General features: G+C 44.3%; 3 protein-coding genes across 4 annotated transcripts in view; all 3 read right to left on the bottom strand.

Annotated features, from left to right (window-relative positions):
• The window catches only part of jph3 (junctophilin 3), a 34,633-nt gene extending 10,742 nt beyond the window's left edge, over positions 1 to 23,891 (bottom strand). Inside the window, exons 1-3 of one of the 2 annotated variants that reach the window (XM_034535471.1) lie at positions 23,507 to 23,891; positions 9,444 to 9,930; positions 7,359 to 7,724 (exon numbers count right to left, since the gene is read on the bottom strand). In XM_034535471.1, the coding sequence (XP_034391362.1) occupies positions 7,359 to 7,724; positions 9,444 to 9,930; positions 23,507 to 23,888 (1,235 nt within the window). In that variant the 5' untranslated portion in view covers positions 23,889 to 23,891. The remainder of the gene's footprint in view (positions 1 to 7,358; positions 7,725 to 9,443; positions 9,931 to 23,506) is intronic. The other variant, XM_034535468.1, reaches the window with a different exon arrangement.
• A 7,431-nt stretch (positions 23,892 to 31,322) lies between these two features.
• On the bottom strand, positions 31,323 to 41,050 carry klhdc4 (kelch domain containing 4). Its single transcript, XM_034535755.1, has 13 exons — positions 40,812 to 41,050; positions 40,341 to 40,432; positions 39,758 to 39,836; positions 39,463 to 39,561; positions 38,929 to 39,065; positions 38,576 to 38,668; positions 37,432 to 37,594; positions 37,254 to 37,332; positions 36,948 to 37,156; positions 36,501 to 36,723; positions 36,215 to 36,403; positions 35,839 to 35,970; positions 31,323 to 31,673 (listed from the first exon to the last, which is right to left on the bottom strand). Exons 1-13 carry the CDS (start codon positions 40,908 to 40,910, stop codon positions 31,501 to 31,503), a joined length of 1,767 nt encoding a protein of 588 aa, XP_034391646.1. The 5' UTR covers positions 40,911 to 41,050; the 3' UTR covers positions 31,323 to 31,500.
• A 12,253-nt stretch (positions 41,051 to 53,303) lies between these two features.
• slc7a5 (solute carrier family 7 member 5) lies at positions 53,304 to 68,078 on the bottom strand. The gene is made up of 10 exons (XM_034534472.1): positions 67,253 to 68,078; positions 64,846 to 64,971; positions 59,528 to 59,633; positions 59,129 to 59,173; positions 58,880 to 59,003; positions 57,473 to 57,576; positions 57,238 to 57,334; positions 56,937 to 57,086; positions 55,082 to 55,259; positions 53,304 to 54,977 (listed from the first exon to the last, which is right to left on the bottom strand). Exons 1-10 carry the CDS (start codon positions 67,815 to 67,817, stop codon positions 54,922 to 54,924), a joined length of 1,551 nt encoding a protein of 516 aa, XP_034390363.1. The 5' UTR covers positions 67,818 to 68,078; the 3' UTR covers positions 53,304 to 54,921.
• Positions 68,079 to 72,089: the final 4,011 nt, after the last annotated feature.

Here is a 72,089-nt window from a genome sequence, read left to right as displayed (position 1 = left end):
ACGAAGATCCGACATTTCTTTATAGGAACTCAAATGATACATCTACATACAGTCCCATCCCCATTGAGCCCATGTAAATCATTTCTTCTCAGGTACCATTATGTAAAGAACATGCAGCGTACACCCCCTTCATTCATATCTGAGTCATCCGCTCTATTGTGTGTTGTCGAGGCTGACGAATCTCATTATAACACCTGAGCCGAAGGGTGAGAAGAAAATAAAGAAAAAAAAGCCAGCGCACACACACACAACATGAACAGCTTGACATATTACATGATACCTCACGCAGTAACTTATTTATTGCAGAGCTCCAGCATGTATTGTATTCATCTGTTTAATTGTTTTCCTGAAAATGTGTTTACCTGTCTGTCGGGCTTTTTACTTGTCCTTCATAACTGCTACTATACAGCCTCCTTTTCATATCTTTCTCGCTCTTTCTTTTATTTCCTCCCATGTTCCTTTGTGCCTCTTCTTAAGCGCTCCTTCCATCTTTATCACAATCCACTTTTCATCTGCCTCATGTCCTTCTCTTTCTCTCTCTCTCTGGTCATATCAAATCGATCTTTTCTCTCAATTACAACCCTCCTCTCACCTTTGTCTCCCTCTTTCCATTCGCCTATCTTTCGCCATCTTCCAAGAGGCTCTCGACTCGTGTAAAATAACCTCTCCATCCCTCCCTCCCCCTTTCTCTCTCAGTAACAGTCTTGATGCATGTCGATGGCTATTGATTTTTTTTCTCCCTCTCTCTGCCTCAATGTTTCTCTTTGCCCCTCACTGCACTCGCTGCCAGTGCTGCTATGCCAAAGCCCACAGTATACTCAACACCACCATGTTGGTCGCGGGGGAGGTGAGGTGTGAGAAGAGAGAAGACATGACATAATCGCATGCAGAAAGTCCCATATTCCCAAGATTTAAAGGTCATGAATAATCCGCTTCCCATGCAAACGCACTGTTGGCACAACCTGCTCTCACCTTGGTCTCACCAAACCACCCCCCACACACACACACACACACACACACACACACACACGCACACACAAACACACACTCACACAATGTCCTGTCCCTCTACCCGTTTCAACAACCTGTTTCAGGATGAATAAACTGCCAGGAGAGAAAAGAGATGCCTGTTCAGTGATAGAACACACACAAATCCTGTCCAAAAGAAAAGAAAAAGAGTTGCAGATGGAGGGCAAGAGGAGAGAAAGGAGGGAGGGAGGACAAAGTGTGTGACAAAAGAGAAGCACAGAGGGTGTAATGGAGAAAGGTACGGGGAAAGACTGAAAGGGAAGAAAAGAAGTTAAAAGGGGTTACGTATTCAAATCAATGAATCATTACCAGATTAAGTGCCCCAAAAGATTGACATCCTTAAATAATAAAGGCAAAAAGTAAAAAGGTGCAGGTTATGACACGAAGGAAGAGGGTTTATGAGAGAGATGGTTTAACTGTAATTTTAAGAGCCGCTCTGGTCTCATGTCGGGCTGTTGAGCAGGCTCATTATGTTCACTATCTAATGGGCAAATAAAAAATATTCATCTCATGGGGGCATTAGTGGAAAAAATAAGGCAATCACCAGGGTGATTTTGCTTCATCCTCTGGGGATTTCAAAAGCTGCTCAATCTGGACAAGAGTGATGGACTAAACTGACAGACCACCATCTGACACCACGCTGCCAGTGTTGCTAACGATACCAAACATATGCTGGCTCAAGACCTGATGATTTGCTGTTTTCCACTCTTATATAACTGTAAATTCACACCAAACCACCACCAATAAGCAAGTCACTGTAAATTGAACATTGTCATAAACAATCTGGCATTAGCTAGCTAGCTAGCTAGCTAGCTAATGCCAGATTGTTTATGACAATATTCAATTTACAGTGACTTGCTTATTCCACACTAGGGAAAGTGTGTGTGGATGAAGCATTAACGTTCCTCTCTTTTATATAACTGTGAATTGAATGTTTTCATAATAGTAAAGCATGTTGGAAATAGCAAGATAGCTAGCTAATTAGCGAGCCTCCCTCACTTTCTGTAAGTCGGTTATACCAGCTACAACGGTCGCAATGTTAGCTATGCAGCTATGTTGATTTGAATGGGAATGTCCATACAACACCTATTCTATTTCTATGGATTGGAAAATTACGGAGAAGGGGTTATAGCAAACGGTCAACTATACTAAAGTATCGCATACACTTACATGAAGGTGTATTAATGTTTAAAAATGCTACATGTAGCCCGTAGAGGACAGAGGGAATGAGCAATGACACAGAGGCCAAGAGGATGAGGGGGAAAAATGGGTGACAGAGAAGAAGACATGGGCCACAGTAAGTAGTGAAGAATATACACAGACACACACAGGAAGACACATACATGAAGACAAACACAGGCGCGCTGAGGTGAGGTAAGGAGAGAGTCTAATCTACGACTCATGCTAAGCTCCTCCATCATCTCTGTCATTACTCTGAACCAGCTGATGAGGGTGATTCATACCTGAATAACTAACTAAGCTTTCCGGTGTGCATCACTGCTTATAGTGTACTTGTGTGTGTGTGTGTGTGCGCGTGTTTGTGTGTTGCGCTTTAGGCTCGCTGATGAAACCAGGTCACAGGTTTGCGGTGAATGGCTCCGTCCACACGGCACAGTGAGTCACCGGTGTGTTTATCTGGTGCCAACTAATCATAAACAACAACAACAACCAACTAATCACAGGTAGCCCTGCCACATCAGTTACATCACATGTGACCGCAGTGATCACGGCACATATCCGCCTAGTGTCATACACACACACACACACACAAACACACACACACACACACACATACAAATATGGGATTTACTGTAACACCAGGCACGTGGACAGTTGACAGATTTTCTACCAGCTCCGGGATTTGGAGCCAAACCTGACCTTTGACCTCTTTGCCTCCTGACACGTAATCGACGTTATGAAGTTGGATCATAAATAAGCCTATATGAACATATTTATAAACACACACACACACACTTCAGAAATGTTGGACAAAGAACTGCAACATTTCATTTAGCTCTGCAGCTAACATCCTGGGACCGTGTTTTAGCTCTCAGGGTGTTCTCCTGGTGTTCCACAAGGAAATACCCTGCTGCACTGTTCTGGGACACAGGGAGAGAGAGAGAGAAAGAGAGAGAGAGAGAGGGAGGATGTCCTGTCCCGGGCTATGCCGCTGTCTGAATCTGGGTTAGACGTTTCTGCGAGTGACTGCGCATGTGTGTGCCACAGAGAAAGAGCTGGTTTAAAGACCAGGCTACAACTGCAGGTCAGATCACAACAGAGTGTCAAGGAACGTCTGCACTCATGGAGTATAAATGTGCATATCCTCACGTCACATGATCCAATAGAGACTTCACTTTGGACAACATCAACATACATATTACCCATAAATGTATATGACAAAAATGCAAAAGGGTATAATATGAATGTACTCCAACTGTTTCTTTATAGTTTATGATAGCCATATACTTTTGTTATTGATTGCTAATGACTTCTGGAAGAAAAAAAAGAAAACAATGACTGAGATGGGTTTGCCTTATCGAGGAATATTACAGCTAATGACACCAGCGTGTTTTGCACACTTGGCGACTTTATCACTTGATTTAGTGCCTTTTGAAGCTGCTGCTGTGAGCTAGTTTCATTGGAAATCAGCTGGCATGGGTTCAGCCCATCAGTGTCTTCTATGACTACTTCAAACTGATGTATTTCAGATGACCTCTATAAAACAAATACAAGGGAGGTCTATGCGCAGGTAACCCTGTGTATAGATTGATAAATTAACTTGTGCTTTAATATTTTCTGACAAAATGTGTATTTGTGGTGTTGGAAATTGTCGACCATCTGCAGATTGGCCATCACCGCCCCTCTTTCTTGTCATATTCATATCTTTAGATTGTTTTATGTTTGTGAAGGAATTATATATATATATACACACACATTCGGCATTTGCGAATTAGCTTACCTCATATTGCCTCTTGAGGATCGACGGATAAAGAACATTTTTAAGAATGATTTTAACTGAACACAAAAGAGAAAAATGTTTCCACTCGCAATCTAGAACAACTGCACTAATCCATCTTTAAAGTGCAGCCCATAAGGACCGCATGGCTTGAGCTGAATGTACAGACATGCGTGGTCCCTGTAGGATGAATCCTAATAACTTTGATACTGCGTTGACCTTTATTTATTGTCCTGGCATGGCTGTAGACTCGGCCTCGTCTTTCCTCTGCTACTCTGACAGCCCTTCACGAATTAGGATAATTCAAGTTACTTTGTGTATTCAGATCGGTGTTTATCTGCTTTAAGCATGCAAAAAGTGGCACCCTACTTTAAACAAGGACACTCTGTCCCACCCCAAAAATAATTGAAATCCCCTCCCCTCTGCATGTGCTGATGCCCTCCAAATATCCAAAGGAGCACAATCCTCCTGGATCTGACTGTGTATACTTTCCCTTTCTTTCTTCAATCTGACAGATTCTGACCCAGTGAGTGGGTTCTGCATTAAGTTTCAAGAGGAACATATTTTCTGGCAGTTTTAAACTAAAACAAAACAAAAATGCAACAAACCTCCTGTATATAGGGTTTAGTAAAAGATTACGGTTTGGCATTTAAATTAGCATGTTTGTTTTCGTAAAGTACTTACAGCGTCCTCTTGGGTGAAAGTGGGGTTGTGGGAAATGTGTTGTTGTACATTTGAGGAACACAACTCGCTATCAGCTGTAGCTAACAACTTGTTTTCAATATTTGATGAAAGTATCAAAATTGATCGTACAACCAAATATTGATAGTTGATGTAAAATATTATACACCTTCAACGAAAATGCCTTAATGTCACCTTGTGAAGCTGTGTGCATCATGGCCAAATGTGTTCCTGGAGACACCATGTTGAGCAGGAACTAGCTCAGGTGTTTATATTCCCATCCGTCTGTCACGTGAGGTCTCGTGTTCACAAAACCACAAAGGAATGCTTTTCTTTGGTCGTTTATTGCTTAGGATAGGTTATCCGCTTATATATCAATAAATCCATATTACTGCCTACTCTATTAGTAATGCAAGGATCAATCCCACCTATAAACTATTCATCTACTCTAGTATACGAGTGCAACTGTTAGTGTGGAGGTACACGCAGAAGATGCAGTTAGTATTTGAATGTGAGAGAACGTGAACCAGGGAGGGTTCGACTTGACTTGATGCTCTGATAAAAATCTGCAAGGGACATTGCAGCATTACGGTAAAAACACTCGCTGACAGGCTCAAACTGTGACAGCACGGACGTAGAAATATGTAAGCGTGCAGGCGGGGAGAGGTCTAATCGCCATCATATACAAACTTTAATGTGTCTACATATCTTCCTTTCCTTCTCAACAGTGTGAGATGAGTTAGGTGTCGCAGGATTGGATCTTTAGTGACTTGTGTCTCGCTTGTGTGTGTGTGTGTGTGTGTGCATGTGTGTGTGTGTGCGTGTTGTGTGTGCGAGGTGAGCCTCTTTGCTCTCACCTCGACGGAGGATCTTCTCTGAGACACGATGCAAGCACATACTGTACATACATGTCAGGTAGGGTTATCGACTATGACGTCAGCGTGTGTCACATTATCGATCTGTTTCAATGTCAACTGCTGATCAGATCCCGCTTTTTTTATCAGACAGCCGGCTTCATTCACAAACTGAGGCTACTTTCATCCCAATTATTGCTCATATCTTTGCTTTGCAGGACAGGACTTATGTTGCGCAACATATTTTTCATCTGGTTTGTTAACTTCTGCATCTTCTTCTTCTGAGATCTGCTCGGACGCCACCGGTGGTTTGTGGGTTAGGTTTAGGGTTACAATGGGGATCCTTGTATCCTTGTACTAGTATTCCTTACATGGGGTTGTCCATTTTACCCAGAAGTCTAACTTTATTTCTTTAAGCATGATTCCCTAACTTTTCGGCCAGAACGTCAATATTAAATATCATATCAAGTCACCTTTCTCAGATTTTAAATACTCAAAACTGCTGGTGTGGTATCAGGGAAATACTGTTTCAATAACAAAACAGCCATTGGGGAACGAAAAAAGATATTTCACCTGTGACCTTTTGTATTACATTTCCGAACTGGCTCAGGCAAACCATCTTGTTACATTTTCTTATCTAAACCTTGCCGTATGAGTCCAATCTGCTAATTATGTATGAAAAAAGAAGCTTTGACAGCAAGTGCTGCCACAGAACTACTGTGCCCATGGCCCTCTAGCCTGGTTCCTTGAAACAACAAGGTCTGGGACCAAAATGGGTCATAGGCCTACTTCTGATGGGTCCCCACATGACAAGAGTATCGATGTGTATCCATGACTACAGGTCCCAGGACAGCTAATTAATTTCGGAGTCCTGAGCTGAAAAACAAAAAAAAGTGTTGCTTTATATTCCTGTCCAAACATTTCATGCTGCTGTAGATAAGGTCAGGGCACGCCCATTAGCATCTTAACCCCAACTGTGCTCATTGTTTTACTTCAATGAGCACAGTTAAAAATGAGAGCCAGCTCTCATTTTCATTCAGCAGAGCAGCTTCATCAGTCTTAAGCTCCCGGCGGTCTCGCTTCGCTTGCTGTTTCACTTGTACCATCACCTCCTTAACCCTACTTTCTTCTTAACCCTAATCCTGTTTTTAATCTGTCATTGATCTCAATTATAATGCGGAAGGAGGCCATCTACAAGGGTTTTCATGTGTCCAGCCAACTCCTCCATGGATGGAGCCATCATGAGGGGTAGGCTTCCGAATTACAAGCAGCTGTCCCAGAATCCCAAATCCAATCAATTAGACTAAACCCAGTTTTAAAAAGTTACTGCAGGTACCGGGAGCAGTGGGGAGGTACATAAATACCCGTGGATCATTGCCGCCTTATAAGATCCAAACAAAGCATTTTTTAAAAAGGCTGCTACTATTGTTATAACTACTGTTGACTGAATGTAATGTACTGGAGGTTCACGGCAATGTGAACACGCCCACCCCCAACTCCCTTGTCCAGAATGCCACCCATTTTCATCCGGTCACCCTCGCAGCGGATGGTACACAAAGACTTTTCCAACCCAAGCAATCGCATCACCGTTCAACTGCATTTCACTGTCAGTCAGCGAAGGCATCCCCACTCATACGGCTTTGCAAGGTGATTCATTGTAGTCCGTTCAGTTTGAGGATTATGAGTTAAAGATTTGTTTGGACATGGACTGATTTAGATTCAACTTTAGCCCCAAACCTAGACAGCACACACACACAAACTAGGCCTTTTGCTTCAACCAAAGGAATGACAAACACAAGAGAGACGGACTCAACCACAAGCCACCATGAGGCCACTACCTGGACAGAGCGATCTCCGCCTTCTGCCGGGCGATGTCGGCTGCTTTCTGTGCTCCCTCCACGGCTCGGTCCACCTTCTCTCTGATCTTGCTGGCCCGGAGTGGGATCAGGTTCTTCCTTTTGCCGCTCACCAGGATATTCTGTTTGTACTTCCCTTCCTCTTTCGTGCCATCGGGAAACGCGGTGCAGCCGTAGCCGTGGCGCTTGTTGCTAAGCCACTCCCCCTCATACTGGAGCCCGTCGGAGCGCCGGCTCACACCGTACCCTGTCCGCTTGTCGTTCTTCCACTCCCCGCAGTAGGTCTCTGTTGCCGTGGCGTCCACGTCGTCGTCTGCGACGGCCAACTCTGCGTCTGCGTCTCCGAGACTGGAAAGGTGAAAGGTCGCATTGGGTTGGCTGGTGTGTTCAGTCAATAATCCTACATCCTACAGGTAAGATATGAGAGCTCTACTAAATTGTGCCTGCAAATAAAGCTGGAATCTGGAAGTGATTAGCTTAGCTTAGGATGTCCAAAGTTGAAAAATACGCCAACCGCCTCTAAAGTTCAACAACTGATGTTGTATCTCGTTTGTTTAATTAGTACACAAAGACAAATGTAAAAACAAGAAGTTGTGGTTTTAGGGTTGAGTGTGAAGCTATTTCTTTACGAACAAGTTTGCCGATCTGCTCGGCACTTCTCTGCAACGCCACCGGTTATAGCATGGGTTGCCAGGTATGGTCTGTGTGCATGGGTATTTCTTTACAGGCAAGACAGCACTAAAGTTGGCCAAGAAATACTTCCCGAAAGGAAATTCCCCCTAAAACCACAAAATGTTGTATGTGTATTTCTGTTTACTGGGTCGTATACATCAAATAGATGAGATACAATCACGGACATGAAATTGTTATCAGTCACCACTTGGATAGAAAGAAAATAAGAATATTTCTCAAAGTGCAAAACATCATGAAACAAATATGTAAATTGGAGATCAAATCCTAGAATCCCAAAGTGAAAACTCTTCTTTTTTTCAGGATGTGCTAATGTACATCTCAATAACTTGACAGTATAGCCACAGTGCTTCACAGATATCTTCCCCACCCCCCTCATTCCCTTGTTACCATCTATTCATATGACACCATATTAACACTCCCTCATGGTGAGGCACTGCACAGTCCTTCTGAAGTTGGTCGGGAATAAGAAGTGTTTTGCTCAACGCGGATTCACAAGCTTGTTTTCATCTTGCCTCCTCTGGCCCATTAATTAGATCTCTACTTCCCTTTCGTGTGTTTTCATTGGCCCCGGCAGAAGATTTAGCACTATAATATGTTCACATGAGAAGAGTATCTAAAACATCAGTAAATAATTGATTAATTGCAATTCATTACATAAAAAACGTTGTATTTGATCTTGCATTCATAAATCAGCCCTCGGAGGCTTTTATTTTTGCGAGGGAAAAAAGAGGATTAAGAGCTGCTGACTTTTGTTGTCGAGAAAATGGTGGCCCAGCGTACTTGGAATTCTACACCGAGTCTTTCCTCTGGTAAGCGATTGATTCCACACATTCAAGTCAAGGACGCTGCTTTTCTTTCGCAAAGAACCCAGCAGGACGTCCGCTCTGAGTCTGACTAGAGCTGGTCTGTCCAAAGAAAACCAAGTAGACAACAGCGGAGCGGAGGGAGGAAGACAACAGGTTTAGCGCTGGGTATCACAATGTAAACCTTTTATCAGACCAGCTGACCAGTAAGCTGACCTTTTGACCCCTTGGCCCCTTTGGACCGTGTGCCAATCCATTTTACAGACACCCATCTAGGACAGGTGCCTGTTGTTGCCTTGGTGTCCTTCAATTGAAGGACGGCTTCTCTTAGCGGCACGTCATCCCTCCTTGTCCTCTCACTCCACCTTCCTCCCCACTTTCATTCATTCCATTACCTCACGTCAGAGTTGATATGAAACACACTCTTCCCTCCCATAATTTAAGAGTTGCTTGTTTTGTTCTGGGATTCTTGAGGAAGGGTTGGGTGGGTTGCCACAAAATCCTAATAATACAGAGTAAAAGATAATTTTGTGAAAAATCATATACACACACTATCTACTCCTGTTGTTACCTGATAGTAGAGTTGATATCCGATGCAGCGGAGGACACGGTGCTCATCCCAGCCTCGCTCCGGAACGAGCTTTGTTTGGACCTCTGGGAGGCCAGGGAGCTCCTGGACTCGGACTTCCTCAGCTTGAGCCCGGACAGGATGGACCTCCGGAACAGCCCGCCTTTCCTCTTCCCCTTCAGCAGCTCGGCCTCGCTGTGTGCCGTCAGCACGAAACCCCCGCGAGACACGGCGGGGCTGCTGCCGCTGCTGCCCGTGCTGCACATGGAGACGCTGGTGGTCAAAGTGCCGGGGACGGGAGGAGGACCAGGGACCACCGCCCCGGTCCGGTCCAGCAGAGCTGTGCCGTTGCTGTGCTCCGAACCGGAGCGGAGAGAGTTTATGGAGGTACGGAGAGGGGAGCGGATGACGGCCGCCATGCCGTAGGGGACACTCTGGCGAACTCCGTAGCCGTGCCGCATCCCGCCAACCCACTGGCCTTGAAAGGTTCCTAAAGAAAAGGGAGCCAACTCTATCAACACCAATTCTCTATATACATTATGTTTAATTATTTTCTATGTAGTAGCCTAGGTCTGATCACATAACAGGATGTTAAGGTTAGTGCTGCATTCACTGGGTGACTAGAACCCAAACTTGTGCCACATTTCCACTGCATGGTGGTGGGAAGATGACCTTCCCATTGTTGATCCCGCCCAAGCAGCAGTGATTGGACCTATTTAAATTGTGGCAATTCAGAGGTCTGGTTCTATATTTTCTTTACTTTATATTGCGCTTACTCAGTGGATAGTTCAGAATATATGTGTGTGTTTTCTGAGGGCCAATAGGGGCTCAAATATTTGCACCTGAACCAAGTACCTTTTAAATGCATGGTTATGAAATAGTTCTTATTGACAACAGAGTATGGGTTTGAGAAACATCAGCCGTGTCAGACAGAGTGGTCCACTTCCTCCTTGTGATGTCGAATACAGTCGTATTTTTTAACAAATAATTTGTCAAAGTGATAAATTGAGTAGTTGTACTGTACACTGTGCATCCACTCCCATTCATTCCCAATGTGTGTCTCTGCACAACCCGCACTCACTGCTGCATAACAGTCCTTACATCCCCATGTTGCTGAAAAGTAGGCCATCTGAGTATGTGTGTTTCTGTCATTCTCTCTCTCTCGCTCTCTCTCTCACACACACACACACACACACTGAAACGGAAGTGTGTGTTCCAATAAGAGTGCAAGTGATCCATCCCGCTTGCCCGTACCTCTGATGTAACAGCACTCTGATTCATTCTGTTGCAAACGCACACTCGCTCCGAACCAAACTACACGGCCATATAAGGAGTGCAACCACGTTCTCCGTCTCTAGTGCAAACATTTCCCTGGTGGGCTCAAGTGTCAGTGAAGTGGGAAGCGCTGAATGAAGCCAATGTCGTGAGCCAATCGCATTCTTGCTTACGTTCTCAGACGCACTCACGCAGGCACAACAAGCACATTCACAGGCGCTGTTAGAAGGAAGAAAAAGAAACTTGAGAAGTGAGAAGCGTTGTTGTCTCTGAACCTGCCCTTGTCATTACGACAATATGCTGCCTCTTATCCTCCCCACACACACACACACACACACGCACGCGCACACACACACACACACACACACACACAAAAGTAAAGTCTGTGTCATAGACAGCTGGACAGCACATCTGGCCAGGCCTTTGTAATCATGTCAGCACACAGCTGTAGGACCATATGACAGACGGATCAAAGAACACACACACACATGCAAAGAAAAAACACCCGTGCAACAGCATGACAAGATTACCATTTCATTAAATGGCCGCCAGCGTGCGAGTGCAGGAGAGTGAGACAGAGGGCTACGAAGAAGAGAGACAGTCCTGAGCATCCAGAGACATCGCCTGTGGTTCTGTGAGACAGTGTCTCTGCTGACACGTGCAGAAAGAGGGACAATAAACAGTCTCTCTGCTACAGGTCACATATCTGAGAAAACAATTACTGAAAGGCTTATGCTATGCTAAGCTAACAGGCTGCTGGCTGTAGCTTCATATTGACTTATCAAGATTGGTATCAATCTTTTCATCTAGGCATATATTTCCAAAATGTTTGTTAAATTTACTATTAAACTATTTTGTGTATTGTAACTGCTAAAAATAACTGTAGGGCGGATTCTGCGGGAGAATGAGCTGTGTTAATATTCCGGGCGGTGATTCAAACATGTTTTCAGCGGGTGTTGGACTCCACCAGGGTTGTTCTTTGGCACTGATTGTGTTGGCGGTCTTCATGGCCCGGATATCAGGCCGGAGCCGGTGGGAGCCAAGTGTCCGGTAAAGGGACCTCAGAATGGCTCTTTTAAATTACATTACATTACATGTCTTTTAGCTGACGCTTTTATCCAAAGTGACTTACAATAAGTGCATTAAACCATGAGTCCAAACTCAGAACAACAAGAATCAAGCAAATACAATTTCTTCAATAACGTTAAACTACAGAATACTATCTGTAAGTGCCATTTAAGTGCTACTAAAGTGCTAAACAACAAAGTGCTATCGGTAAGGGACATTTAAGTGCTACTACGGCTCTACCCTCCCGATTCAAGGTATAGTCGAAAAAGATGTGTTTTTAGTTTGCGACGGAAGATGTAGAGACTTTCTGCTGTCCTGATGTCAATGGGGAGCTCGTTCCACCAATGAGGAGCCAGCACAGCAAACAGTCGTGATTTTGTTGAGTGGTTAGCTTGAAGTGAAGGAGCTACAAGCCGATTGGCAGAAGCCGAGCGAAGTGAACGAGCTGCACGGTTTGACCATGTCCTGGATGTAGACCGGACCCGATCTGTTCGCAGCACGGTACGCAAGTACCAATGTTTTGAAGCGGATGCGGGCGGCCACCGGTAACCAGTGAAGGTCGCGGAGGAGCGGAGTAGTGTGGGTAAATTTCGGGAGGTTGAAGACCAGTCGAGCAGCTGCATTCTGGATGAGCTGTAGAGGCCGAATGGCATTAGCAGGTAGACCTGCCAAGAGGGAGTTGCAATAGTCCAGCCGTGAGATGACCAGAGCCTGGACCAGAACCTGTGCCGCCTTCTGAATGAGAAGGGGTCGTATTCTCCTGATGTTGTACAGCATGTACCTACAGGAGCGTGTTATTGCGGTAATGTTGGCAGTCAGGGAGAGTTGACTGTCGAGCGTCACTCCGAGGTTCCTGGCAGTCGGAGTCGGAGCCAGCACTGAGTTGTTGAAGTTAATAGTTAGGTCGTGGGTGGGAGAGCCTTTTCCTGGAAGGAGGAGAAGTTCAGTCTTGTCCGGGTTAATTTTCAGGTGGTGAGCGGACATCCACTGAGAGATGTCGGTCAGACAGGCAGAGATTCGTGCTGCTATCTGTGTTTCGGATTGGGGAAACAAGAGGATTCTGCTCTTTGCAGACGATGTGGTTCCGGTTGCTTCATCCAGTGGTGATGTTCGCATCCAAGTCTGAGGTCCTGGTTCTCTGCAGGAAAGGGGTGGATTCCTCCCTCCAAGTGAAGAAGTATGTGGGTCTTGTGAGTCTTTGAGTAAAACTTCAGATGAATATTTGACTCACTACATGATACTTAAGTATAGTCCAACAACTTTAAACTATCTGTGCCTCACTTGTGAAGAACTGAATTAAACTACACACTAAAGTTGTAAAGCTACCTTTGTGTTGGTAAAAAGAAACAGGGGAATTAAGTGTTGATCTGCAGGAAATATATTGCGTTAACGTCAGTTGATTTTTTTATATGAATTGTTTTGTGACAAACTTAATGATAACACACTGCAAACTCTTTGGGCCAGGAAGGTGTTTCTAAAAGCTGAAGTCCAACTGAAGTCACGAGTCATTGGCATTAAATTCCAAGTCAGGTCTTTGTTTGATTTTTTCAAGTCGAGTCTGCAGTCAACGGCACCACAAACTACAGCCACCAAAAACCACATGAAGTTGAATGAACACCTTATTAAACAGTTTCGACAAAAGTAGAAACTTATAACCCTCATGACTTCCGGTATTTATCACAGAGCTGCTCGGTGTGACTATGAAACTGGCAATTTAAGAGTGTGAGTGAATAAATATTATTTATTTTTGACATTTTGCTGATTTCTAGGAAGCATATACCACCCTGGACCAGTAGTGAGTCAAATGTTCAGTGGGGCACTAGGCTGCTCTCTCAATGTGGGCCCGTCGCTCTCCGTGGTGCTGAAAGACACAGTCTGAGAGGCAGGCTGTTGGTGCTGATATTGCCTCTAACCCATATGCAGTTTGCGTGTGATATCAGTGCATTACACAAAAGCACGCAGATAAAATTAGCATCTACCAGACTGAGGAACTCACTCCCCTAAACAGTCTGGAAAAAAAAAACTGTACATTTTTGCACTTCAGCGCAGAAAAGCTTTGCAGATCAACTTATCCTCCTCTCATCACGAACCTGTCACAGTCGTATTGAAAAGGAAATCAACCTCTGTGTATGTAAAGGGCTCAACCCCGGGCCCTACAGTTGTGAGGAGAATCTGCTTCACAGCTCGCGTGCCAAAACGATTTCAGTGATTTCGCCTGGAGGCCCAACAGGAAGCACTCTCGGATCATATGGGCCTGTAACCGCGGGCACGAGGCAGCAGCACGGAAAGAGTTAACGCAGGGAGATCAAAGCTGCGGAAACATCACAGAGGCACAGCGATTTGATCACGCGCCAAACGCAAAGGCTGAATTCATAATTGTCTCTTTAACAAATGCGAGCGTCTGTTCTCTATTTCTAGGTTAAAAACCATCTGTCTCCTAGGGTCTGTATTTCATTCTCAGGATACAGCAGTCGAAGACACTTGTCAAAATCTGTGAATTCTGCCGGTTTGTTTGAACTGTAATATCCATCTCTGGGTTTCTATCCCTTCATTCGTTCTAGAGGAGACAAAGGAGCTCATGTACATTTATATTATCGCATTGTTGCCTCTGTTACTACTTTACACCTCAATATATTGATCTGTGAAGCACAGCAGCGAGAAAAAGAGAAAGTATGGAGCAAAAAAAACGGTCTGTGAGGGAGATGAAAATTGGTTGTTTTATGTATTATTAATGTATTTTTTTGTCACGTCAGCACTTGCATGTCGGAGTCTGTCTGTGTGTATGTGAGAGAAATGGGGGAGGCACCAAAGATTACAGAACACAAACGCAAGTCTTTATTATGTCTCGGATTGTTCCCATCCAATGCTCCAAGTAAAATTACAACAACGACACATTTGAATACCAATAATAATAAGCGATTGTATGACAATGTTCGCTCTGGGAAGGAGGCGAAAACGTCACTGTTTTTTAAAACTTTGTTTTGTTTTTGCACCTTCTCTTTCACTGAGAAAAAAAAGGCAATACCCTTCCCCCAATATCTTAAAACAATAGTAGTGGTACAAAAATGTGCAACCAATAACTAAAAAAGCATGATGAATTTCAGATGGATCCTTAATGTGCTTTCCCAAAACAAACAAAGAAGGGAGACTACCATCAGCAAAAAGCTCTTTTCTGAACCTCCTCCTCCGTACGTTTTAGAGATATTGCAGCACCAAGTGCTTCCAGGGCAAACTCCCTCATTAGTATGTCCAGTTAGTATTGCATCAGCAGCGATGGAGGGCAGACTTCCAAGATAGATCTTTAGAGTTTTCATGTTTCAGACCGCACCGCTAATCCTCACTACAAACATCAAACCACTCCCGTTACATAAGCCAAGGCCTGCAGTGGGGTTGTTGTGGTAGGAGAGGAGGTATTAGCAATGGCAAAAAAAAAGAAGCAGAATGCGAGTGACAATTGGAGTGCGTGTGTGGCACATTTTAAAAAAGCGACTCACAAATGCTGAGGAGGTGGATTTTTCTTTGACTTCATCATTTATGGGTGACGTGTCACTTTTCTTCCCGATCTGAACAGAACAAAGTCTTGTGCGTGTGTGTGTCGTTGAATGTGAATGCCGGGGGATTTATATTTTGTATCGCTTTTCTATGAAGTGATGCATGTTGTATTTCTTTAAGACGGAAAAAGAGAAAGAAACATAACCAATACGATCAGGTAAACGTGACAGCTGGGGAGGAAGGCAAAAGGCAAGACAGATGGTAACTAAAGACAGGTAGACATGACAACTGACAGACAACAAGCCATGCAGACGGGCGGATTTGAACAGACACACAGCAGACCGACGAGCCAAACTGTGGGAAAATCAGTGAACGCTAAAAGCAAGGGAAGTCAGTTCAAAGCTAAACCTCTGCCTGTGTAAATCACTGTGTGGGACCATTATCCGTTTAGGAGATTTCGCTTAGGCCCTTTTTCTGTCTGAGTCTTTCAGATTCCCATTTGAGGATTATTTATCTGCTGAAAAATGCACCCACGATAACATGGTGGCGGTTTGAAAATGTCCGCCCTTGTTTGTCATTCGTAACCGATTTAGTTTTGATGACCTCGTTGGATATTGTAGTTCAGTGTTATTTGTGAACTCAAATAACTACAAATGGGTTGTCTTCACCAAATCAAGCATACGTATGTATACAGAATGGAAAACATTTTTGACAACCCATTTTTCTAAAACATCAATAGTCCGAAAGGTGTCCCATTGGACCGTGAGCCCATTTGTCCGACTGCGCGTTATCTCATCGTTCAGAAGGCCCATTGCAACTACAAATAGAAGCACATGGCTAATTATTATGCAGAATGACTTCATCAGGCCTTCCAGATTGTATTTCCTACTGAGGAAAGCATGAGCTGCTACTCATTGACTTCTCTAGTTGGGTTGGTTAGGTTTAGGCATGAGGAGCGAGATTAGTTACGTTTGGGGTAAGAATATTAGGGTAAGCCGATCAGAGGCAGAGTAGGAAGGATGTTGGAGTTTGTTTACAGGATAACGGGTCAGACAAATGGGCTTTCGGACAATAGGACATTTTTCAGGACTATTGGGGTTTCGGAATAATGAGCCTTTGGAACAACGGCACCAAAAAAGGCCCGTCTCACATTGGGTGGCTGTAAAAAACAGACGCCACATTGGCCTCAACAGCAATTGGGGGGCCGAATCTATGATATGTTTGCCTTCTAAGACCACCAATCGTTCGGATGTTGTGGTTAAGACAGTCCTGTACTTTTGTTTTCTGCACTAACCAATGCGTTCATCAACATCCACACACTCAGCTGAACCATCCTTGGCGAATTAGGGAAAGGACATACTTTATCTACTTAGAGCTTGGGTGGATTTAAAGGCGCCCTGTGGAAATCAGGAAAGACAGCAAGACCTGCCAACATCCCTCCTTTAACAGCAGGGTGGAGATGTTCTGCCCTCTCTTTCCGATAAAGATTGCAGTAGAGGGCAACCTCGGCAACTGTGCAAACTACGAAGGGATCACACTCACTCACCCATACCAGGAAAAGTGCTTAACAGGATCATCCTGAACAGAATAAAGGAATTAGTCAGCATTCAGCTGCATAAAGCCCTCTGAGGCAAATTTGTCATTTGTGATATTGGGCTATACAAAATAAACTGAATTGAATTGAATTCAGCCACAGGAGCAGCACACAGGAGACAGGTCCTGTACTGACCAAATCCAAACTCTGTGTATCGTGATTGAGCAATGATGGAATACAGCTTTCTGATCTATATCCATGTAGTTAAGGAGACTTTGATGGCATCGATAGGAAGACTCTTGGGGAAATCTTTCAACAAAAACACGTATGAGGCAATGACCTCATAATGAACTCACAAATGCTTTTGAAGTGAGGACTGGGGTCAAGGACACCTTCCATCCCATTTTATATTCTAACTGTTAATTGACAACAATCTAAGACATTCGCAAAGCACAAGAGTTTGGACATAGCTGGACAAGCTGTACTTTGAAGATTACTTTGCGTTACTACCCCAAACATGAGAAGACCAGTATTTTGAGCAATTCATTCTTAAAATGGACTCAACAACCCCAGGAGAAAAAACAACATTCTAAATGTAAACACAATCAACGTCAGGGCAGTTACAATGCAGCCTAGTAACATGACAGATTTATATAGTATAGTATGATATAGTATATATCTTGAAATAGTCAAGAAATTAAATCTATTGATTTTGTGTACATTGATACAAATTGTCCGTTTTTGCCGGGTCGCTCAGGACTGAAAATGATGCCAATGGTACGTCAATTAGGATCCTTTGTCGTGGTGGACACACAAATTAAACACATCAATGTGACGAAGCAGCGGTCAGAGCTTGTGACGTAGGATTAAACAACAACAAACAACTCCTAGAGCAGGACAGAGGTGGAGGGGTCCAACAAACACAATTCAATTCAATTCAATTCAGTTTATTTTGTATAGCCCAATATCACAAATTACAAATTTGCCTCAGAGGGCTTTACAATCTGTACACATACAACATCCCTGTCCCAGGACCTCACACAGGACTACCCTAAACGGTACGTAGTTATTCTCAGGCCAACCATAGCGATTTTCTTAAGCATAATTTTGATTGAGTAACACAAAGTCCTCCGGGAAAAGAAATCATTCTGAGCTACAAGAAGAAAAAAATAGACAATTATTATTCATGTACACAAAACCAACAGATTATATTTTGTGACTATTTCACAAACTGTTGTGAGGTTTGTGTTGCTCAATGGCAGGTGGAGGCTAGGTGGAAAACTTGACAGTATCATTGACACGTGAGCATCAAAAGATGCTACCGTGTGAGCTAGAATTGGCAAAGCAAAGGCAGCCTTCCTGCAGTTGAAACTATTAGGCCCTTTAAAACCAATACCCAGTCAGTCGTCCTTTACGGAGACATAGACAGTCATCAGGACAGCCAGCTTTAATGTGTTTACATTACTCGAAATGAATGCTACGGCTGATAATAAACTTGTAGAAGATGCGAGGATGATACAATGATTGGAGATGAGAGAGGGTAAAAGAAGATGGCCGACTTAAAAATGGTCCTGGATACTTCGAATGGGAACACAACCCATCCGCTTGCGCGAATGAGTGGTCCAGAAAAACTCGTCTTAGTTACAGGATGATAGAATACACAGTGGCACTGAAGAGCATCCTCCCACACGCTCAACTGGGCTGCACATATCCCCTCTTTTCCATGCAGCCATCATCACGCTTCCAAACATCGCGTCCAACCATTACACAACCCAAAGGAAGCAGGTTCTTGACTTAATGTGGCCCACCTATCGTATCTTAGCGTATAATCATTTATGGAGTTGCTGGGTGTATTTACACGTGAGATTTATTATGTCAGTTTACGTAACATGGTCGGAGCTGGAATAATTGCAGCACTGATAGCGGCCTTTAGCAAGCTGGCAAGATTTGCTAATGTCGGACAATTATAACGTGGTGTGTTTAGCCAACAGCTGGGGGAGGTTCCAGGACGCCGCTGAGCTGTCATGAGCGTTGTTTAACCAAGCATCTGCGATTGGATGTGCCCCAATAAGAAGGCTGTTTTAGTTTTTCGGTGTGTGGTGGAGTCTTCATGGAGCAGGGGGACAGCTGGGTGAGCTTGTTGTGCTTTTGACACTGAGTGTGTTGCATTAGCTCGTCAGATACAACAACCACTGCTGCTGTAATCTCTATAGCTGTTGCCACCATCGTAAATTGTAATCTCTGCCTCTCCCTTTGTGACTCACTTCATTTCTCACTAAAATGATTACTGAAGCGCTCTTTTCATTTTTCTACTTCACTCTCTCTCTCTGTCTTTCTGTGTGTGTGTGTGTGTGTGTGTGTGTGTGTGTGTCTGTGCGTGGTTAGTAATCAGTCAGCTTAGCTCTTCATCTCAGTAAACACCATTAGCCAAACCAGCCAATCAGAACCCGGTAGAGCCGGCTGGGTGGCCAATAGCTGCGACGAACACTCAGTCCCTCGTGACGCGCTGACCTGCTGCATGTCGGTGAGCGTTGCTATGGAAACCCTACTGTACAGAGCGGCTCCATGGAAATGCAGCGGAGCGAGGGAGGAAAGTGAGAGGCGGGAGGAGAGGAGAGGAGAGAGGAATGTTGGCAAACGTAGGAGAGGAACCGAAAGCCAAACAGCAGAGAAAAGATAGAGTGTTTCCGAGAAACGTGGCATCAGGTGTAGTTGGAGGGGTGAGTGGGACTGGCAGTGGGAAATGGAGCTGGCTCTAAAGTGCACAGCGTGATCCAAAAGTATGTAGGCAGCAGAGCATCTTTGGATGTCTTGGCTCTTCACTCTTATTGCTTTGGACAAGACAGACTCCTGAGGTTTCAAAGATAGACTGTCAGCTTTCGGGCACAGTGCTATGTGCGCGAATGCAGGCGAATGACCATCACCTGCCGACACGATATTGTTGCTGAATGTGGGCAGTGCCAAGTGAGGTCAACCTAAGCGGCAACCTCCGGTTCTGCCGAGTAAAGCCAATGCAGAAGTGTCTTAAATATTGCATTCTCTCCACTGACCAGCAGGGGGCGACTCCTCCGGTTGTAAAAATATTCAGCAATTTTTTTAATTTGCCCTCATGACCAAAAGGTCTGCAGTGCACGAGGGTCCAATACCAATTTCCTCACTCAGAATTGCAGACTTTAAGAGGTGTCATATGCTGGTCATATGCTGCTGAAAGGGACCCTGAAGATTCATTAAACCAGGATGCTATGTTATAATATGCTAAGCTTTTAGTTATTCATTGATTATTCATGAATTTGACAACATGTGTACCAAGATACTGCTAAACATTTTTTGTATAAGACACATGACACTAGGCATTAGGCTAGGGATATTAATTATGTTATTCACATAAATAGAAATTAAATAGGAATAGAATGGACATTCCCATTCAAATCACTGTGGCTGGATGGCCAGAGAGGCGACCATTTTTATGTATGCCAATGCCATTGCAAGCTTGTAGCAGGCTAACTTCCATACAAACCAAACCAATCCGGTAAGGTAGTGACTAAAGAGAACAGTTGAGTAGTAACGATTAACAAAAGTAATGAACGAGAATAAATGAGAAAAATGTCACAACTTAATGCCATCAATGCTTCTCTTGTCAAAGTAGTGTGGAACAGCTGGCTAGTTAGCTAACTAGTGAACAGCTGGCTAGTTAGCTAACTAGTGAACAGCTAGCTAGTTAGCTGGCTTGCAAATTCCAACATGCTGCACTGGTGGAAGAAAATGAAACTGTGAAATTATTTATATTTTTTAAATTTGGGTGAAGGGAGGATACTGGGCTTTTGTGGGGCTCTTGCACTATCAACCTCCGGACTGAGGGCAGGTCTGTGGCAGTGTGGCTATATCTATCTTTTTTTTTTTTAAAGGATGACAAGCAGGAGATATCAAATGAAGTTCAGTGTTTTGCTAACTATAACCTGTGATAGAGTGACGGTGAAAACTATCAGCTCACTGCCATAAGATTCACACAGCTCTCCTTTACCTAATATTAAACAGGTTACTACGCCTACACAAGTCACGACTAGCTAGCGAGTGGCAACCGGATTGTGCTAACTTTAGCCGACTGTCTTTCAAAGCAAATTATGCCTGTGTTTCTCAAACGCATGTTATTTTCACATATTTTAAAAGGGGGGATTGATGCTCTAGTAAGAACTTCAGAAACACAGTAGCCTGAAACACAGTAGTCTGAAACTCCTGTAGCGTTGATGCGCAGGGTGCATGTGTATGTGCTGGTGTGAACCGAGTTCATGCTGAAACTTTTGAAACTAAATACCATGGGGAGAGGTATGATCTATGACATAATTAGATGACTATGTTTGACTCATAAAATAATCTTAACTACATACTATTAAAAAAGACAAAATAGGAATAAAGTCAAACGTAAAAAATTGCAGATATAAAAAATCTGGTTGGGCAAGACGCCTGTTTATTATTATTATGAATATTGTCATTTTGGCCTTATTTCTTATCTTACTTTCAAATTGTGTGCTGTTGTGCTCCGGCTTAATCAATCACCCTCTCTCTATTAGAAAAAATTCCACTTCATATATTTATACAAAGGATAACTGCATGCTGTTACAATAGGGACACGGTGTACTGCTTGAGCAAGATAAACACACATAAGTAGGCCAATCTCTGCTGCATTTACAGTATGTGGGCTCAAATACTTCACAGGGCCTCCAACACGTTCCTCTCTGGGTGGTTTTCTCGTCACTTTTTTTCCCCATCCATTTTGTCTTCATCTCACTCCTCCCTTGATTAGAGTGTATCTCTCATAGCAATCACGATAATCATCCATCCATCCAACCTGCCATCTCTCCATTATCCGTTGATCATTTCACTGATCCATCCATCCATCAATCTGTACATCTGTCCATCCATCTATCCCTCCCCACCTCCGTCTGCCCCATCTGTTTGGTTTTCTTCTCCTTTGTCCTGATTCAACCCCTTGAACCAGTCTGGTCTGCGGATTTTATCGAGCAGCTCAGGAGTGTGTGCGCGCGAGCGTGTGTGTGTGTGTGTGTTTGCGGTCTGCAAGTTGTGGAGTTATGTAACAAAGCTTTAAATGCATGTATGCTGCTGTCAGCTCTGTTACTAAACTCACACTGCCAGATTTCATGTGTGTGCATCTCTGCACGCACAACGTCTGTGTGTGTGTGTGTGTGTGTGTGTGTGTGTGTGTGTGTGAGAGTGCGATATCTCATTAACAGTGACTGACCTAAGTCTCTGTCTGAGAGACTCAAAGTGCATTGATTCAATGACAGGGCAAATGTGATGTTTTACAAATTGAAATTGTGAATCATACAACAAAAAACTATTATAATAGATATTCTAGCTTTTTTACTGTCGTAACATTAAAAGACAGTCATGGATACATTACATTATATTATAGTGTAATTTGGCAAAACTGAGATATTGCAAGTGTCACGATAGCAAAACAATTGTTTTTTTTTGTATTTGTAGTCATGCTAGCATCATGGCGCAATGCCGATCAGTTGAACCACTACAAAATATCTCAACAGCCACAAGATGGATTGGCACAAAACTTTGTACACATTATTCATGGTTCAAAGAAGACGACGCCTCATGACTTTGGCAATCCTGTGACTTTTCCTTCTTTTCCCATCATGAGGTTCACAATTGGGATTTTGAGTGAAATGCCACAACTGTTCGGTGAGTAAAGAGATTAATTGTCCCCAGAAGATGAATTGTTTCAACTCTGAGCCTTTGGCGTCTGATACCAAAGCACAGAGGCACACTTTAGCGGCTGTATGAGACGCATCAGGCTTTCAACTAACTCTTATGGAGAGCCATCTGTGACAGCATTAGAAGGTCGGAGACCCTGATGTATTACAAAAAAGTGGGTAAGTCAACCAAGGTTGGACGTTGGGGTGAACGGTTATCAAACACGGCTTTTCACCCAGGAGACTTCCGTTCATGTCCCGTGTGAAACCAGGTCACCGTTAACATCCTTTACTTTCGTTACAAACATTACTTTACATTATTTTAACTCAAACCCTGACTCTTTTCCGAAGCCTAACCAAGAAGTTTTGTTTATTTTGAAAAGACAATGGATTGGGGAGATGTACATTTTCCGTGAACACGGTGGTTCATTTTGAAAAGATACTATGCATGTCATGAGCAGAGGCTGACACACCTTCCCTGTCAAGTATTGTTCACAAAAATATAATTATGGTATTTTTTTTTTTAATTAGCTAACTAACAAATGTAAGCATTTTAACAATCTAAACTAAAATGGCAAACATCATAACAGCTGATTTAAGCATTTGGCCTCACAGAGCCATTAATGACTGGAGTGTGTGTGTGTGGGGGTGTTTGTGTGTGGGGGTGTGTGTGTGCATGCGTGTGTGTGTCTATGTGTGCGTGCGCGCGTGTGTCGACAAGGCACGGCTGAAGAAAGGATGACCCGAGATGACCTCTGGACAAACGCCTCCTATTGCACATCTGTCACATCTGTAACTTTCATCAACATGTCAATCATCCTCAAGTAACGAGTCATTTTCACAGATGACAATCGTCAGTCAATCCCAAATAACGCTCCCTGACAGGCGCTGGTTGGTTCACACAATCCTCACATACAGACACTCAAACCCACCCCCAAAACACCCAAGATGCATCTACCCCCTCCCCCTCTTACCTCCATCTGAGTACGTCTCTGTTCCATATCCGTCCTGCAGCCCGTTGTTCCAAGTTCCCTCGTACTTCCCGCTTGTCCCCGTGCTCTCCCGCACGCCGTAGCGTCCCTTAAAGCCGTGTGTCCACTCGCCTTTGTACACCCAGCGGCCCTTGTTCTCGACGCCCACGCCGTGTCTCTTGCCCTGAGCCCAGATGCCCTGGTAGGTGTTCCCGCTGGGCCAGGTGTAGACTCCCAGCAGCTCGAAGCCATGGGCCCAGGAACCGCAGTACTCGCCCTGGCCCTTGGGTCCCGTGCAGATCCCGTGGCCGTGCGCCTTACCCTCCTCCCACCCACCGCAGTATGACCCCCCATCGTCAAAGTTGAACCTGCCGCCAGTGGACATGCATGAAACAGGTCTTGGCAATTCCCCTGAAGCCTCGACAAAAAGAAGAAGAAGAAAAGAAAAAGAAAACGGAGGGGGGGTGGGGGCGGGAGAGAAGAAGGACAGATTGGTGATAGAACCAGTCCACGGAGAGGAGCTCGGAGGTTGGTGAGGTCAGGGGTGAGGAGGAGGTGGAGGAGGAGGAGAGAGTGGGTGGGAGAGAACTCCCACGCAATTCGAGCGCCGCCGCCGCCCCTTGTTTTCGGCTGGTTTCAGAGAAGAGGTGATGAGAATGGGGTGAGCAACAGAAACGGGGGCCCCTTCACGGGGGGTGCCAGGGGTGTTCCGGCGCGCTGGGAAAGGGCGACGCGGTTCACACCATCCTCTTGGTGGGATCCTTGTGGCATCGGCTAGCACTTCCCGGCTTCTCCGTGGCAGACACGGGTGAGAGAGGAGGAAAGTGGGCCCCGAGCTGCCATTATCCTCTCTCAGCAGGGGTTGAAACCATGAGGCAGCTCCACCGGCCGGGCCATCGGCCTGCGCGGCCTACGACAACTCTTCCTCCGGCCTTACAGCTCAGAACCCCCACACCTTCAGCTGCCTCCTACCCGACGATGCCTCCGCCTCTCTGGGGGTGGAGAGCCGAGAAGTCTCCCGGCTCTTCAAACCTCCGAGCCTCCAGCATAGAAGCCACCCTTCAAGGCTCTCTGATCAGTGCGATGCCCAAACTGGAGCTGTGACATGTTGTGTGATGAAGAGAGAAAGGAAAGGAGAGTTGTTGTTTTCTTTTTCTTTTTCTTCAAGCCCAGTTCCGGTGATCAGACCCCAAAAAAAAAAAGACCATTTAAAAGTCAGACTCTGTAGCTCACTTCAGGCTTCACCCTCCTCTTCTTATTCTCATCCTTTACACACACACACACACACTGCCTGGTCGCGCAGCGGAGGAACACACACATGCATAGAGAAAGAGAGAGGGAGAGACAGAGAAATGGAGAAAACACAGAAGGTAATCTGCTTGGCTGCCTTCTTCTTCTTCTTTTTGTGTTGTCGGTTCTGTGGTGCTGGAGAACAGCAATGCAGTCTCCTGCCTCATCCGCGCGCACGCACACACACACACGCACACACACTCTCTGACAGCAAGTGCGCACACACACACAGACAATGAAAATAAACAACTGAATTGATTAATTTCTCCTCCTCTATTTCCCCTCTCCCTCTCTCTTTCTCTCTCTCTCTCTCTCTCTCAGTCTGTCTGTAGGTCTTTAATCCACTGCGTCCATAAGTGGTTTATCCTCTGCGTGGTTTGCCTTCAGGTTGACCCGCTTGATGAAACACCATCCATCTATATGATCCTGTTAATGGTGTGTTCCGTCCTCTTCAGCATCTCCTGCTCTTCTGCATGTTTCCCTACGGAGCGCCGGCTGACGCACAGCCTGCCTTCCTGCCTGCTGTCTTGGTCTTACAATCTCCTCTCCTCCTACGGCTGGATCTCTCTCTCTCTCTCTCTCTCTCTCTCTCTCTCTCTCTCCTGATCTGTGTGTGTGTCTCTCTCTCTCTGCTCATTAAAGAGGACTGTTCCAATGCAGCCAACCAATCCCCCCTCCCCCCCCCCCCCTCTCTCCCCCTCCCCATCCTGCTCAATAGCACGCTCCCGCTCTTAAAGAGACACACACACTCTCGCTTCCTCCCTCACCTGTAGCTTTTCAACATTTACTCCCCCTTTGTCTCCGTCTTTCTGCACCTCGCCTCAGTCGGCTCTCAGATGGTTGGCTCCATCTGAGAGCCCAGAGATGACTGCAGTGGCAGCGATACATATTTTGCCATCGACAGACGGGTGAACCTTAAAGGAATAGCTCACCTCTTTTTTTCCCCCGCGTATTCACTTTCTTGTGGAGTGTTAGATTTAGAAGACGGAAAACTGTAAATATGAAGCTACAGCCAGCTGTTGGTTAGCTTAGCTTGGCACACAGTGTTAATTCTGGGAAGAGAAGTGCTGGTATAGAGATGTTAGTTTGTTTACCTTTGGGCAGAGACAGGGTGGCTGTTTCCACCTATTTCTAAAATCCACGCTTAGAGAAGTTGATCGACGTTGCACATTACTAACTCTACCTCTTCCCCGGAGTCTTTGTGACTTCACGTGATTGGACCTGGCTGTGTCTGAAGCTGGTCCTGGGTCCTGACTCCTTGGCCCTGCTTCCTGCATACAGCCCCTGGCCTGGACCTGGCCTCCTTCCTAATGGCCCTGCCTCCTTCTCTGTGCCTCCTGCCTCAAAGGCCTGAGCTCATTGGTCTGGCCTCTTTCGCGATGCCTCTTGCCTGGTGGGCCGGCCTCCTGCCTCCATGGCCTGCCTCCTACATTGGCCCTGCTGATGCCCTCCCCTCATCTCTAACTCCTTTTGTTTCATGGATTGTTGAAATCTGGATCGTGGTCCATGCCTACTACTAATTATTCATACATTTCTGTCATATTCATTGAATGTTTTGTAACTGTGTAACACTGTTCATCTGTACACATGACATCTATTGCATCTGTGCATCCGGGGAGAGGAATCCTCCTCTGTTGCTCTTCTGAAGGTTTCTTCCCTTTTTTCCCCGTGAAAGTTTTTTTTCTATTTTTGGGAGTTTTTCCTGATCCGATGTGAAGTCCTGGGACAGGGATGTCGTATGTGTACAGATTGTAAGGCCCTCTGAGGCAAATTTGTAATTTGTGATTTTGGGATATACAAAATAAACTGAATTTAATTTAATTTAATTGAGAGCAGTGCCAATGATTTTTATCTAACTCTCGTGCAAATAGGTTTACATTTTACGCAAATGTGCCGATTTGACATACTATCAATTTCTTCTGGTCAGTCTGTGGTGGCCATTGCATCAGCAGATCTTTGCCTTTTCAAAAAAATAATTTGTGTGCAATGCAACATCACGTTCACCCTGATCTGGGCAATTGCAACATATATACGATTCACCCAGTATTTAGGGCAAATCTACATCCTCTCTACCACTCGGATAGTCTGCTGCATCTGCAATAATGTTAGCTACCGCTCGAAGCAAGAACATGTTTCTTTTAAACTCCAGAAGTACACCACTAGTTCCTCTTGTCCATCATAGAAGATGGAGAACCAGGAGGACCCACGTAGACTCCCTGTGACTGCGTTCAACATAAGGTAGACGATGCTCTGGGTTGTAGCCGATTGTGCCGTCGGGGCAGACTGTATCGACTAAAACCAAAGTGCATTGTTTCTGTTAGATTAAAAAGGCAGATCTGGTGTAGCCAGAGGGTATGTGGCCACGCTGATAGTTTGGTTTCATGAGCCTACGGACTTCCCTCACTTATGAACACAATGAGCTCTGTGGATTATGTAGTGCAGCAGAGACACTGTCAATCACAAGGTAGCCACGCTTTATGGTCTGTTTGACTTTAAATTACCATAATTTACTCCATGAACATCATGCTGTATTGAAGAAGACTTGAAACTAGAGATTGAGACCAAAAACTCATGTTTATAATGTTTACTGAGGGAATAAATCAAGAGAGAAGTAGAGTATTTTTTTATGTGATTATTTTTGCAACAAGATGGTCATTAAAAAGAATGCAAAGTTTAAGTCACTTCAACATTGGCTTAACTTATCGCACCAGTGGTTTCCAACTGATATTCATTCCAAGTGTAAACGTAATCAGGTAAAATCATATCTAGATACAATCTGGATATGAGATGCAATTAAACACAAGCTGCAAAGGGGGTCATTGGGGGAGACACAGCACTAAGACCTCCTTTTTGATTTGTTGATGTGGTACTAACAGATATTTGATGCTTTAGGATGATTTAATGTACTGACAGCACATGGTTATGAGGGTAAGAGATCAACTTCTGTGGTCTATAAAATGATTGACTGATTGCACCACTGGCAACCGTATTCCAATTCATTTATTTACACCATCATGGTCAGCCAGTACAGCCAGAGTTAATTACTGGTGCCCACTGAGGAACTTGCCTTCACGGTGGAGGGTTAAAGCTGGAGTCGGCCAAATTGGAGAAACCAGGTAGAATACGGTAGAGAAAAAATAAACCGATCCAACCTGAAAGCCCAGCCCAGTGTTTGCAGTGTTTCACCAGCTCCAAAGGTCTGCCCCTCCCCCGATATTATCACAATGAGCATAAACAACGAACATAACTATTGTTAGCACTCACAGCTGTCGAGCTAGAAGCTTGTGGAAAACTGGTGAGATTGGACGGTATAATTACAGTCGGGCGACAGCCACGTTTTTTTTTTCAACAAATATAACAAAGAAATAACATTACCTACCCAAGCTTTTAATAATGGATGCCGCTGGCCTGTTTGCTATTCAAACTCTCTGTGTCGACACAACTTACAGTTGTGCTGCGTTTCACGTCTTCAGGGTCCAGGAGGCTTCCACGTATTGGGCCAACACATTTTACTTGAGTTTTGTGCCAATGTGGCGTGTTGTAACATTTAAGATAAAGATAAGATAAGATATGTACTTTATTCATTCCCAATACAATAAAATAAAATAAAATAGCAGGGCAGGACATATTACATTTCCGAATTTAAATAATAAAGGATCAAATAAAAATGAAAGCGTATGCAGTGTATCGAGTTACATCTCAGTGTGTGCTGAAAGGAAACGCTGGATGATACAAATGTTGCTCCAAGGATTTAGGAATCAACTCCCCTTGTCTGTCCTCTCATCCTCCCCCTCTTAAACTTCTTCCCCTGTCCTCCTTTTACTCGTTCAGCTCCTCCCTGCAGCTGTCCATGTTGCCGTTGTTCTCCTTCTCCTTCTGTCTGCTAGTGTCTGGGAGAGTTAAGCCAATTCCAGTCCAGATTACTGTAATAAAATCACTGTGAGGCTGGGGATTAAGGTTTAGGCCTCTCAACACACAGGTAGTAGAGCAAGTGACCGAGGACAGGAGAGGATGGTGTGCAGTTAGTTTGATTTCCTGACCACAACAGAGGGATTATGATTTAGAGAAGTTAGTGAAGTCCATGACATCCTCTGAACAGAGTGAATAAGTGACACAAACGTGGGGCATCAGTGAAAGTATACAACTATGAGGGCTCACATGGGCCTTAATTCAACATTTAACTAATGGAATAGTATTCCCATATAAAGCAACTGCATTGTCAATTACATGTCTTATTTAGTTTTTGACGTATCACGTATCATTCTTATCATAGCCCGCGGAAGTCGATGTCGGAAAGTGCGTAAAAAAACCCAAAGGACTATCACACAGGAGGCCGCTGTTTGTGTCCCGTATGAAACCAAAGGTGAACGTTTACTTTTTTAAATCACATTAAATCACATTTAAAACTGCGACTAATCCAGGAGGAAAATATGTATCCCTCGGTACTTCAATCGAATGCAGCCAATTTGTATGGGAATGTAAAATTGTAGGAAATAGGCTTGAATATTCAGACGGTAACTAATTCATACATGACCGACAATGATCATTTGAAGTCTTCAGTTGGTGGACCCCAAAACTGAGCTAAATCCTTGGAGCTCTGTTTTTGGTCCCCACCAACTCCTGAGGGAAATAACTTGCTCCGAAGCAGCTAAACGCTCAGCTCGCAAGCTAGCAACCAACTCTGTTCCTCTGCCTGTTGGCGCTCATCGGGTACTGGACCGTGGGTTTCTCAGGGGGTTCTGGTGAAGAAGCTGCCTGCGCTGATGGCAGCGATGGGAGGGACGCAAAACAGCACAGTTGTGGTCTGTAAAACCAAAACGAAAGGAGAGAAAACAACCGCCGCATCGCTCCGTAACGCTGAATACGGCCGGGTGCTAATTCTTTGTGGGTTCATCACCACAAGCAACGCTGTTCACAATGTGTGTCGTCACTTGATCCAATGTTAATATGAAAATATTGATGAGTGAAGCGTTAATTCATTTAATTTAATTTAGTAAAAAATTTCAATTATGTCGTATTCATTTTTTTTGGTGATTTTCAGTAGTGTGCACGTGTACCTTCTGATTTTGATGGTTTTAATAAAGTGTGTGAAAATTGCTGCGTCAATCGTGGCCAATCTGGCAACTGGTTCAAATGTTCTTTTCCGTTAAGGCCGTCTTGTCCAAACAATGAGCAACGTCTCCGAGAGGTCAACCAGGAGGCTCCTCTGGGTGGTCAGTAGTTATGTACATGCACCTTGGATTAGTGCACCTCGAGGGAACAGGGAATCTTATTGGGTTGCAAGTTGTGGCCACTCTGACATCATCAGTTCTTCTTACACGTCGACTTTATTAAAACCAAGCCTGACAGCAAGCAGCGCACCCAATAAAACAAAAACTTAATCTCTTCTCTTTAGCTATTTATAAAATCTTTTCTTGTCCTGGAGTAAAACTAAAAAGAAAAGGGAGGGGGGGGGCGCAGAAAGAAAATATATAAATAAATAAACTGAAAAAGGGAGAAGAGGGGGCGGGGCGGTGAAGGAGGGAGAAGTGAACGAGAGGAAGGCACCCTCATTCTCATCCATCTCTCCCTCTCTATTATTCATCAGCCTCCTCTCATCCCTCGCCCAACATGCTGATGGAGGATAAAATAGGTCAGAAGGATAGGCTGGTACTCGCAACAGTGACTGACACGACGCGCACTCCTCCCCCTCCTCCTCCTTCCCTCACTCCGTTTCCTCCCGTTGCTGCCGCCATCTCGTCATCCAGTCTTCTTCACCCTGACGCTCCACCTCCTCCCCTCACATCCTCTCATCGTTTGAGGATTCCTGAACGCTGTCGTTCCTCCGCTCAGCTCAGCGGCCTCTTCCCGTTCTTTGAATGTTGCAGACTGAGGGCATGTGTTGCTGCCAGCCATCAAACCTTCATACCATAACTATGAATCAGTTATCCGGTTAGAGGGAACTTGAAGCCTCGGCCCAAAATATGGAAAAGATAACCAGTTTAAAGCGTGAAAGTTAAAACTGAGGGAACGACAGATAAGCCAGGTCTTGGTTATATCTTAGCGTTTCCATACTTTCTGCTCAAACCGCCAATACAACTCTAATTTAAAAGGTGGTGCTTCATTCAAAAGCCCCTTAAAGTAGAAACACCTCTATTTTAATTAGTTCATCTCTTGCATCCCCTCAATATTTGCAAGTTGTTAAGCGGTCTTTTCTCCACCCGTGTGACCGACTGCACTGACAAAGGTTTCCACCAGATGGCGGCAGACCCAGTCTAGAAAATACATATGTACATGGTCCATTATATTGGATCTTTTTTTTTTTTGCAAACATATTTGTAAAATGTCGTGTTGGAAATCAGATTTTTCTTTGTGTGACCACTTTTCCATTATAATAAATCTGTGCTCCTTCAAGGTTTCAAATACGGACTACAGGTACCTCAAACAACCCATCTGAACCCTTTAATGTTATCCGATATAAGTTATGAATTGCTTTATTCAAAATGAAGGAAAACCATTTAATGTAACGATAAATTCACAAACAGGAAAATAGTGCATATATTCAAATTTAATTTGATCAGCGGGAGAAAACATGTGTTTGTTTTCCGTTTTAAAAAATAAATCAATTTGCATTACTGAATATTTGCTGCACAGTTTAAAGGACATGTTTTTAAAAAAAAGGTAATTTCAACATACTATTTTACACACACACAGTTTGGCGTATCCCATTATTGGTCTTCAAAAAAGACCTTCGCCATGGCGAGGGCAACCTTGGCGACCTTTTTGTCCTTGGCGTCGGCGCCCATGTTGGCACGTGCCAGTCCTATCCAGTACTGCTCGGTGCGGGTCTGGTAATCCGTCAACGAATCTCCCTCCTGCACTGGGGGGTGCTCCTCTTCATCTGAAAACAAACACACACACAAACACACACACACACGGGGGTAGAGAGGTTAAATACGCTGCTAACATTTAGAAAAAAAATCATGGTCAAAATGCACGCGTTTTAAGCAGTCAGCTTTTCGCGAAGCACACAAACGGATAAGTAAGACTTGGACTTCTTTAAGTGTATTTGAAGTCAAGCCACCGTACACGTTAGCAGGACACTCACTGAAGCGACATTCAGCCATCATTAATTATTTGAGTTACGTCCGGTGACATCATCCAGATGTCTGGGGGTGAAAAATGGGTTTATTGTTGGGCGGCCACCACTTTTGAGTCAGACTGCAGATGTCTCAAGAACTTTTGGATGGACTGCACTCCAGTGTTGTGCCGACATTCGTGGTCCCCAGAGGATTCATTCTACGGACACTGGTCATCACAGCTTTTTTGTATGCATGCATATATACATACATACATATATCTCAACTTTAAAAACAGAGTTTGCAAAGTGCTCTACATATAAGGTAAAAACATATCAATACAAGTAAAGATTTCAAAAAAATACATGAGGCAATGAACACAATAGAGGAATAGAAAATTACAAATACAAAATAAAGCAGAACAGACAAATTAAAATAGGGGAAACAAGGGGAAACTGCATAAAAGGACGACATCACTTAAAAGCAGTTCCATAAAAATGGGTTTTAAGAAGTGATTTAAAAGAAGCTACTGATTCCTTGACTTTGGAACGGCCAGAAGGGCCTTGAAGGATCTTGAAGGGTCTTGAAGGGCCCCACCGGAGGATCTAAGGCTGCGAGCTGGCTCATATGGGGCTAACATTTAAATGATGCAGCTTGGGGCCAGACCCAGGCGTGCTTTAAAAGTGATCAGCAAAATCTTAAAATCAATTCTAAAACGAACAGGGAGCCAGTGGAGAGAGGCCAGTACTGGAGTAATATGAAGCCGTCTGTTAGAACCAGTCAGAAGCCAAGCTGCTGCATTCTGGACTAGTTGGAGGCGAAAGATGGATTTTTGATTTATGGCGGAAAGGAGGGAGTTGCAGTAGTCGAGTCGAGAGAAAATGAGTGCATGAATGACTTTTTCCAGATCTGAGCGTGACAGTATGGGTTTGATTTTTGAGATTATTCTTAATAAAAAAAAAATTAATTGAGTTAAACATTACACCCAAATTTCTGGCAACAGGTTTTAAATAAGCAACCAGGGGACCAAGTTGACTCTTGATGAGACTGGTGTTATTGTTTGGGGAACTGAATAATATGTGTTCTGATTTGGAGTTATTGAGCTGAAGAAAATGTTGAGCCATCCAGCAGTTAACGTCAGATCAATCTAAGACAGCAGCCAGGCTCTCTGGGTCACCAGGTCTCAGCGGAAGGTATATCTGTGTGTCGTCTGCATAGCAATGAAAAGATACGTTGTGTCGCTGGAGTATTTGGCCGAGTGGAAGCATGTAGATAGAAAATAAAAGTGGACCTAAAATTGAACCTTGTGGTACACCACAGGTAATGTGAGTCGTGGAAGACGAGCGATTACCTATGGTGACCGAGTACGATCTTTCTAAAAGGTAAGAATAAAACCAGCCAAGTGCAGTGTCCTTGATGCCGACCCAGGTTTTTTGAGGCGATCGATTAAAATGGCGTGATCTACAGTATCAAAAGCTGCACTAAGGTCTAAAAGAATTAAAACGGCGCTCTCCCCCTTGTCTGCTGCTAAAAGGAGGTCATTAGTTACCTTGAGGAGGGCAGTTTCTGTGCTATGAAGTGCTCTAAAACCTGACTGAAATTTCTCAAATATATTATTATGATTCATAAAAGCTAAGAGTTGTGTTGAAACCACTTTTTCTAAAACTTTTGATAAAAATGGAAGTTTTGAAATTGGCCTAAAATTGGAAACAACAGAAGGATCAAGCTTAGGTTTTTTTGAAAGAGGTTGTACGATTGCATGTTTAAAAATCGATGGGAAAGTACCACTTGCTAAGGAGCTATTTATAATTAATAAAATACTGGGCCCTACAGTGCCAATAACCTCTTTGAGAAATGTTGTAGGAATACAATCAAGGCTGCATGTGGCTGATTTCATGTGTGATATAAGTTGGGATAAAAAGACCTTGAATAAGACTCTGGGGTTTAAATGATTGTTTAGAATTAAATTGGAGAAGAAAGAGGTTTTTGATTCTTTAACTTCCTTTTGATAGTTATTCATTGCCTCTTTCCAAATATCATAAAAGGGAAGGGAAGGACCAGTTTTGTTCCATTTTCTTTCCTTTCTCCTACAGTCTCTCTTAAGTTCTTTGGTGGATTCATTTATCCAGGGCTGTGGTGTTCTGTTTAACTTGTTGACCTTGTAGGGGGCAACAGAGTCCAGGACAGTCTGACAGGTGTGATTAAAAAGAGACCAGCTCCTCAGTATCAGAATGTGGATTAAAAGCAGTTAAAGAAGATATCCTTAATTTTAAAGTTTTCGGGGCTGAGACCATTATACAGGACGAGGTCGAGGATGTGACCCTTTGAATGTGTCGGCTGTTGTATTGCCTGAGTAAGGTTAAAAGCTTCCAAAGTGTCCATAAAATCTTTGACAAGAGTCTGAGATGGGCAGCAGACATGCATGTTAAAATCCCCTAAAATAAGAATTGTCATATTGTGACATAAAATAGGCTAAAAGTTCGGCAAACTCTTGGATAAAAACACTGTTAGACTTTGGCGGTCTGTAGATTATAACAATTATGACAGGGTCTTTAGAGTTAACTATAACACCAAGATGTTCAAAAGATGTATAGTTACCATGTGAGATGGGAGAGCATTTGAAACCTTTTCTATGAATAATAGCAACCCCCCCCTCCTCTGCCTGACAGCCGGGGTTGATGAAGGTGGGTCAAATCAGGGGGGGTTGCCTCTATAAGAGGACTACAATCTCCCTCAGATAACCAAGTTTATGTGATGACAAAAAAGTCCAGTTTGTTATCAGTAATAAAATTGTGGCATAAAAAGACTTATTATTTAGTGATCTGATATTTAAAAGACCAACATTTGCCAGATTCCTATTAATTGGAGGTAGTGAGGGATGTTGCAGGGGAACTCTAATCAAATTATTATGGTTAGCAGCAGCGGGATATGCCACTGAGCGTACTGCAGTGGGTATGCGGTAGGGACTAATGGAGGTAATAAAAGGTGTACCAGTCCGGTTTTGGGGAGTGGAGTCAGCAGGAAGAGTAGAGGGTGGTGGGGGAGCTGTAACAGTTCCTAATTTCGTGCCACCATCTCGCTCTTGGGGAGTTGTTGTGATGACAAGCTGCAGCGATGCGCTCGGCCGACCAGAGGGAGGGGATGGAAAGCGTGGAGCGATCAGGCCATGAGCAAACAAACCCTCCGCGGGAGGCTCTGTGGATGTAACGTGGCCGACGAAGGAGTCCGAGTGCCTTTATGGCTGAGACGAACGGAGGAGCAGAGAAGTTGTTGAGCCCGAGGAGCTGCGAGGTGGAATACTGCAGAACCATGCCAGCCGGGGAGGATGCAATCAATGGTGAAGCCACAGAGCCAGCGCAGCTGGGGCAGAGGAGTGGAGCGCGCCGGCAGTAGCTTCGCTGGAGACGGGGAAACCAGCCGGATGGCGTCAGATATCAGCAGCAGGCCAGCCAGCAGGCAGCCGGACATCGGTGGGCATGGGCATAGCAGAGAGGCGGCATCCTCCGCGCCGACAGCAGTTCGTGGGCACAGGCGATATCTATCTATCTATCTATCTATCTATCTATCTATATATATATATATATATATATATATATATATATATATATATATATATATATATATATATATATATATATTAGCGTTTAGCTTGGAGCGTCACTGCATTTGGATTTGCAATCGGTGGATAACAGCCACCATACTGGCCAATTAAGACGGAAGATGAGGTTTATATGGAAATCTACATTCAGCGTCTAGACGTCATCTATGGACACCATATCAGATTTCATATCGGAGATGTTTTCTCATGCGTTTGTGAGGTTGGTTTTCCTTATACGAGGTATTATATTATTTTTATATTATACCATATGTGTTTAAATATCACGCATCCTGATCCGCATCCTGTACTTGTTGCTCGTTATGAATAGCAGGAAGTGAAAAGACAAAGACAGAATTATAAGACAGTGAAAGGAAAGAATAATCTCTTGCCTTCCTGGTCCTCCTCTTCAGACTCGTCCTCCTCTTCCTCTCCTTCTGCTCCTTCTGCTCCTTTTGCCTCCTCCTCCTCCTCTTCATCCTCATCTTCCTCTGACTCAGACTCATCCAGCCACTCCTGTGTCTCTGTGGAGAAAATGAAAGGACACATCAAAAAATCTAAATGAAAGCTCACAGACCTCCTTCCCGTCGTATCGCCCTCCAACTCCTCTCCTGCATGGCAACATATTCAAGCAAGACAAATCCACATTGCTGACTGCTTTTGAGCTGCCTGCTGAGTTGAAGTCGAATCCATGTCAGATCATTTCATATTTATCTTTAATCTATATTTATTTCACTCATGTGTCTGTTGACATTTTTTTTCACTCACTTGGGTCCATTTCCACCAGAACCTCCCATTGGTCCATCTTGTTGAGGTCCAGCGAGTAGAAGTCGTTCAGGGTGAACTGGCGGTCGCCGACCTCGAACATCCCTCCGTATAGGAAGAGCTTGCCCTGGCGCACCGTTGCCATGGCGCTGGACCTTGCGCAGGGCTCAACCAGAGGGGCCGAGGCTGAACCTAAAGAGATAAAAAAAAGAACGAAAGCGTGACTGTCCAACCCATCTATATTTTCTCACATCTTTTAAGTTTGTTTAGTGTGCGAGTGTAATCTTGCCATCATCATCCTCCTCTTCTTCCTCCTCCTCCTCCTCCTCGTCATCCTCCTCCTGAGCTCCAGGAATCACTTCCTTGATGGTCATCACTGTGCCGTCCTCGGTAACGATCTCCTTGATGACCTCGGTGGGTCCTTGCGGTGCCTCGTCCTCCCTCTCTGCTCCCTCCCCGTCTGCTCCAGCCTTCTTCCCCCTTCTCCGTTTCTTCTTCTCTGACTTGTTTCCCTGGAAACAAAAGGATGAATAAGGCGAAGCTTCGACGCCCTGCACTGGGTTCCAATCAGTAGTGAGCACCTTGATGGAAATTATTAATCCATTATCACATGGGCTATAATTAATCATATCCTTTAGGCATTACTTTTCTCCACAGACTCTGGAGCCAACACATATCCTTTCATCCAAACAAACTTGACAAACACTCAATCATCCAGCAGGTCCTTGTGGCTCACCCTGAGCAGGCCGGGGAACCAGCGGTTCTTCCCCGTGTCATACAGGTAGAGGTCGTTGTAGAAGTCGCCCTCCAGCGTCTCCTCCTCTTCCTCATCGCAAACCCCACCAAACAGAACCGCCCGCGCCGCCGGGCCCACCGCGCCGGAGAAACCAGAGCGGGGTGTAGGCTTGTTCCCAGAGGGGCTCACCCTGGACCATGACCACTTCTCTGCAGGACGGGGGCGAAGACGGGTCACAATAGAATAACGAACAAGTGTAGAAGCTGAAGGAGTTCTATTATTTCAGTAACTTAAGTATTTGTGTACCTTGGCCATCTTTACCCTCTCGCTTGAGAAGGAACATGTCGGTGTGGATGGTCCCCTTCTCTACGTCCTTCTTGACTCGCTAAATGAAACGCAAGACCACATCACAAGGTTTTTATGTTTAATCAATACGGGGGAGAGGCACACACACACACACACACACACACTCACAAACACTCACCACTTTGGAGTACCCCCCGTAGATAACGACACCCATGCCGTCGGCCGTGGAGGTCATCTGACAGGCGGAGCGTGGTGAGGGGGCGGAGCCTGATGGAGCAAGACGTGACCAGGAAAAGGTGTCCAGGGAGAAGGAGTAGATGTCATTGTAGTAGATAAAATCCCTGCAAAGGGAGGAGGAGAAGAAGAATGGGCTGGAACTAAATCACAACTTTGAAACATTTAAGAGCTTGAGGACGGTCAGCTTTACAACCTTTTGCAAAGAGATTGCTGATTAGACACCCGTCTCAATCTCATTATTAAAATGGCTTTCATAATTTTTTCGGCACTCTGGGCAGAACTCCATAACACCCTGAATATCACAAATACATTTGGTCAAAGGGCCAATATTCACTCCGCTATTAGCTCTGTTTTTGGCTCCAGGGAAAATATAAAAGCGGTACAATGTTTTCTTTTGTTGCCCTAGAAATATTTGTGATAAACTATATTACGGTCATTTTTACAGTCATTTTTATGCCACTTACATTATGCTGATAAACTAGCATCATAATGCAAGTACACCCTTTCAAAGAGCAACGCACTTTTAATTCTTAAGAATATTGGCCATTGCAATCGGAATGTGAAAAGAAATTGCAATATGCTAAATTTAAAAAGACTAATTAAATAAAATCTCACAACCAAAACAATAAATAAAACGGACTCTCTGGCACCGTTAACATAAATTGCACATAAATAAATATTAAACATTTGGCAGAAGGGTATAAAGAGTCATTAATCTCTTAAACAATATCCTGCAAACAAAGAGCTGAATGATATTAGAGAATTCCCAGTGCCCCTCCCCCCCCCTTATTGTTTCACATCCTAAGTTTTAGTCTAACCCATTCTTAGACTAAAACTATTGATTAGTGCAGCTTTAAGTTCTACATCCATGTATAGAGCCTCAAGTAGAGTTCCTGTCTGCCACGGTGTCTTTTTTCATACGACCACCAGGAGTCGCACTTATTTTATGAATTCTATGCTTATTCACAGAGTCCAAATATGTCCCTGGGGATAAATAACACTTTATAAAATGTAATGCGTTTACCGTGAGAGATAAAACGGTGCGGCTCTCTCTGCGTTTGTTTGTACGATATCAAACATGTTACCTGGTGCTCTCGTGGAAACCTCCAAACACCAGCAGCTGTTTCTTGCTGAGGACCATGCGGTGCCCGCTGCGACCCGGCGGACCACCAGGTGCCCTGGGGGGAGAAAAAAAAAGAAGAAAAACCTGAAATCCTTTTGTATCGCTCGTGCCTGCAAAGTGAAACAATCACAACACCGTGTGCACTATTGGGACTTGATTTCATGGAGCTGTAAAGTTGTTTTTATCAACTTATCTCCTGATAAGACTTACATTTACAGCAGAGAATGAGCCAATAAAGATTAAATAGTATTGCTGATCACCTTCAGATTCTTGTACAAACGTTCATTCTGACGATCACTTTGTGCACGCACTCACTTGATGATCTCCCATGTGTTCGTGGCCAGGTGCAGCACCCAGAGGTCCTTGTAGTGATAGAACTGCTCACCGTTTGGAGAGGCAAACTCTCCCCCAAACACCCAGAGCTGACCCCCACCCTGGGGAACTACCACCGCCTGAGAGGGAGGGAAGGGGTGGGGGGTGGAGGGGTGGGGGACAGAGCAAGAAAAAGAGGGTTGATGTCCTCAGATTTAATTGCAACATAATGGCTGTGATGACAATGCTGATAAGTTTCCTTTACAGCCGCCTGCCCCCTTGTGGTGTAAACGGAGAACCACACAAAATATGAAGGACTTTAAATAGTGTTGCAGCGGAGCATAAGGCGCACAACGGGGGTCAATCAAATTTAGCTGTAAACCTCTCTTTTGATTTCTATTAGTCACCTGGCCTCCGCTTACATGGAAGTAACTGAAACTGTTGATGAGAATCCAGTAAGACACAATAGAGCTGAGAGTCCACACAGGCAGAGGGACAGAGAGTGAGCACCGTAAGAGGAGTCAAGGATCCTCGTACCTGGTGGGAGCAGCGTGGCGGAGGGGGGTTGGGGATGTCCGATTTCACCCAGCTGTTCTTCTTGACACTGTAGAAGAACAGATCGTTGTACAGGAACGTCTGCGAAAAAGAAGCAACCGTGTTTTTTTTAAATTTACGATGAATAGAACTGTGGAAAGAGGAGAACACGCCCCCTCAAAGCACACAAGCTCATGAGTGAGTGTTGAATCAACGAAAGCCCAGTTTATCAACTGTTGGTAACGTTGGGCCATGGAACTGCCTACTCATTCAGTCCTTCAGGAGTATCTTCCACTACCTTCTTTCCATTGAAGAATTCTCCTCCAAACAGGATGAGTTCATCTTTCTCGGGATGGGCGGAGAGAGACGCACTCAATCTGGAAAAAAACAACCAAAAAGCCATCAGACTCGATGGGTGCTTTCACACCAATCACACCCGTTTGGCTGGGTTTAAAAAGGGAGTCAGGTCGGTCTGCCCAGCGTTGGTGCTGTTAGCTGGTGGGGTAAGAGCGATCAATCGAACCAACCACAACATTTGATGACGGCATCGGTGCGATTTCAGCCTCTAAACACTCTAAACTACTTCATCCTGCATTTCCCCACGTGGGTTCTGAAGGATGCAGGAAAACAGAGCGGTCCAATCCAGGAGGTAGAAATCCTCGGCCTGGAGGACTTCATGTTTACTGCTCTTGGTTTTTTAGTAATTTAATTTTAATTACAAAAAATAAAGAGAATATGGACGATTCAAATGCAGTTTGCATGGTTAAAAAAAAAGAAAAAAAAGTGTTCAGCCAATGTGGAAATATACACATGTCAACTGTCAACACTGCACAAGCCAGACAAATCTCCCAATGGGGACACCGTGAAGGAGGCAAGTTCACCTCGGCGATGGAGGAGGACATGTCGTCTCCACAACTTGGGTCTTCTTTGCATCCAGATTCTGAAACTCAGCAATCAGAACTTCCAAATCCTCCTGGAGGCAGAGAAGGAGGGAAGGATGAATAGTGACGAGAACAAACCGGAAGGATGTAAAATATTTATGGATTTAAAGATATTATGGTATGCTGTGGGTCCTAGCAATATTACTAGCATAATATTAATATTAGCAACATTTTTATTCCTAATAATAAGCAGTGTTGCTACCTTAGACTGGAGTTAGCATTTGTGGTAAACTATGCAGTTTGCAGACCTGAGCTAAATTGAGTTAAAGTCATTTTCACAATATATTAAAAGTCAATTTGTGCAAAGCTACACAAAGCTATTGGCGCGTGAGTTTTCTCTCTGCGTCATATCACTAGTAACGTGCACTATGACCGCAGGGTTAGCAGTTCACACGTGAACATGAACGTTACCTCCTCTCGTTTGGACCTCTTTGACACCTTTTTCTCCATTTTGGCAGCTGTCTTCTCCGCTCCCTTCACCTTCTTCTCCTTCTTGCCTTTCTTGCCCATGGCTGCCGCGGTGCACCGGCAGCTGTCGTTCAACGTCGGGGGTTTGCGTCTGCTGTTTGCAACGAGGACGGCGGCACATGGAAATACAAACAAACTCGCATGTCGAATACCGACGTCTTTCCTCCGGCAAGTTAGGTCTACTTCCTGCAACAGACTGTGTAACAGCGCGCTCTAGCGGGGCGGAGGACCCAGGTGGCCTCCGCCAAAGCGCTCCAAACTACCCTTGTGAACGCTGCTATGGTGTATAAACTGATGAGATGACCTCTATGTTGTCCTTCGAGTAGAGAAAACGTGAGGAAGTGCCCGCTGTGGTACCCTTCCAGTAGAGAAAACGTGAGGAAGTGCCCGCTATTGTGCTCTTCCAGTAGAGAAAACGTGAGGAAGTGCCCGCTGTGGTGCTCTTCCAGTAGAGAAAACGTGAGGAAGTGCCCGCTATTGTGCTCTTCCAGTAGAGAAAACGTGAGGAAGTGCCCGCTATTGTGCTCTTCCAGTAGAGAAAACGTGAGGAAGTGCCCGCTGTGGTACCCTTCCAGTAGAGAAAACGTGAGGAAGTACCCGCTATTGTGCTCTTCCAGTAGAGAAAACGTGAGGAAGTGCCCGCTGTGGTGCTCTTCCAGTAGAGAAAACGTGAGGAAGTGCCCGCTGTGGTGCTCTTCCAGTAGAGAAAACGTGAGGAAGTACCCGCTATTGTGCTCTTCCAGTAGAGAAAACGTGAGGAAGTGCCCGCTATTGTGCTCTTCCAGTAGAGAAAACGTGAGGAAGTGCCCGCTGTGGTACCCTTCCAGTAGAGAAAACGTGAGGAAGTACCCGCTATTGTGCTCTTCCAGTAGAGAAAACGTGAGGAAGTGCCCGCTGTGGTGCTCTTCCAGTAGAGAAAACGTGAGGAAGTGCCCGCTATTGTGCTCTTCCAGTAGAGAAAACGTGAGGAAGTGCCTGCTATTGTGCTCTTCCAGTAGAGAAAATGTAATGACAAGTCCGCTGTGGTGCCCTAGTAGAGAAAACGCAATGAAGTCTGCCCTGGTTACTTTAATGGTTGAATATTAATATTATATTATATATTAATGGCCAGAAAACATGTCATCATATTGAAATTTGGTCTTTTAGATAATAGTATTCCCTTCATTTACACCAGGAGTGGGCAAACCTTTTGACTCAGGGACTATAATGAGTTTTAAAAGCCTGTATACGGCCCGCTGGCGTAGTTTGCCTATACCTGATTTACACACTGTGTGGCCTCTATCGACAAGTTTAAATACACGTGTCCTTTTATCTTCAGTGTGTCTGGAATGTCACAGAGAGAAACCACAAGTGATATAATGAGGAGGAAAGTGTCTTAACACCTTGATATGGCATTTGTTTGTCACTAAGAACCCTTCTGGACCGAGCCTGTCGCCCCACATCAACTGTGATCTCTCCTGTTAACTATAAAGCTGCAACATAATTAAATAGTTATCAGCTAAAATTAAATTTTTTCAATTCAGTTTATTTTGTATAGCCCAATATCATAAATTATGAATTTGCCTCAGAAGGCGTTACAATCTGTACACATACGACATCCCTGTCCCAGGACCTCACATCGGATCAGGAAAAACTCCCCAAAAAAAACCTTTCACAGGGAAAAAAGGGAAGACACCTTCAGGAGAGCAACAGAGGAGGATCTAATACAGGAGTAATGTGATCTCTTTTCTTAGTTTTTGTGAGCAAAAAAATGTGATGCTTTGAGGCTGAGTCCAGTAATGTCTTTTTCTCAGTGATGGAGTAAACACCATGGATGACAGTGCCTATTATAAACAGAAGAGGATAGTTGTGCGTTGCTTTGGTCATCCAAAACCTTTACAGTTTACTTGAACTACAACTTCAGGGTGCATTGTGTTCATAATCTCTTTTGATAATGAGAGGTTTAGAAATAGTTTAGTGCCTGACACTCAAATGGATGAAAGGTCCAATTAAAGCAACGCTTCAATTATTGAATCCATGATACCTGGAGTGAGGCTCTCTTTACAGATATATATTGCCAATTGCAGAATCACATTTGTGAGTCAAACAATTGAACAAGATTGCTCTGCTTTACTGTATATATTGCTTTTGCCATATCAGCATCTCATCTATACCTCCCGGTCCTTTGAATGGATCGGCCCTCTCTGGTTGAATGGAAGTCTTATCCTTCATCTAATTACTTCATATCTGTTCACACTGATTCCAAAGGGAGGAGACCTATGAAATCATCAGGACCTGTTTCTGCTCTTTCCAACCATCTGTCAGCATATTGTGAAATTAATTTCCCTTCCCAGCATCTACAAACACTCACAAAAGCTCAGACACATCAACGGACGACACACACACACACACACACACACACACACACACACACACACACACACAGCACATGACTGCTATGCCTACAACTCACTCCTGACTGCTAACCTTTGGTGTTTGTATGAGGCGCCCCAGGGTATGTACCACTGTAGAAGTGTGTGTGTGTGTGTGTGTGTGTGTGTGTGTGTGTGTGTGTCTCTTCATCCACGTTAGGGTATAGCAGGACATGTTGGTTCTCCACTCGTGCTGGTACAGCTCATGTCAAGCAATAAATTGACACGATGAACCACAAAACCCCTTTGTAGCCTATATGTGTTTCAAATGAGAGAAGCCAGACACACTAAAACATTTCATTGAAGTCATGTGGGGATCCACGAGACGGGCCCATGAGCAATGTTGGTTCCCAGATGATAGTTCTAGCCACCGGCCTGCAGACAGAGAGATGCTGGTTGCATTCCCATGCCCTGCAGGCAAATATGTGTCACACAAGCCCGTTTATGTATTAAACTGGTGCAGTTAGGCAGGCATCGTGAATACAAGCTTCTGATGGCTGAAAATGCCATGCTATAAATCACTGGCTGTCTCATTTGAACGGCGGATGTTTGCAACAGATGCAGGTGTTGCTTTTACGGTTGCTTTTACACTTGCCATACAAGGCATGTTATCATTTAAATGCAAAATGACAGAAAATGACTTCAGTTTTCGGTTTTACTCGACTTGACTTTAAATTAACTTGACATGACATGGGTTGACTAGTTTTGATTTTAAATGATTGGGTCTGACCTAGTTTGACCTGACTGGATTCAAGTCAATTCAAGATCATTTAACTGGACTTGACAACACAGTATACTTTTCAAGCCCAGGTCAGTGAGCCAAAAGGAGACACGGACATCTTCTCTCTGAACAAATGTTGTTTACTCCAATGAAGACAGAAGAACAGATGGCTGGCTTACACCTGTGCCCCTCTGCATCAATACACACACACACACACACACACACACACACACAAATGCATTTGTGACTCAGCATCCTTGCGTCAATACTGCCCTCAGCACACATGCCGTCTGCCGGTTAGCCTGAACGTCTGGTCGTGACTGACGCTGGTGGGGAGAGAATAAAGGACCGAGGTGATGAGATGAGCGGAGATGTTGACACCTGAAAGGAGAAATTACCCAGGCTGTGATTGGTTTTGGAAATAGATGCTGTTGTTACACACACACACACACACACACACACACACACGCACACGCACGCACACACAAACAACAGAGCAGCAATACACACAATTTGTGGACCATCTTGGAAAACATATCATGCTTCTGTCATTCAGAAACAAGAAAAAAACAAATGTTCACGCTCAACTGAACGTTCTCAAACTTCAAGCAAACAAACTGTCACTCAGCAGCAATTTAATCCTTAATTAAACACTATTCCGAGACCGCAGTGTTAACCATCTGTTTCGAAAGGTTTTTTTTGGGGAGTTTTTCCTGATCCGATGTGAGGTCCTGGGACAGGGATGTCGTATGTGTACAGATTGTAAAGCCCTCTGAGGCAAATTTGTAATTTGTGATATTGGGCTATACAAAATAAACTGAATTGAATTGAATTGAAATTGAATTTCTTGCGTGAGATTTTCCCTGACGTGTCTTGGATTTGCCCTGAGTCTGGAGCTGTCGACGAGCTCTCACGCTGGTTAAATGTGTTTATGTGCTTTGTTGGTCAGAAAGCAGTGGCTCGGAGCTAGCTCAATGCTAGTTAGCTAGCTCAACGCTAGCTTGGCTCTGTCATAAAATGTTAGCTTGGCTCCATAATAAAATGTCCTTAACAACTTTAAAGCTCACCAAGCTACCTCTCAATGGTTGAATCTATACACACAAACAGACATTTTAAACTGGAGTAACTATTTCTAGATGACCGACCTGGTGCACAGACTGCCAGTGGTCTCGCCGTCACTGCACGGTAGCCCGACAACCTGAAGATGAGGTGTTGAGCAGATAGATCAACTGTCGTTCATTATACAATGTCAATTAGTACGACTTAGAGGTGTATTTTTTACTGTGGGGAGAGCCAAATTAGTTGTTTCCCCCTGCTTCTTATGCTAAGCTAGGCTAACCTCCTTCAGGCACCAGCTACGTACCTAAAGGTGCAATGTTAAGGGGTTTGCAGCATCTAGTGGGAAGGTTGCAGATTGCAACCGATTGGAACTTGTCCTGTGAGCCAAGCGTGGAGGTTAGCCACGGTGGCCGACGGGAACACACACACAAACAGGTGGACGTCCCTATCTGGAGCCAGTGTTTGGTTTATCCATGCTGAGTCTACTGTCGGATCATGGTGTCTGGGCCCTGTGAAGAGGACCCTCTCTGTGTGTAGATATAAACTCATTCCAAGGTAACGAAAACACGACCGGTCTTTGTTTCAGGTCATTATGCACTATGGATTTGTACCAATATTATATTCCATTTCTGCCAATAGAAAGCTATTAAGAGTATTAATGTTCGTGTATTGACTCTAAAGCAGGGGTGGGCAAACATTTTGGCTCAGGGGCCACGATGAGTTTCAAAATTTGACAGACCAGTATCAGATGGATGGAGAGTGTTTGTGTGAACTAATATAAATTACAAGTAAAAGCCATCAACTAAAAACTAACATTTAATTTCAGTGGTAACAGTGTTGTTGGTCAGCCTTTTTTTTGCCTGTGCATCAAAGCTTGGTGTCAGTTTGGTTGTTGTGGCAATTCTCAGGACAGATCTGAGGGGTTCATCCGTTAACTGGGATCTGTGGGGTGTTGTTGATGTTCATCACACTGAGGTGGAGCCAAACAACACCAGCATCCTCTGTGCCGTCCTCCTGATGCTTAGAAACTCGGCTTCGCTTCGTGAAGCATAACTCATCCAGTGTATGAGAGTTGAACTCCTTTAACCGTAGTCACATTGAAGGTCAATCAGTTCCAATTGCAACTCCTGCGGCGCTGTTTTATAGTCTGGTGACGGGGGACTTGACGCCAGCTAAAGTGACTTGTCAATTTTTTCACAATCAGAGTACCAACAGGTCGTCCAGTGATTTGCTGTATTTCTTCACATGTCGAGGGTCGCACATGATCGCACTTCGGTCAAAAAATATTTAACTCATTAAACACTTGGCACTCACTGTCGACTTTTCTTTTCTTTTCTTTGGTCCACTCATTGTTACAGATGGGTTCAATGCAGTGACAAAGGTGAATTAGAGAGAATAGTCCAGACAGAGATCCTAATTAATGTGTGTTACATTAACAGAATGCATGAATACATTCACAGCACAGAAACCGATATGTCACATCAAAAATAATTCTGAATTCAGCAGTTAGTTAATTTTTCAACTTTAAAAACTTTATTTTTTAAATAAGGGCTATTTGAGTGTTCATAGTGGGTAGTGGGATCCATTGAAACGGCAGGGTATTGCAGGAAAAAGGCTGAATGAATGCAGACTTTACTATAATTTGGACAATTTTGTAGTAATGTTTTTCGGGCCGGATTAAAAAGCCGTATACGGCCCGCGGGCCATAGTTTACCTGCTCTACAGTTTCTCTCACAATATTGGCTTTTTATTCTTTCCTATCCCTCGTCTTCTCTTTTACTAATCTAACTTCTTTTTTCCTTCTCAAACCTCCTGATCAGACTTTTACTTTCTCTACTCATAATATACTGTAGCGTGAAAACCAATCTGCCTCATAATTTCCCCAAATGGTCTAAAAATTCAGTCAGCAGCAAGACAAATACAAACAGAATGCAGAGGTGCTGTGTGTGTGTGTGTGTCTGTGTGTGTGTGTGTGTGTGTGTGTGTGTGTGTGTGTGTGTGTGTGTGTGCGTGTGTGCGTGTGTGTTTTAACATCTTTGTCCTCTGGGCTCCTTTAAACCTCACAAACAATAGAGAAAGACAAGCACAAGTAAACAGTGGCTGATTGATCCCAGTGCACCACCATGTGTGTGTGTGTGTGTGTGAGCATCTATGCTTACGTGTACTCGGTATGTCACAGGGAGCATGTAAATAATGCTTGCAGTGTGTGCGTGTGTGTGTGTGCTCATGTAGGGAAGTAAAAACCAGAGCTCACACCTGTCTGTGTTCCCTGTCGTGAGGATAAGGACCGTTTGTTGTTCTGTGGCCGGGTTTCCTCTCTCACAGCCTTTGTCTGCAGCAGCAAGGTGTGGGAAAAAGAAGAAGTTAAGATATAAGGAACTTTGAACTTGTTATGAAACAGTCTGAATTTAATAAGTAAACGAGACCATCAGCGAGAAGATCGTATATTTCTATTAAGTTATTCTTGTCATCGATACCAACGGGTTGGATTCCCAGCAAAATCAGCGAAATCATGCAGGTTCACCAGAAACTCCTTCAGACTTTGAGGTTTTCTTTGAGGTCTTTTTTTCTAAGGGACTCTGGTGCCTTAGAAACTGCTTTTGTGCACAGGGACCACCAAAATCAACACAATATGAAAGTTCATTGTAATAACTTTAAAGAGGAACATTAGATACAAAAAAGTGTTGGCATTGTGATTTTGTACAAGCACATGATGCTCACATGTAACTAAAAAAAAGTCCTCAAAAAGGGAATTGCCCACCACAGCCTTCAGACATCCTGATCTCATCTAGACCTCGTTGTCTTCTCTGCACTCATGAATGTGTCTGAACTATACTTATTATTAACCTTATTATTATTAAAGAACCGTACGGAATATTGATAACAAGATGAGAGCACTCTGCTATGATCAGCATTCATTCCACCGATGCACCAAAGAAAATACCGGTGCCTTGTTGTTTATCCGCGTAATCAGTCAAGACATGTTCACATGTTCACTAAGGAGGAAACAAATCTAATAAAAGTGATTTATTTGTAAGTTGTCAGTGCAGCTCGCCAATGTCTGATCTGTGTGATATCACAGGATCCTTTTTTAATAGATCCCCCACAGCTATACGGATGTCCTGGAAACATCTGCAGCACAAGTTGTTCCCCAGTGGTTTCTAATGAAAGAGGAGGCATTCTTTTGGTTATGGCTCGGCAGATTTACGGACTTTGTCACACAGATCAAAGAACCAATAAAACAGCAGGCCTGTGTCTACAGATTCAACTCATTCCAAGATTGGTTGAGAAAGACAAAGACATGAATTAATCAACACATTCTCGAGGAAAGTGTTGATAATCCGAGGAATCCTCTGTGCCTCCTTTGTGAAGCATAATTCCAGTTAAAGGAAGTTGAACTTCACATTGAAGATCAATCAGTTCCGATTGCAACTCCTGCGGTGCCGTTTTATAAGTTAATTTTACAACTTTCCCTGAATCCCTCATTCCCCTCTGCAGCTCAGCCTAACCACGCCCCCACCACCACAACCGCATTCACTTTGCCTTTTTCCTGCAATAATTGGCGTTTCATTTGATCCCACTCCCCAGTACGAACACTCAAATAGGCCTTATTAAATATAAAATGATGTTTTTAAAGTTGGAAAATGAACTAACGGCTATATCTAGAGTTATTTTCCTCGGCACAATGAACGCGCATCAGACCCACACAAATGGACCAGACCCTTCAGCTTCCGTGACGTGCCCCGTCACCAGACTATGAAACAGCGCCGCAGGAGTAACAATTGGAACTGATTGATCTTCAATGTGATACCGTCTTAAAGTTATATTGCTAAAAAAAAGTAAATATATATGGGTCGAAATTGACCCGTAACACCATAGATGTTACCAGTGGTACTTAAGTCGTTTTCTTGGATATCTGTACTTTACTTTACTATTTATATTTCTGTTTACTTTCACTTTTACTTCACTACATTTTGCAAAGAAAACAGATACTTTGACTCCGATACATTTCCCCTGAAACCTTCCTTACTCGCTACAAATGTGGTGGAACCAGACTCCAACAAGCATGTTGAATCAGTGGTGCTAGCTTGCAAGTTAAATCATTGAATAGTCACGTTATTGTGCAATTGCAAACACGTGCTCTCAAAGCCACGTTCCTCTGATTCCCAGTGATGCCCAGGATGCTAACTTAGCTAGCGAGCGACTACATGAGTAGATGACTGATTTCATGATGGAAGCAGAAATGGAAGCACCTGCTACTCCCGCAACAAGCGACGGTGGTGATGAAGACCAACACCAGATTGGGGGATATCTCTGGCGGGGGAGGAGGGGGAGGCAGGTGTCTGATATTCTAATTTAACGTTAGCTATACATGGTGTATGTATGTCATCTTAGCTATAATCATTGCAGCACTAGTTGGCTAACGTTAGCTAACTTAACGTTAGCTAGCCACCACACCATAGGATTGACAGGAGCCGCGTCGGAGTGCACAGGCTGTGCAAGCAGCTGTCTGTGAAGCTGAACACACCTCTACCTGTGAAGCTGAACACACCTCTACCTGTGAAGCGGAACACACCTCTACCTGTGAAGCGGAACACACCTCTACCTGTGAAGCTGAACACACCTCTACCTGTGAAGATGAACACACCTCTGTCTGTGAAGATGAACACACCTCTGTCTGTGAAGATGAACACACCTCTGTCTGTGAAGATGAACACACCTCTGTCTGTGAAGATGAACACACCTCTACCTGCCTCAGCGGCCTGTGAAATGCTATTTAGCAACGCAGGACTAGTCTTCAGCCCAAGAAGTTCTTTTGAAGATGAACAGGACATTTGTCAGTTTCAAGTAATGACTGGGTTGTGACTTTCGGTGCTGCTTTAGTATTGATCATGTTTTGATATTTTAGTCATTTTGTGGATGATCAGATTGAGTTATGATGGAAGCAGTCGCCCAATTGCAGATTCAGCTTCAGCAAAACCTTTGTCAGGCCCAGAGGAGTTCACAAGGCAGGTGTCCTTTCTCAAAACACTGACCTGATGCATCAGGTTGATATTTATAATGAACACAATATTATGCATTTGCCTCTACATCCTCTAGTCGGAATGAGCATACTTATAAACGCACTATTACAACTCCTTCATAGTGTCATATTGCTTTTCGGAGAATTATGATGATAAGTTCATAGTAGATACAAAAGTACACGTATGTACAATATATTATGTTGAACATTGTTGCTCCTGGATGGATCACAGCCAACCCAATTATGTTCAACAACACTCCTTGTCCTTGGTCGTGGTGGCCACAGCACTTAAAAGAATAAACTTAATAATTCTCAAAATTCTGACCCTTTTCTTTTTTATTAACAGCATTTACTTGTACTTTTACTTTCAATACTTAAGTACATTTAGAAAATTACTTTTGATACTTAAGTACAATACATATCAGATAGTTTTACTATATGGTAGTATTCTCATAGGTGAGTTTTACTTTTACTGGAGTCCTTTTCCAGTAAGGTATCTTTACTTTTACTCAAGTATTGCTTTTGGGTACTTTATACACCACTGGATGTTACTATAGTTAATAATATAAAAATGAAAAAAATAAATAAAACAAATGTATTTAAGAGATGTGTTCTAATACCCCTCAGTAATAGTCAGGTAACACAACAACCTTTAATTTATTTATATGATTCTCTTGAGGTTCATTTGACAATTTAAAACAAATTTAAATCGAGGGGTATACTGACAAAGAAAAGGCCCAGAGTCCCACACCAAAAATATTAAAACCAATATTACATGGATAAGGAAGCCTAACAAGATAACCAAGAGATGAGAAACAAATTGGATGATAGATAATTGTTTTAGTGTATTTTACAGCTGATTTAAGACATGGGTAAAAACCGATCCGTTAACATAAGAGATGGTAACAGAAAGCTAACGCAGGAGGGAGGTTAAAGGAGACGTTCAACTTCCATAAACTGGATGAGTTATGCTTCACTAAGTGAAGCCGAATTTCGGAGGACCGCACAGAGGTTGCTGGTGTTGTCACACACCTCACATCTGTCCTGAGAATTGCCACAACAACCAAACTGACACCAAACTTTGATGCACTGGCAAAAAAGGCTGACCAACAACACTGTTACCATTGAAATTAAATGTTACTTTTCTTGTTTAGTCAATGGTTTTTACTTGTAATTTATATTAGTTCACACAAACACTCCATCCATCTGATACTGGTCTGTAAAATGTTGAAACTCATTGTGGCCCCTGAGCCAAAAGGTTTGCCTGCTTTAGCTTCTACATTATCTTTTTGACCTTTAGTCTCTGCTGAATAAGTTTTGGCATCCTTCATATATTTTTGAAACGCATATTGTCGACTCTTCTGTCTGTTTCACGCTATTTTGAAATGGGTCCAGTTTACAGTTTGGATCACAAACGCTGATGCCGTTAACCTTGTCCAAGAGCAAGTCCAGAAACCTGCCCCAGGACATGTTAGTCCACATTAAAGTTGCGTCTTGTTGTTGTTCGGTGTTCAGCCTTCCTGTCCTCATACCTTCATTTTACCATGAGGCTGTAAAACTGACCTCGGTTCATTTACCTACTTCCAGCCCATGCTTTGAATACCTGGGAGGATTAGTTTGTTTGGTTCCATGAACATTCATCGGCTCTGTGTCATGTTGACCTCGGCAACCAACCAAACAGGGTCCTGCTGATGGAAGGGTTCTCAATGTGTAGTCGGTATTTGGGAATGTATTTACTCTAAAATGATACGAGATAAAAGGAGTTTGTTTTTATTTTGGCCAGTCTTGATTTTTATTCTCCGTGATGAAAACACAACATACAAAGTACATACAGAGACCAAGAGGAAAGAAAGATTAAAAGCTCCCGTCACAGTTTTAGTCCGTTTTTAAATCATCATAATTGTAGAAACAAGAAAGAAAGAAATCTCATAATGGATGCAGAACAAGCATTGTTTGCAACAACGGAGGAGTGTGAGAAGAGCAAGTGAAGGCCGAGTAAGGCTCGAAGGAGAACAGAGAAGCACTTAGCAGACACGCAGCATCGTGAGGGGAGGGAGGGTTGGCTTCCTCACTACAGTTCATCATTCCCGTCTGGGCTACGGAGCTGCGTTTAGAGGCAGTTTAACACGGGTACAAAAGGCGACATGTAACATCTGCAAAAAGAGGAAAGAGCCTTGATTTGAAAAATTTTGAATTTCCACTGAGAAAGTATTAAATATATTGAAAAATAAGTCACGCCAAAAGATACTTTTGGGGTAAGGTGGTATTTTAGAACAATTGGAAAAGATGTGGACCAGACAGCGCAGCCAAAAGAGACGTAAATTACAACGACAGCGTCTCGTTTAGTGGGTCAGTCCTATTTGTTTGTCCTTTTACATATTTATTCCAGTTGTCCCTCTAAGGCTGGACAGGCGTGGCAGCGTTACACGCGCCAACGTCAAATAAAGACCTTTTAGTGAAGGACAAGGAAGCCAGTCAAAGTAAACAGCTGGTGGTGTGTTTCGCAGCTCTTATTTATTAGTGTTATTATTGATATAGCTGATGTTCAAATAAGAGACAACAGTTCAACTCCCTTTTGGGAGAATGCCATTACGTTTGTAACCGTCACAATGCAAGAGAACCTTTGTAGTTTGTTATGGCGCGTTTTGTGCACATGACCATCATCTTGTCTGTCTTTTAAAGTCACAACAGTAGGGGACAACAGTAAATCCTAAATTCTTCTGAATAAATTATGATAACGACTATGGTGAGGTAAAATCCAGTACCAACCTATCAGTCCTTAATGGTTTTATTTTAAATGATTTAGTCCATAAAGGATTGAGATAAACGATATATTTATTATTATCGTCGTTTAGGTGTCTGCAATATTTGGGGCAATCATTGTTCGTCCCCACGTATTTCAATAAAGCTCACGGTAAACATCAGTGGACTCAGAGGAAATTAAGTTGGACGAAAAGTATTCCCTCATTTTCCTCAAAACGGTACTTTTATTTTGTAAACCAAACATTGACATGTGGATTGTCACTATTTTTTTTAATACTTTGCCTTTTGGTTGCTTTTCTGGCTTTTGAGCTGAGAAACATTCCATCAGTTCACCAGCTGGTCGCTAATTCTTTATCAGAATGCCTTCTGGTGCTGTTCATGTAGCACACTGGTTTGGTTTTTCACCGTAAACAAACAGTAAACCAAAACAATGAGTTGAAAGATGACATAACACTGTGTGGACTTTTATGTGTTTTCTTTTTACTATTCACACTCATTTCATGTGTAATGTATTAGAGAAAATAAAAGTCAAAATCATCACCACGTTGTGTATTTTTTTGTTGGTATTTAGAATAATAAATTGAATTAAAAAAATAAAATAAAAAAAAAAGACAAATGAGACCAAAACAAAAACACAAAAAGTGGAAAAATACCTCAACATTTATTTTTGAAGCACTTTCCATGAAATGCCCTGTAATCAAAATTAGAGGGAATAATAACAAACAATAACCTACAAATAAATAAATAAACTTTCTACAGACCTATTCGGGTTAGTTTACCCATCTGCGTTGTGCGATGGCTGGAGTGTTAGCAAGAGTGTTAGAAAGGTTCTACCTCAAACACATATTAACCCCTCCCGCAGCCGTCTCTACGGCAACAACTAAAGCCGCCGTCTCGGGCCGTTGTCAGGAGGATTGTCAACGTTAATAAAACAGCACTAACTTCTTTCTTTTTTTAAACTATCGTTGAGTGTGTGTCTGGAAAGGTAAAAAGAAAAATTGGAGGAAGGAATGGATGAAAAAACAAAAACAACACCAACAAATGTTCACACTGATCTCACAATGTGCTCTCTCAGTACGTCATCTTACAGAAGATGTAAAAAACGCAAAGAGCATCGAGCCTCTGTCTGCAGCTCTGCTTGAACATGGCTTTATTACAGTGAGGAGTCCGAAACACTGTCCCACAGTGTAATGACAGTTTTAATGGCGCTCTGCGAGCAAGATATTGATCCCCGAAAGGGAAAAGGAGATCGCTGACCCAGAAAATGTTGTCTTTTCTCTGGGAGATAGAAAACAAAAAGAGCATCTCTCTCTCTCTCACTCACTCACACACACATACACACACACACACACACACACACACACACACACACACCAAGGTCTTCAATCCACCTCACTCTTTCCCTGCAGCAGCATCGTCGACTTTAAAACCCCGCCGGGTGAGGAAAGCAAACGGCAGGCGGTCCCGGGCATTTACAGCGACCGACAGACGACAGAGAGCACGAGACTTTCCTCGAGGAGCGCTGAAGAATTGTAACGGCCGCGGGACCAAAGGCTTCCAGCGCTTCCTGGACATCTGACTAAATCAATCTCGTGTTTTTGCGTAAAAAGAAAAAGTTGGCTACCAGGAGATTAATATTAAAAAAAATAGTTAAATACAAAAAAAAAAACACCAACGACTACTGCCGACGGTTACACTTGCTAAATACAACTGGAGGATATTTTGAACACGAACAGCCAGAAGAAACAACAGTAACATAAAAAATAAAAATTCAAATAACAGTTCATTGAAATGCAGCATACAAAAAAAAAAAAAAAGGTAGTACAACCTACAAGGGTTGGTTAGTGACTATAAAAATAGTCCATAAGAACCAAAAGAAAAGCGCCTGAAGAGCGCTTAGGGCGGCTTCAGACGCCGGCATGTTTCAGTCTTCGTCCTTATCGGCACCCTGCAGACTGGGAGAGAGAGGGGGACAGAGGTGGGGGGTGGGGGGTCAACGGAGGTCAAGCTTCATCAGCTGTAACGTCAGAACCCAGAGGTCACCGTTTGTGCAGCCCGATTAACTGTAAAGGCCTTTTAGGTCGCCTGCGGCACCACCTCCATCATCTTCTGACACAAGGCCGTGGTCGAGCCTGTAACACACACACACACACACACACACACACACGCGGTGATTAAACACAATGTCGAGTGACGTTCCTACGAAACCTGGCGACAGGATGGGCGTCCTACTCACAGATTCCATGCAGCATCCACTTGGGTTTGTTCTGCCACCGCACACCGATGAAGTAGACGGGAATTCCTGTCGCGATGATGCCGAAGCCGATCGCACACTCCTTCGGGGTCTTCCAGATGGAGACGACGATGAGGAAGAGGCAGGCGAGCACGAAGCTCACCGGCAGCAGAATATTCACCTGCAGCGGGGAAAAGAGACGGATACGTTAAAAAGGAGTTCTGATATCGCCTTTCCTTAAAGTCACACTGAAGTTGGCTTCTGTACTGTGGCGCGTTTCACCGCGATACCGAATGCCCGAGCGGTGCGCAGAGGGATTCAATTAAAAATCCGTTGCGTTCGATTGGGCCACTAAAAAGTGGGCAGGCCTAGCGTTGAGCGCGATACGGAGCGACAGAGCACCGTTAGCCTCACATCTTAATGTAACACGGCAACACGCATATTGGTTGTAATACCTGTACAAACAGTAAGCTATGGAGGGACGTGATTGGCACCACAATAGCCAATTTTGCTGAATGTGCTTATAGGAAATGACAAAAATACAATTAGGAATATCTACCAAACTATTTTTGTTTTTGGCATTGTAGGGCCAGATGCTGGCCAGAAGGTGACCAAGTACCAAGTTCAGATGTTTCTGGTGATGCTTTCATGGTTTAGACCCTTTTGATCTGAAGAAGACAAAAAGATCATACATCCAGATACCAAAACATTGTTACAGCAGCAGATTAATACTCGGCAACAACTACTAACGAGCGGTGTGTTCAGGTGACTTGTGTGCTTTAGGCCATGGAGACGGCCCGTGAACTGAAGGTGGCATGCATCTACCGGGTTACTGGTGAGCGGTACCCGGTGACCAAAAGAGATGAGTTAGTAAATGGGAACTGCGTGATTCTCCGCTTCAGATGCGTTGCACAGCAGGAATGTGACAAGTGAAAGAAAGGAGAAAGAAATAGAGTGGGAGAGTGAAAGAGAGAGATGGAGGTCAGTGGCGAGACAGTGCCGCCACTGTCCCACTACTCAGTCTCTCTCTCTCTCTCTCTCTCTCTCTCACACACACACACACACACACACACGCACAGATGCCTTTCACTTCACTGCCCTGACAGACTCCGCCTCTGACCGACACACAACGCTGTGCAAGCGGACAGATAAGCACAGTCATGGCAGCCATCAGGCTCTAGGGGTGCACACACACACACACACACACACACACAAAGAACTATGAGGCAAGTGATTTTGGGCTTTACAAAATAAATCAAATGCGTCTGTGTATCTTTGAGAGGACACCATAATGCCCCTTAGCCTGACCACAACCCGTACCCTAATTCTCACCTGAATCTTGAAACCAAGTCCTAACCCTTGAACAGGCCAAAATGTCCTCACTTTGTGGTTAAAAACATGTCAGTCCCCACTATGTAGCAAGTACAAGAACAAACACAGCATCGCACACCGTTTCCATGTGATGGTTTGCCAAAGTGCAACAATCGCACAATGGTGCTCTGTGTTTTACTGAGTCCTGCAGCAACTGGACCAGTCAGGAGGCATGGCTGGCACACACACTGAGACACAAACACACACACACTGGCGCACACACACACACACACACAGCAGGCCTCGACACCAGCTGACAAGCATCCAGCTTCTGTTCTGTCCTTTAATCTGCGATCAGTCTCTATTCATCGGAGCCCTGCTGAATGGATCTTTTTCTCTTTGCGTGAGACAAAGAAACACTTCCCGCTGCCAAGGCTAACTCGAGCGGGAGTCGATGGTGACAAAGACCGAAGGGAGACTCTCGTGGCCACTCGTCTCCGTCCGTCTGTGCCCCTCTCCGAACGCCTGTCCATAGAGCTGGGCTCACCTTGATCGGTCGCTCCATCTCTGGCCTCTTGTAGCGGAGCCACATCATCCCGACGATCGCCAAGGCGATGCAGAGCCAGTTAAAGAAGCTGAAGAAGTTGATGACGGAGAAGATGTCGTTGGAGAAGGCGTAGAGCAGCGTCATCAGGCACTAGGTGGGAAGGTGAATGCAAATGGCTGTGAGAACCAGCAGTAATTTGTTTCATTGCTGTTGCTTTATATCTACACACGGCAGCACTATCCCAACACCTCGTCACTGAGCCAGTGCAGCGTACTGTGAATTAGAAAAGAAGGGGGCATACGGTGAATATAAGCGAGGGCAGCGGGGTCAGCAGGGTGGGGTGGATCATTGACAGCAGACTGGGCAGGTGACCCTCCCGGGAACCCACGAAGAACAACCTGAAAGGGAAGGAAAGACAGGGACGCCGAGTATGAACGAAGATGTCTTTGATCTCTCTCAGTTTCCCCAAAAATGTATAAATCGTCTCCATGTACTTATTTATACGTTTCTGGATTTTTCTTGTTTGTTTTTTTTACCTGGATGATGTGAACAGAGAGCCGTTGACCGATCCGAAGCAGGACAGGCCTACAAACACAGGGATGATCCACGCCATCGGACCCAGGTGCTGGTTACCAAAATCCTGCAAGACAAACACGCGTACACACACACGTTATAGATAATCATAATCAGATAAGTACCCAAGCAGGTCAAGTGGCACAGCGAATTCCACCGGCAGTGGGTTCACACCGTTTTATTCAAAAGGAAGTATTTGTGCAATCGAATTCCTGTCTGATGAAATAAAATAAATAATGTTTGTTGTTGTTTATACTTGGGGCGGAGGAGGGTTAAATAAAGCTGTGATGACCTTCTTGGCTTATTCCCCCTCAAAGGGCAGCACGGTATAGACGGCCCTAATCTTGTGATTTAGGTAACCAGGAACACATTTATGATTCAACCCAACTTAAAAATGTGAGTATATAATACTCCTGTATTAGCTGCTCTGCTCTGGCTCCCTGTAAAATCAAGAATCACATTTGAAATTCTTCTCCTCACCTACAAAGCCTTGATTGGTGATGCACCATCATATCTTAAGGAGCTTGTAGTACCATATTGCCCGACTAGAGAGCTGCGCTCACTAAATGCGGGGCTACTTGTGGTTCCTAGAGTCCTAAAAAGTAGGTTGGGAGCAAGAGCCTTCAGTTATCAAGCTCCTCTTTTATGAAACCAGCTTCCACTTTCAGTCCGGGAGGCAGACAGTCACCTCATTCAAGAATAGACTTAAGACTTTCCTCTTTAATAGTGCTTATAGTTAGGGCTGAATCAGGTTTGTCCTGGTCCAGCCCCTTGATATGCTGCTATAGGCTTATAGGCTGCTGGGGGATATTTTAGGATACACTGAGATCCTCTCTCCTCTTCTCTCTCTGCTTATGGATGCATTTGCTTCCTCCCCGGAGTCGTTGTGACTTCACGTCTCATAGGGTCCATTGGACCTGGAGGTGTCTGATGCCTGGTGAGCCGGCCTCCCGCGTTGGCCCTGCTGATACACCCCGCCCCCCCTCCTCTCTACCTCCTTCTGTTTCATGGATTGGAGTTCCATTCATACATTGTCATATTCATGTAATGTGTTTATGTAACTTTGTAAATGCTGTTCATTCTGTACACATGACATCTATTGCTTCTGTCCATCTGGGGAGAGGGATCCTCCTCTGTTGCTCTCCTGAAGGTGTCTTCCCTTTTTTCCCTGTGAAAGGTTATTTTTGGGGAGTTTTTCCTGACCCGATGTGAGGTCCTGGGATGTCGTATGTGTACAGATTGTAAAGCCCTCTGAGGCAAATTTGTGATATTGGGCTATACAAAATAAACTGAATTGAATTGAGTAAATAGTTCATTTAAGTTGACATAAAGTAGTACTGCGGCAGCAGAGCGTAGGCGTGTGCACTCACCACCGCCACGGCCTCCGAGTTGAGCATCTGCTCGGGAGAGAGGGTGGTGAAGTAGGCCAGGTTGGTCAGAACGTAGACGACCGTCACTATGGGCAGGGAGATGATGATGGCGCGGGGAAGGTTTCTGAGACACACACACACACACACACACACACACACACACTTAGTAGGACAGACGATCAACCGCCACCCTGAAAACAAGTCTGAATTGTATCGTGAAACGAGCACAAGTCGCTCGTCAACACTCACTTGAAAGGCTCAATCATCTCCTCGGTGACCAAATTCAAGTAGTTCCTGTGAGCAGAGGATGCAGAGACATGTTATGTATCCAAACAGATATGATACGCACTGTACAAACAAAAGTGCTCTGTAATAATCGGACTTTACGCAAGAAGATTTTACTTTAATTATTCGTTCACAGTAACAGTAAAAGGACAAGGAAGACAGTGAAAGTCTTTATTGAATTCAGTCAAGTCCTATTTCGGATGGTAAATATATATTATGTTATTGATTTGCAGAATGTCCCGATCCAGTAAGTAATGATGCATTTCCACCCTTCCACCATGAGTGGTCGCTACCTCTGCAAGGCTAACATCGTAATGATCCTGAGTTGGAGGGTGGCCAATAGAGGTGGACGCGTTAACTCACCAGCCGCCGTAAGCAAACAGGCCGCTGTAGAGCGCCAGTCCAATGCTGCCAAACTCGTACTTGGACCCCTCGAATGAATTCTCTGGAAGAAGGCGGTCTACGCCACCTGGAGAAGAACCGGCAGAAAGAATTGGGTACAAAGAAAAAAAAATCAAATCCACATGCCTGCATTATTGCATCCGCAGGCAAGTTTAACAGCCAGTCTGGAGGAACCCCAAAAGCGGAATAAATTAAAATTAAAAAGAACAAATCAATGACCGTGCGGTCGCCCAACACACACAACAGAAAGCCTTCGGCTTAAAGCGGTCTCGGCTGGAGGAGGAGGAGAGAAAAAAAAGAAGGTTGACTACTAGGTATGACTATCTAGCTTTGATTCATCAGCTGTTTTTTGCGGATTCAGGACTTTGGTCACAAGCCCATCTCCTCCTGAACTCCACATTCCTGCCGGAGCAGCTCCCCGCAACGCACGCACACACACACACACACACACACACACACATTCTCAGACACAGCGACGGTTGCTAAACCAACCGCCTGGGGCAGTGTTGGTAATAGGAGGGTTAGCCCTAAGCCGCCGTGTAGCGTGGGAAACGTCCGATTGCCGGGCACTCCGCTTGACGAACTGCCCCGATGTGCGACCGCGGCATCCCGAAGGTCCCGTTGGTCAGCGCCGCATGCTGATGCACTCTTGGACTTTTCTATTTTAGGATTTATTAATCTCTTATGGTTCCAAACTTTAGTGGATTCTAAAGAATCTGCAGATGCTCTGGTTCAAAATGATATATTTTAGATTCTATATTTCTGAGTATATGTATGGCCTGCCACAGACTTGGCCGGGCTTATTAAATGACGGCATAAAACTGGCAATAAAATAGTTTGATACTTATTTTTATTGGGAATCCCCCGCAACCTTAAGCAACACAACAAACGTGATGGGTCGAGAAGTGTGGGAGGATCTCCGTGCACGGACGCACGCAACCAAACACATGATCTCCCCACAGAGCCACGCACCTCTGATGACGTCCTATTCTTGGCATTACTGCCTCACTAACCTGCAGCTCACCTCACATCCGCGAGGCTTGAGCTCAGTGGAAGACCTCATTAGCTCCTAATCTTTGCAGCTTGTTGTTGTGCTCAAGTCTGAGTCATCACAGACTTTCTTTTTAGGACTCATTAGAGTTGCATAGTAACGAGTTTGTGGCAGACAAACACAAATATGTCCTCCTTCAATCCGCTGCGTGTCAATTCTACTCTTGCACTGCAGTTTACAGCTTTATTTCCTTCTCCTGTTGCTCCTGGGGTCACTTTCCACAACACTGGTCAGGAAACTCAGCCGGTCACATGATACCAGTACCAGGCAGTGAAAGTGAGACACACACAGAGTAAAATATGCATGCACCACCCAGAACACACACACACACACACACACCTCTGGAGAATTTAAATTAGGTCTGGTTTAATAAATCAGGATAATAAGTCACAATAAATAAAAAAGTACTGCATTTACTCAAACAACTCCTTAAATTGTCCCTATGACCACACCTCAATGTAAAAAAGCTCTGATCTGATGCACTTGAGAGACGGCCCTTTGTGTTGACTGAACTGTAACACTTTCCCAACTGCAGTTACCGTGACCCGGAGGTCAATTTGTAGCGGCACTTGAGATCTCAGCTCCGCGGTTTTTCTTTAATTTAAACTGTAATATTTTTACTTTTCGCACTGCAAAGTCCTTCTGGCGGCTTCTCAGCGCAGGAATCGATGAGGAAGGCCGGCGAGTGTAAAGAAAACGCTGCTTTGTTCCCTGAATGCATCATAACAGCAACCTTCTGTCTCCTTAATCCTAGTTCTACTGCCGCCAGTTACTTCCTGTTCTTTTTTGTTGAACTAGTTATTTTTATTTCGGCCTTGAGGCTGTGCATGCTCGGCAGCCGCCCAGTTTGTGTGTGTGCACACGTTTGATTTATTGGATACACCATGTTAGATAGAGAATACGAAGGTGAGAAATCAAAACCCCGCTTCACTGAACCGCGGACGGCCAGAACACACAAGTAAATCATGCAGGTTTCCTTAGCTGCTGGTCAACAGGAGATCCGTCTCCATGGGCATTTACCTCCCCCCCAAAAGACAGCGTCGAGAGAGCGGTTGGCTTTACTGTTAATCAGATCACACCGTCCTCTAATCCAAGACGCCAGCAGCACATTGACCTTCTGAGCTACCCACAGCAGCCAGTGAAGGTGGCAGAGAAGACGCCTCGTCGCAGCGAACCGGTTGATTTTTTTTTTTTCACAGCACGCGCTCTGGCTTTTGTCTGGATCTGGATAATCTGAGGCTTTGCAGATAAACAGCTATCAGAGGCCCGAGAGTTACAAACCAGCGGAACTGCACACCTGAAAGCGGGTGTTATGGGCGGGGCAGGGCTCTCGTGCTCCACTTGTGTGGGTTTGAGGTGTTATGTGGGATTGAGGGGAGACTCAAAGAGCGAAAGGCAACATTTGTACGGATTTGAGGACGCTGCTGCACTCAAAATAAACAACAAAAAAATGACCACAGACGTTTATTTCTACTTATCGGAAAAGGGTCCCAAACCCCCCAAAAAATGACTTTACTTCTTTAAAAGAAACGGCTATGAGACAACTTCGACAGTCTCTGACGTGATGCACATGTGCATGTTTTTAATGGTGTGTGTGGTCTTCTGTTTATTACATGTACTTACTTGGCTGGACTTAAGATACATTTCCACTGAGGTGAAGTCAATCCTCTCGAACTTCTAAAGTTGCCCTTTTTTTCATGTTTTCGGGAGCTTACCCAAAAGGAGAGGAAAGGACCTGCTGGGATTCTTTGACGGGACAATGCTCCATGCTTATGCAGCAGCAGGTTTTAACTTTCATCTGTGTTCCCTGAACCCTCAACTCTCTTCTGCTACTGATATTTGCCATTGAACAAACCATCTCTCTCTCTCTCTCATGAACAATTCCAGGCAGTGTTGAGGGCCTGTTCGCCCACAGCTTATCCGAGACCTGTGACCTGTGACCTGTGACCACGGCACAAAACGGCCAACAACTATGTGTGTGGGTGAACTTGGGACTTTTCAATCTAAAATCTACCACTTAATTGGTTTGATCCCGGGTGACAAAGAGGGTAGCGTCACAAACCAGCAACATGGTCAAAGTTGGTCTCACTTTTAACCAAACACGTCACATTACATTTTATCTAGCTGACACTTTTATCCAAAGCGACTAACAATCATACACCGTAGACACAGCTACAGGGAGCAATTCAGGGTTAGGGGTCTTGCTCAAGGACACCAGCAGGTTTCAGGGAGGCAAACCTCAGACTTTAAGAACTTGTAATGCCGCCAGAAGGTAATTAAAGACAAGACAATCTGACCTACTTCTGTGTAAATCATCTCTCAATCACGACTACAGGCTGTATATGAAGATGGTTTGTGGACTGCCGCTTCGAAGCATCGCGTTTGGCATCTTGGCAGTCGCCATCTTGTTGTTTTTTGGATCCAGAAGTGACCGTATGTGGACGAGCGTGTGTAGCTGGGGTGAGACACGCTTGCTAAGCCTCTATCCTGAAGGACAGGTCTCCAACCGCCAGATAGCCGCGCCCCAAAAGCTTAATTGCTTTTGGGCCGTTTAATTCTAAATGGAGCATCATTTACTAAATGATCATGCTGTATTGAAGAGGACTTGAAAATAGAGATTGAGACCATAAACTCATGTTTACAGTGAGGGAATAAATCAAGAGACAAGTAGAGTCATTTTCTCAAAGACTGGAGCTCAGTGCTCCAGACGGCGGAAACACGCAGCTGAGCTCCACAATCACCCCTCAGTCCCAGAGACCTCCACCTCGCTTTAAACTCAGTGACATTTCACTTTTTTTCCCCCCCACCTTCTTTCAAAAGGCTTTGAGCAACACTTTTTTTCGCCCCCCCGACAGCTACTGATCTGGGACACCATTTGCTTTGTGATTTTATTAAATTTTGCTTCTCACGCCGACTCACTCGTCCCACCAAACACAACCTGTTGACTCACCTTTTTAAATATGGGCCTCTGTTTTCTATATACGCCCTCAGTATCTCACTCGGGGGACAGTAAGACAGCCAGCACAACAGGGCTTGGCAGCAAGACAAAGGGGTGGAGAGGGAGCGGAGGAGAGAAGTTGTTTCTAAGAAGCAGACAGGTATTATGCCCTTTTCAATATTTAAGACTACAAGCTATAGTCGTCTAGAATCTATGGTGTGGACCCAAGGAACCCCAAAGTCTCGGTTGAGAGTTCCTTCCTCTAGAAGGCAGAGTTTGATGTCCTGGGCGTGTTAGTCATAACACTATACCTTCTCTAAGAAAAAATTACGGTCTGATGACTACTAGTGAACGAGACACGGTTTCCAATGAAAGGAGTGGTGTTCTGCTCGAGAGCCATTGTCCCGTCTTCATGCTGTTCTTTGGCAACACTTCACAACATCCTGTGGCCTTAATGAGGCTGAGGTGGGGGGGGGGGGGGGCTACTCCACTTCCATACACTCACTGCTCGCCTCGAACCAGGACAGCAGGCCTGGCTGGGATTTACTTTGCTTAGAAGGGTTGGAAATAAGCACACTAGCCAAATGCGGATTAGATCGATTTGGAGACTCCACCAGGCAAAGTGTTAGGCAGACAAAAGAAAAAGTTAATTTCCAACACAACTCGATCAGATACAGAGTCAGAAGTGGCGCAGCAGGGGAAAAAAAGTGATATTTTTGATTCAACAGCAATTTTTGTTTTGTGTAGGAGATTATGGTTAAATTAGCTGCACAGAAAACACATTGCAAACCAAAAGATAAGTAATAAATAATACTAATTTCAGCATTGTATTCCCCATCTATGTCAGTGGAGGAGATGAACACAAATAGCAGGGGTAGACTTTATAGAGGAAAATAGAATTGCGTAAGTCAAATGAACCACTTCCTGTTTCAAGAAGCGGGACACACTTCCTCCCTCACTAAGTGCACTATATGTATTCCAAGTCATTTTGGAGGAATCTGTAATAAACTATTTGCAGAGGGGATTAACCCCAAAAGGTTTGTTTGGTTTATTGTAACCCCAAACCATGATCTTTTACTAAACTTGGTTGAAACCCGGTCGGTTTGTTGCCTAAACTCATTGATAGATTACTGCACAAGCCCGGGGGCCCAAATCCCTCTAGCCTTTATCTACAAATTGTCACTCAAAGAGACCAGTGTCGACCTGCTAATAAATACATACATACTGTACAGGCGTACGCATTTGATATTGAATTCAAAGCAGGCGGAACCTTGTGCTCGAGCGAGGTACCTTGGCCGATCTTGACGAAGCCAATGATGATGATTATCCCAAGAGCCAGGAGCTTGGCCGCGGCGAAGATGTCCTGCACCCTGGTGGCCGCCTTCACGCTGTAGCAGTTCACAAAGGTCAGCAGGACTGCAAAGACAGAGAGAGAGAGAGAGACAGAGAGAGAGAGAGGGCGAAAGAGGGCGAGAGACTAAGTGGCGGTATCCTTAAGAAGCAGCCCTTCAAATTCCACCATGGTGCTTCACTACGTCTGCCGGATTTCTCATTGAGCACATGAAGAACTGACTGGTTTTTTTTGCAGCCGTTTTTGATGGCTTTTAATTGCGTTTTCTCCGAAACCCTCTTTTATTGTGCACTCAAATTTGAGGCTCGTGACCATTTGCGGCTCTAAAAAGCATAACGGGAGCCGGAGAGGGATCCCCAGATTAGTTGAATAAACACCTCCCCGCTATACACCCATTTCATCTTCCCACACATGTGCAGTGATGTAACCACCCCAATCCCTCCTGCGTGCGCACACTGCATGGGGTTGTTGAAGCGGCCCCCCTGAACCCTGGACTCCATTGAAAGTGATTAACTAAAGCAGCAGGTTCCCTTCAAAAGCTTCTAAATCAGGTCGGGGGGCCACAACAGGAAGACGAGACGGAGCACAATGAGGCTCTGTATTAAAGAGACCAAGACAAAGGGAGAGGGCGCCCAAAGTACAGTAGACAGACGGACGCGCACACACACACACACACAACTGGCTGTTACTTGGGCCTATGTGCGCACACATACACATGTGCGATCTCGGTTATACAAATTCCACACGGAAACAGGTCGTACGGAACGCGCGCACAGTGTGTGACTTGGGAGGGGGACACTGGTTGTAAGTGGCAGTCAAAGACAACTTGTGCAACCAGAGGATCAAGTTAAAGCAGCAAATAATCCAGCATTAATCTCATTAAGACTCTGTGCAAAACAAGTTGAAACACACTGAAATCTACCAGCGTTTGGAAGCAACACTGTGCTGCTTTAATAAAATAATAAAAATAAACATTTAGAGACCCTGAATGCACCTTTAAAGAAATTAATACTTATTTTTACTGTTTTACACACATACACTGCTGGTCGAAAGGTTTGAGGTAACCTGCTCTCAGCCACGACAGGAGAGGACTGCCCTGTGTTTGTCATGCTTTTAGGTTGTAGAAGGTACTCTTCACAAATATATCTTATTTTGTATGAAAGGGTTTGTAAAAAAAAGTTGTGTTTTGAATGTGGAGAACCAAACGCTGTACAACGGTTAGACCAGACTGACAATCGAAAGGGCAGAAAGAGAAAATATCTCTCTGAGCAACAGTTGAATAAGAATAGAAGGAATCAGATAGAAGAAGTCATTGGTCAAATGAATTGGAAGCTTAGCGTCAAAAAGTGTGGATTTAAAAAAGGAATAAGCACAAAAATGCCTGTAAAAAGATGGAATATTAACAGGTGTGTTAATGGTTGTATTGGAATTGGATGAATGAATATCAGATGGACGAAATATGTAAAACTATTCAATCCTGCCACTGAGGGCCCAAAATATTTAGAGACGAAATGCACCGTTGAGTTTCAAGAATGAGCTTTGTTCATTTATGCTAATTAACTATTATTTGGGAGGGAAATAGTTACAATAGTATTCTACCCTGGCATGCAACACTGTGGGGACTTTGACGAAACACACGTTTTATTCAAGTGATTCTTCTTCTTTTGGGGCCAAAATTATTACAAATGCAAATAGATTTAGTGTCTAAATTATGCTATTTTTGTCTCTAAAATAGTCATCATTGAAGGAAAGAAAAAACCTCAACATTCCAGATGACCCCACACTTTTTACTATATTTATTAACAATATATAGTTTTTTTCCAAGGCCTATTCATATACTAAAGATGCAATAATAATGAAGTGAAATCTTCAAATTCAACAATGTGGGGCCGAATTTAAATTTCACAGACAATCTATAATTTTTTTTATCAAAATGGGAAGAATGGAGAAATATTTAAACATATGCAGAAGTTTTTTTTTTTAAAAAGAGAGAGAGCACGTATACGAAACAAATTAGCATGCATTGCGCCTGTGATGCTGCGCGAGCGTCTTCTTTCATCTACCGCCGGCTGATGTAAGAACGCCGCACTTTTTCAGCGCGCGCGGGCCAGTGCGTCTCAACCGCATCGCACCTGCGCCGTAAGGTTTTGCTCTGGCACTTTTTTTTTTAAACGTAAAGCGAGCCAGGGGAGTTAATGTCGCACAACCACACACACACACAGGAAGTGGAACGTCAACCACGTTGCTGGAACAAACAAACAAAAAAAACACGGCATACATCTAAAAGTTGCATCATCCCGGGGCGGTTTGGCTCGACTCGGCTCGGCTCGCACATATCATACTCACGGATGCAGAGGCACGCCACGAGCTTGGCCCCTTCCTCCGGCACCGGGCACACGGGGAACAGGGGCTTGAGGAGGTAGGTGGCGAACACGTAGGCGACGATGTACTGCGAGGACGGCCGGATGATGAGCAACTCGATCCAGAGTTTGAGGAAAGCCAGCAGGGGGCCGTACACCTCCAAGATGTAGGCGTAGTCCCCGCCGGACTTGGTGATGGTGGTCCCCAGCTCCGCGTAGCAGAGGGCCCCCACCGTGGAGAACACGCCGCACACCGTCCACACCACCAGGGAGAGACCCACCGAGCCGGCCTCCTTCACCACGCCGGACGGCGTGACGAAGATGCCCGAGCCGATGATGGTGCCCACGATGAGGGCCACGCCGTTGTACAGGGTGATGGTCTTCTTCAGGGCGACCCCCTCTCCTCCTCCTCCTCCTCCTCCTGCGGCGTTGTCGGGGTCTCCTCCCTGGTCCCCCTTCTCCTCGCCCGGGGACAGCATCCTCTCCGTGACCTGCTTGTCCTCATCCCTGTCCGCCGAGGAATTCGAGTTTCTCTTCTTCAACGCCGACATCGTTGGCTGAATTTCTTCGTCACTCACTCGGAAGTCACACAAAGCTTCCCGCTCCTGCCGGTCTCTCTCCGTGCGCTCTCTGTGACGCCGGCCGGGCTCAACCACGAGGAGTCCGCGGTGTCTGTCGGTGTGAGTCAGAGCCGCGAGCCTTCTCGTATATCTCCTCCACCCACGTGCGAGAGAAGCCTGGGCATTGACGTCAAGGCCAGCCCCTGCTTTTAGTCCGGCGTCTCCTCCTCCATCAGAGGCGGCATCACTTCTGCCCCTGCTGCGCCCTCTACCGGCGGAAGGCGGTACTACGCCCATCGCCTCTGCGTGAAACAATGAGGAAGTACAAGCGCTACAGGACAGAAGCAACAATATGGAAGCATTTATTTTTTCATCTCCCAAAGGCAGGCACCCAAACCAGCTGGACTGGTTTTACTCGGAAAATAGCCTTGAAGGAGTTGAGAGCATAATACAGGGTATCAATTATTCATTTAAAAGAGTGTAATGTTTTCACCTAGCCACGTTGCATTCAAGGGTCATTTATTGTCACTGTGCAACACAGGGATATGCACAAGTTCAACACAACATAACAAAATCAGGAGCACATTCCTGTATGGAAGTGGTTCTCAAACTGTGGGGCGCAGTGGTACTACCTTTATTGAGAACTTCATATATTACAAAAGTTTAAAGTACAAAGACATAAAACTAAATCATTAATAAATACATGGCGAAATGCCTGTACCTTCGTGTACATGTTTACGTTACGCGGTTAACAGGTTACACTTCGCTGATTCTTAGCGTTTTGCCAAAAGCCAATCTCCGTGAGATCTGCTTTTCTGTTGTTGCCCTTCAAAACTAATTTTGTTTTGCACAGGTTGCACGTTATTGTTTTGAAAATGTGTGCAGTGTAAAACTCTTTCTTGCCAAATATTTGAACTTGTTCAGTTTAGTTTTTCACAGGTTGCACTTACAGTTATTATCTTGAAAAGATATCCAGTGCAAAACAGGTTAATTGTAGTCCCAATAAGCTATATATCTTTGCCAGTGTGTTTTTTTTGCACATATATAACTTTATTTGATTGCAGATTTGGTTTTGCTTGAAAGTGATTGCAATTTTCTTTATTCTATTATTTGAAAAAGAACAGATGCAGGAGTCACAAAAAGTTATTTCAATAAAAGTCAGCATAGACCATTTTGTTGGGGCGGTGGGGCATGAAAATCTTTCTTCCTCCAAAGTGGGGCGTGACAGAAAAAGTTTGAGAACCACTGCTTTATGGAATATGCAGCATGAGGAATGTCAACGGGCAGCCACAAAAACCACATGCCTCAAGATTGAAAATTGCGTTACATATGCAAATGTTGACAAATGAAACACCAGCCGATTGTTATGGTACTTCTAGCGCACTTTTTTCCCCATAGTAATTTGTTCCCATCAGTTTTGAGAGTTTGTCATCATTGAAAGATTGAACCTTCATCATGAATCCAACGCATCTTGTAACACAAATCCTTGTTATCATTGTTTCAATGATCACGTTTCCCTAAGCCACGTCATTCCCTTCAGGGCTCCAGGGGGCCGAGGCGTATTTCTGCATTCCCCCCCGGTTGGAGGCGGGGCACGCCCTGGGCAGGTTGACATAGACCCGTATGCAAACAGACCACCATTCTCACACCTAGGGGCTCAATGAAATAACACAACTTCAGCTAAACGTTTGTGAAGCCCGATACAAATCTGTACACCAGATTAAAACAATACATACAAGGCAAAAGCTCCATCATTTAAAGCAAGTTACCCTTTAAATCCAGAGAGTCTGCAAGTATTGAAAAACATGTGCAGCAAGAGAAGGAACTATATGCCTAAACGTAGTAACTGCTGCTTTTTTCTCCTTGTTCGTCCCATCTAGAAATAATCTTCATGACATTTCTTTGTACAATGGACGTCAGCATGGATTTACTGTCTGCGCTTCAGGCTTTTAATACCAAAGGCAATAGAGCGTGCAGCCGTGTTCGGTACAGGAGAGCCGGTTCAAGAAACGAGGTAGAGAAGCAGTTACGTTTAGTATTTAACAAAGACACTGTGAGCCACCCAACTTCCACTAAGAGATGCCCCAGATATTTGATTTGGGCGAGGTTGTTTTCGGCGTGCGGTTGGAGCGAGGCCTCATCTTTCATATGGATTTGAAACGGGGAGGTGTTGCCAATCAGGGTTCTGCACGAGTTTTAAAGGGACGACGCTCGCGGCAAAACATCTCTCGTATCGCGGTAGAGACAGAGGAAAGAAGCACAAGCGTCTGTATATGAACACGAATAGTCTCGAAGCTCTGCAGAGGTGGACTATGAAAGCCTCCTGAGAGACACACACATACATCTGTTCTTAATACATACAAACACATCCGCTGGTAAAAGCCACAGACAGACTATTTCCTTTGCTTAGACCAGGTGGACAAGGTCATGCTTTATTGGTCTGATAGCCCGAAGGGAGCATCCGTTCCGATATTGTCTCTTCTGTCCGTCTACACAAAGCCTGAAGAATGCAGGACCTTCGTCTCAGGTCGATCCCCAGATCAAGAGACGCCAATATGCCTTAATCCATGTCTGCCGTCCCTGGCTCGATACACTGTGTCTGTCTGTCTTTATAAACCCGTAGCTTTTATTGCCTGTTTTATGCTGCCATTGGCTGCCTGCTGACTCCTAGCTCACTACTCTTGAACGGGCCCCGGCCAACTGGGGCCACTCGTGATCAACCAACCCCGGTGTATTTCCAAGCCCACCATCTGCTACTCTGGGCCCACGCGAGGGGAATAACAGCTAACGGAGTTAGCAGCGCACACACTGCTGTACCAGCTCATTTTCATTGTTGTGGTGCTGTGTTTGGCTAACCGCTAACAACTTTTAGCAGGTTGCCTGCATCCACCACCGGGGTTTGAATAAGTACATTTGTTTTACCACGCCTAGACAGGGGGGTTAGTTGGATTCATAAAGCATTGGTCGTTGCAGACACGCTGGCAGAGATCTGCACAGATCTGCACAGTTTCTACACATAGCATGGGTCAAAGTCCTGGTTTGTGGACTAATGTTACAATGAGGAGACTGAAGAACATCTACAGACTGTTTGCCCTCCTTACCTCTGGGAGGCGCTACAGGAACCTCCGTTCCAGGACCAGCGGGCTCAGGGACAGTTTCTTCCCCTCAGTGGTGTGATGGAAGATTTTCTATGTCAATTGGGAAATGAAAAATAAAGTCTCTGAAATCAAAATTGTCAAAGTATGAGACAGCTACTCAGGGTAGTCTGTGGCATAAGTTTATACACACCGGAAAGTTACACCCCTTTTTTAAAGAAACACAACAAAAAATCATGAGAAGACAGTGTGGGGCTAAACAGTATCTAAACCAGTCTAAACCTGTTTCTGTTTCTGCACAGTAAGCATATTTCTAATTCAATTCAATTTCAATTCAATTTATTTTGTATAGCCCAATATCACAAATTACAAATTTGCCTCAGAGGGCTTTACAATCTGTACACATACGACATCCCTGTCCCAGGACCTCACATCGGATCAGGAAAAAGTCCCCAAAAATAACCTAATTTCCTAATTTCTCACAAACATAATGTATCAATTCTTAACAGAAGTTAGTGTGGCAGAATCATAGAAAACGTCTCTCTCACGCACATTGCGATTTGTTCTTATCTACGTTAGATACTCAGGCCGTCTCAAGGTTGTCTTCTCTGGCCCTGTGACCCTCCAAGTCACTTCTGCTTACATCAACCAATTCTCTATGCAATTTATGTTCTACCTTTGTAACATAAGCAATGCTATCACAGCGGTCAACACCCTCAACTCTGCACCACGTTGACAGCCCCTCCCCCCCCCCCCATCATTGTGATTACAGACATTTTTGGTATTGGTACCAAACCAACGGACACTATGCTGCTGGTGATTGGTAGCCATGATGCTGCTTACACATACTGCAATAAAAAATAGCGTACACGCGGTGCGTTGACGTTTCTTCTTCAGTGTTTGTTTTCTCTGCAGTTTTTTCACTCGTATCTGCAGCTGTGAAAAGCTCCGAAAGTTATGACTAATAAATAATAAACAATCCAGGTTTTTCCCACAAAGTCTGACCCACTGACTCGGTCTCTGATGTCAGTACTGGTCCTCTGTGGTACTAATGTCTCATAATGAATGTAACAATGACTTATGCATGTTAAAACTCTTTATGTGGGACCTTTCACAAGGGCAATGGATGAAATACTGAACATACATATCAGGCAATGGCTCAGGGGCC

Source organism: Cyclopterus lumpus, chromosome 6 (genome assembly GCF_009769545.1).
Source record: "Cyclopterus lumpus isolate fCycLum1 chromosome 6, fCycLum1.pri, whole genome shotgun sequence".
In the NCBI taxonomy this organism is placed as follows: domain Eukaryota; kingdom Metazoa; phylum Chordata; class Actinopteri; order Perciformes; family Cyclopteridae; genus Cyclopterus; species Cyclopterus lumpus.
Note: the sequence above shows the minus strand (reverse complement) of the source record. Positions and strands in the feature narration are given on the sequence as shown.

Bases quoted from the DNA above. Each gene is read 5' to 3' on its own strand.
- slc7a5 (XM_034534472.1), bottom strand. From the start codon at position 67,817: ATGTCGGCGTTGAAGAAGAGAAACTCGAATTCCTCGGCGGACAGGGAT. The intron at 59,634-64,845 runs GTACCTCGCTCG...GTTCTTCTCCAG, and splicing joins CTTCGTCAAGATCGGCCAAG to GTGGCGTAGACCGCCTTCTT. The intron at 57,087-57,237 runs GTATGCCCCCTT...CTTCCCACCTAG, and splicing joins TGCCCTCGCTTATATTCACC to TGCCTGATGACGCTGCTCTA.
- klhdc4 (XM_034535755.1), bottom strand. From the start codon at position 40,910: ATGGGCAAGAAAGGCAAGAAGGAGAAGAAGGTGAAGGGAGCGGAGAAG. The intron at 38,669-38,928 runs GTGAGTGCGTGC...TTCTCCCCCCAG, and splicing joins AACACATGGGAGATCATCAA to GGCACCTGGTGGTCCGCCGG. The intron at 35,971-36,214 runs GTGAGTGAAAAA...TTTTCTCCACAG, and splicing joins TCTGGTGGAAATGGACCCAA to AGACACAGGAGTGGCTGGAT.